Raw genomic sequence first — 71,463 nt, 5'->3', positions numbered from 1 at the left:
TTCCATTTCTTTATATTTGATGCATGAGTTTTTTTTTTTTTTAAAGATTTTATTTGACAGCGAGAGACATAGAGAGGGAACACAAGCAGGGGGAGTGGGAGAGGGAGAAGCAGGCTTCCCGTGGAGCAGGGAACCCAATGTGGGGCTCGATCCCAGGACCCTGGGACCATGACCTGAGCCAAAGGCAGACGCTTAACGACTGAGCCACCCAGGCGCCCCGATGCATGAGTTTTTAAATGCCTGAGCCCTTGGTGCGTTTTTCATTAATGTTACATTATTGTTTCTGAGCTTAATTGCGCTGTAGTAAGACGATGTATGCTGTATGGAAATAACTATTTTAAATGCTTTGAAATACATTGAGGTTTACATTATGGCTTAGGATTTATCCAAATGTTATAACCATTCCACGTGTATTTGAGAAAAATTGTATTCTTTGATGCTTAAGCACTAGTTTCATATATATGCATTATGTCTACCTTATTAACTGTATTATTAAATTTTCCAGTTTGGGAGGGGGTGTGTGTGTGTGTGCACACATGTGTGTATGTGGGTGTGGGGCTGTCTGTGTGTGTGTGTTTGGCCTACAATTACTGAGATGGGTAATGAAATTTCCTAATATAATAATGCATTGGTCACCTTTTCCTTGTAATTAGTTTTATATATTTTAGGTGATTGTGTATAGAACTAGCCCCCCGAGGAAGTGACACTTTTATCATAATTTAGTAATTTTATACACCCATTGATGATTTGTCTCCAAGATCATTCTGATGCTACTCTAGAGACATCAGCTTTCTTTTGATTACTATTTGCCTGGCATATCTTTTTTCAGCTTTTACTTTCGGCATTTCTGTCATCTCTCTGTCCTTACGCAATGTATTAGTCTCTCAAAATCAGCAGATGGCTAAATTTGGTGGCTTTTTAAATCTTAGAGCACAATTTATGCCTTTTAACACATGTATTTGGCCTTTTGCCTTTTTGTGTTATCAATTACTTGATTGTATTTATCTTAAATTATTTTGTGCTGTTCCGGTAAGTGGTTACTTTGCAGCGGCAGGAGGTTTCAGAATACCTAGCCCACCACAGTGATGCAAGTACAAGTATAAAAAGTACTTTTAACCCTATCAAATATCAACTTTGATCAGGTACATTTTTATCCTCTATGGAGAGATGTTTTCTCCCTTTTCACTTACTAATTAATAATATTTATGGAGGGGGCGCCTGGGTGGTTCAGTCGGTTAAGCATCTGCCTTTGGCTCAGGTCATGATCTCGGGGTCCTGGGATCAAGCCCGACATCAGGCTCCCTGCTCAGTGAGGAGCCTGCTTCTCCATCTCCCTCTGCTCCCCCTGCTTATGCTCTCTCTCTCTCTGTCAAATAAATAAATAAAATCTTAAAAAAAAAGATTAAACACTTGTTAATATAATATTTTTAAAAAAATAATATTTATGGAGAATTTACAGTATGCAAGGCACTCTGCAATGTGGTTTATATGTTTTATCTTATCTGGTCCTCAAAACCACCCTGAGAGCATCCACCAGGATGTTACTCTCTGGTGACGAGAAGGGCTTCCAGGCATGTCTTGGCCAAGACCTCTTTCTGCCACAGTAATTCACACAATTCAGTGAAATATCACTTAACACGGGCAACTTGTTATAGATGATACTGTTCAATTATGTTTAATTATAGTGTTTAATCTTTTTAAGCCTCAGTTGTTTTGTTTTGTTTTTTTTATCTGTGAAATGGGGATAAAACCAGTGTCTACCAGTCAGGGTTGTGTGAGATGAAGTGGGAAAAATAAAAAGTATGTAAGAATGTAGCAGAGTGCTTGGAGCATAATGAGTGCTCAATATACCCATCCATTCATTCAACAAATATTTAATTGATAAATTTTGATTTATCAGGTACTACCCTAAGGGCTGGGAATGCCGTGTTGAACAGGTGCACACAGTCCCTGCCTTCAAGATGCCTACACTCGAAGAGAGGTGACCGAGAGGCCCGGTGACAGATCACACAGCTCACCACTTCGTTGTAATTTTGATCAGCTGGATGAAGGAGAAGTAGGTGTGAGAGGACAGAGGAACCGGAGCTCATCTGGAAGTCTGAGAAAGCTTTCTTGAGGTACTAGAATGATCTTTTCCAGGTCTTCTGGAAGCTGGTTAAAGAAAATGCAATTTGCAAGTACGAGACTATAAATATAGCCAAGATTCAAGGCGCCCCCCCTCTTTCGAGTGACTTAGTGGAGGTCCCAAGTGGTCATGTAACTCTGGATAAAATAGCAGATAAACTTAAGATGATGGCAACTTCATTCTGCTCTTTTTGAGCCAGGATATACTAATTCTCATGGAAATTGTATGCCCTTGATACAACTGTTCATCAGCAGGACTCCTGTGCCTTTGAGCTTTCTTTTTATCACTATTCAAAAAATGTCCCCATGCTTGATCACTGAAGAGAATATATTCTTTTAGGTTATCTATAATCCCCTCTTGCTACACACCATCTTTAGCTAGGGCATATTCAGCTGATTATGTTAATAGAATATTCTCTGCTAATGGCTTTGATCCCAAGCTTTATTTTTTAATTAAATTTCATAACCGGAAGAAAATAGAGAAATGGACCTGCCTATCGGTCATAATTCACTCACTCATTCAATCCGTATTGAACCTTCCACAACGGGCCACATACTCTTCTAAAGGCTAAACGGTAGGAGCTAGACTGAAGATGCTTCTGCCTGCTTTGACCATAAACTCTAGGGAGGGAGGGAGACTCACAAGTATGAGAGGAGATGATTTTTCCTTTGGAAAGTGTTTAATATAAGTAAGCAGGGAGATGAGAGAGGGTGGCTGGAAGTCGTTTTAGGTAGAATGGTCAGGGAGGTCTCTCCAATGAGGTGACATATGACCCGGGAGCTGAGACAGAGCCGGGAGATGAGCTGGAAAAAGTGCATCCGGGTCCTCAGATGAGCACTGGGCTCCCACGGCAGCAGGTGTCTCAGTGTCGCAAAATTAAGCCATCAGTTGTAGGATTAAAGGTGTTGATGTTGCTGGAGGGGTATCGGGATAGGACCTAGGCTTCCCTAGACGGCGACATCCTGTGGGAGGCTACAAGTATAATATGGCGGGTGTGCACACCTCTGGTCTCTCTTGGCAGAATCTGTGTCCCTAGGACAAGCTAGTCACCGATGAAGAGGGCAGGGTAGATGGCAACTGTTGGTGGGAACGCCAGTTCCCCTGGCAGCCCGGACGGATCTTGTCATCTATCCATTTGGGGGACAAAGTGCGTGGGGGTCTCTGACTGCAGAGCGATGCTATCAGATTCCCCTTGAGGTTAGCGAATCGTCTCCTGGGTTGTGTTTATTTGTTTGTTCAACAGTTTGTCCGCTTCAGTTTTCAATCCAGTCATTTTCTGCCGCTTGAGAGCCCATAGCAGAACTTGGTGTCTCCGAAGACAGTGAACCCCAAAATCTAAGGTCACGTAGGTCTTTTATGTTCCTTCTTTTCTAGCAGATAGTTTTGTATATCTGACTTCATTGCAAGAAGAACTTTAACAAGTGGGTTCTGCAGTTAACACATCTTGGAACACTTGCCCAAATTTGCTCCGGAGCCAGCCGGGGCATCCTCCCTCAGCATCTCCAGGACCCCTGCGAGAACATAAGGCTGGCGTGTCTGCACGAGAGACGTCCACAGTTGTGGATCGGTCACGGCACCGGGCATTACCAGGACACCCACCCCTCCCTTCCTGGAAGGGGTATCCCAGATGGTGACTCAGTGACCAACAGGGCAGCTTCCCTCCGCCTGTCTCTTGCAAACAACACAAAGGATCTCTGGAAATGGGATTTTCCTCAGTTCTTTGGTGCCATCTGGAGGTTGGATGTTAAATTCACATCCAATAATTTAAGTCTGCAAAACACCTGCAAATGTGGGGCAAAGAGGAATGAGTAATGATTCACAAATTAAGACTCTTGCTTGCACCCATAAAGGTGCAGTACGGGCGGTAACCAAGGAGTGAGGTCGGGCTAGACCAAGGCACATGACTTTGCTTCTGAACTCGGGCTGCTGGAGTGCATAGTTACCACTGGTATTCACAGCAAAGCAATTCTAGTCATTCCAGCCCTTCGTGAGCGGGGTGCTGGGTGGTGGGCCAGATCTGGCCCTCCCAAGAATGATCTCCATACTTTCCAGTCTAGTTGGAGACATGATACCAACATGTGCATAATCCAGGTTTGGTATGGAGAATGCGGTCACAGATGCACAAGGACAACTTTCTAGACACGCACAGGAAGGGCCAGAATCTCCAGACGTGGGAGGGAAGGAAGGGAGGGTCATGCTCTCCAGCACACTGCCATCGGAGACGGAATGGGGCACAGGGGGGATGAAGCACGCGCTGCACATAACGCACGTTAACTTCTGAAACAAGGAAGCATTTTTTTGCTATATTAACAACTGTTATTCTTGCGGTGCCTGTCCTACCCCCTGCTAATCACGCAGCGTCTTATAGTTCACAGAGAATTTTCACATACGGGAGCAACACCAGAGGGTTTTCTCGTTCTGTGCATATTGAGTTGATATACATAAAGCACTTCAGAATGGTACTGGACACATAGACAGGGCTCAAGAAATTACCATCATCATCATCATGAGAGGCAAATGGTCTCATCATGAGAGGCAAATGGTCTCTAGTTACACTCGGATCTAAGAAGAGTTCCTTCGCAGTCTGGTGCGCCACACGGATGTGATTAAAACATATCGAATATGAGATTCTGTCTTTGATGAGGGAAGGAAATTATTACTTTGAGAAAATTAAGCGCTTTGGGATCAAAGTTGTGCATCCCATAATTGTCTCTTGATAAACTCTGAGATCACATTCTCAACATTAAAATCGTGATCTTTTGGTTTTTATGTGATAAATTCAAGCTCCTTAAGACCGTGACTGTCACACTGAAATGCACTTACAAAGGTGTAACTGGGTTTCTCGAACAGTCTAACCTAAACACAGCGCAACGTGGAATGGTGTTCGTTTTTCTCTAGTCTTTGCCTTCAGACTCGGGCAGTTGTGTCTCTCTTTTCCATCACGTAAAGATGCTTTGGGCAAATCCCATAGCTTTTGTTCACTGTCTGGAAGTAAAGTGATCCGTGCGAGCCTACCCTGTCCTGTTCATTTTGGACTTCAGTCTGTTAGGGGATCTCATACAGCCCCTCCTGCTCCCCAGAAGTAGCCAGGTGTCAGAGCAGACACATGAGCAGGATGCCCACTCTCTGGAGCCCTGTCCCCCTCTCCTTTCTGCTCCCAACTTTGCGGGGGGAGAAGGAATTCGAGAAAGGGCACAAAGGCAGGCTTATTTAACCGGCCTTGCTGCAGGTCTCTGGCAGCAAATGGGCTCTGTGTCGGAGGCTGGCTACCTTGTGAGGCACGCGTGTGTGCCCTAGGGGACTCTGTGGGCGGCCTCCCCCTACACACTTTCTGTTCTCGGGAGAGTAACCCCAGCTTCACCCCTCAGTAAGCCCCCTCCCCAGCTCCTGTCCGCAGAGGGATGCCCGTGTCCTTGTGTTCTCTGATGAGCCCACAGGTCCTCCTGCTCGACGGACAGCCCTCTCTGGGGAGGTCCCATCAAAGTGACACCTGCCACGGCGTTCACTTGAAACACAGGAGATGGGCCCACCGGGCCACGGCCGGTGTAGGGGACAGGGCGGAGGGCGCTGTCCAAAGCCCCCCTCTCTGCTGTCTCTCTCCTCTCTTTTCCCTGCTTAAATGGGCACAGATGGCATATAGAGACTGCTCGCTGCCGACACAGACGTCCAGCCAGCGACTGGGATGCCCACTGCCCCGGCACAGGCATTATGGGATGTCCAAATCTCTGCAAGTGGCTCTTAGAGCACTTCCCGGGTTGCCCGGAGCAGAAGAGTAAAGAGCCCCAGCCCTCGGCTGCGACTCTGCAGGGTCCCTTCTCGTCCTGAGTCCCGCTCGTAAGTACACCAGGTAATGTGGCCGGTGGCCGGCACTCAGGCCAGGTCCGCATCTCGTAGCAGCCCCGGGACAGCCCCTCCTGACCTCTGAGTTCTGTCCCTAGACATTTGTTTCAACACAGTGATTTAAGAACATGATTCGACTCACAACCAATCAAATGCAAACAACAGGGGCAAACGTGAAACCCTGTAGCTGAGTGACAGTGGGGACAGCCGTGAGTGCGGTTCTCCGAGCACTGGAACAACCTATAAAATACAATGATTAGGAATGCAATGGAATGTTTAAGGGATGACTAACAGTACATTTCAAATTCATGAAACACATGTGAATACGGTTGGCTCAACTGCACGAAGGCCCCTTGATGCCCCGAGAGAAATCTGTAGATCGCACTTTGCGAAGCCTGACTCTGGGAGGCTCTTGGCTTTAGGAAGTCGGCTCCTCAGACAGGACAACAGTTGTATGAACTGAATGCTTCTGTTCCCCCCACATACATAGGTCGAAACCCTAAATCCCCAGTTGGATGGTATTTGGAGGAGAGGCCTCTAGGTTGGTGGGGCTGACCAGTCACTTGCTACCAGTCATGACCAGTCATGTCAGCGGGATCTGGGAATAGAGAGGCGTACTGCGCAGCAGAAACACCACCAGCTAGGACTCCGGAGATAGAACAGGGCAGAGTGAAGGTAGGCTGTGATCGTGTGCTACTCAAGACAAAGGGAAGAATGACCACAAGGACAATTCAGAGATCATCACGGCCACTGCCTCAGTTTTTTGGTTTTTTGTTTTTTTAATTTATTTATTTGAGAGAGAGAGAGAGAGAGAGAGCAAGCTTAGGGAGGGACAGAGGGAGAGAGAATCTCAAGCAGACTCCCTGCTGAGTGTAGAGTCCCCAGCAGGGTTCGATCTCATGACCCTGAGATCATGACCTGAGCCGAAACCAAGAGTCACATGTCCAACTGACTGAGCCACCCAGGTGTACCCACTGCCTCAGTTCTAACAGGCCAGTCAGCCTCCCACCAAGGTGCTGGGCATGGGGTGTCCTGGAGCTGTGGAGGCGGGGCTCCTCCGGGTCTTGGGGCACCACTTCCCAGAACCCTTGAGGGTCTCTCCCCTTTGGAACAGGACCATCTACTCTACCCCTGTGCCGGCTCTGGATTTCAGAATCACGCAAACGTGCTCTGTGTCAGATACACAGCAGGGGAGGAATTCGGCCTCAGGATGAATCAGACCTCAGTCTCACCCATATCTGACTGGAATGATATTTCAGTGAGACTCTGGGCTTTAGACTTGAGTATACACGCTGAAGTTAAGACGTCGGGGCTATCTAAGACAGGATGGATGTATTTTGTAGGTAAAAACGACATAAATTTGAGGGTGGGGGTGAGGGGTGCAATGTTAAGAGCTTGAATCTTTATGTTCCCCACAAATTCATATGCTGAACTCTAATCTCCAATGCGACGGTATTCGGAGGTGGGGCCTTCCGATGGTCATTGGCTTTAGCTGAGGTCACGAGGGTGGAGCCCCACGATGAGGTTGGTGCCCTTAGGACGCCACGTGAGGACACAGCAGTAAGACGGCTGTCGAGAGAGACCGGGTATCTTGTTACGGCAGCCTGAGCAGACTCAGACAATAGTATGCGTGTGGGGAGTTAGGGGGACGCATATGTGCCTTTTTCATGTGCGTAAGCATCAAAGTGGTTTGAGAACTGGATGGGGGAGCCAGTCTCCTACAATCGATCTCAAATTCCAGCGAAGTGCATCATCTCTTCTGGCACGGGCACAGACTCTGTCCCTGCGGAGTATGGATCAGTAGGTAGAGGGCCCAGGGATCTGAGTCTTAAACAAAATCCCAAATGACTCTGATGCAAGTGATCCAGTTTTCCTCACCTTGAGAAACACTACCTTCAATCGTTGTTAAGACCTCCCTTAATCCTAGAAATCCAACTCCCTAAATTTCAGTCATGACTTTCCCATAACTGGGAATACTTCACCTACTCTAGGATGACAACGTGTCGGGGTTTTCTGCCGGATGTTTCCTCCCTCGAGGAGATGTTGAACTCACCGACCTCTAAGACCCTTTCTCATTTGTTAAATGTGTTCCTTCACAGTACGCAGCTGTGAGCACTGTTTACCTCGGACCTGTGGTGCACCTGGAGGGAAGCAAAGGGCCACATGGAGACGGGGCTGTCCTCCTCAGGAGCGGTCTGTCACTCCATGGGGCCAGACGGGAGCCACAAGACAGCAGGAACCGGGAGAGAGATTTGCTTTTCCGGATAATGACATAGACAGCCCCAAAGTCAAAGCTGGGGAATGGAACATGGCAGGTGGTAGTCTGAAGCTCGTGCATGAAGCAGGTCCTGCAAGACACTCTGAGTTTGAACCCAAGAAGTTACAGCGGCTTCCAAAAAACACAAGTCCAGAGAGCATGTCCTCAGGCCCTGACGTGGAGGCTGGAGTGGGTAGAAGCCTCTCACCTCAGTGTTAGAAAGTGTCCAGGAAAGAATTTCGTGTCACGAATCATCAATCACAGGAGCTCTCCAACCAGAGTTACCCATGAAAAACTGAGAGAACTGAAAAATACAGTACTGTCAAGGGTAAGTTCCTTGCTCACTTTATAAGAAGCCTGGAATACATCTAAGCTGAGCTAGAAAACATCCAAACCGAGCAGAGAAGACCAAGGATGCCCTATACTTTCCCACAAGGATGTCCTCAAGAGTATTTTCACTTAAAAAGTATTGCTTGGATATTTACCCCAAAGATACAAAAGTAGGGACCCGAAAGGGTACGTGCACCCCGATGTTTATAGCAGCAATGTCCACAATAGCCAAACTGTGGAAAGAGCCAAGATGTCCATCAACAGATGAATGGATAAAGAAGATGTGGTATATATATACAACGGAATATTATGCAGCCATCAAAAGGAATGAGATCTTGCCATTTGCAACGATGTGGATGGAACTGGAGGGTATTATGCTGAGCGAAATAAGTCAAACAGAGAAAGACATGTATCATATGACCTCACTGATATGAGGAATTCTTAATCTCAGGAAACAAACTGAGGGGTGCTGGAGTGGGGGGTGGGGTGGGAGGGATGGAGTGACTGGGTGATGGACACTGGGGAGGGTATGTGCTCTGGTAAGCGCTGTGAATTGTGCGAGACTGTTGAATCTCAGATCTGTACCTCTGAAACAAATAATGCAATATATGTTAAGAAAGAAAAAAAGAAGAAGAAGATTGTAGCAGGAGGGGAAGAATGAAGGGGGGGAAATCGGAGGGGTAGACGAACCATGAGAGACGATGGACTCTGAAAAACAAACTGAGGGTTCTAGAGGGGAGGGGGGTGGGAGGATGGGTTAGCCTGGTGATGGGTATTGAGGAGGGCACGTTCTGCATGGAGCACTGGGTGTTATGCACAAACAATGAATCATGGAACACTACATCAAATACTAATGATGTAATGTATGGGGATTAACATAACACTAAAAAAATTAAAAAAAAAAAAAGTATTGCTTGGAGTCCCCATGCTCTGGGAGCAATGCACGCTGAAGTTAAATTAAAAATAAAAATAAAAATACTAAAACTAAGGGTATTCTGAGGAATCATCATCCATACTCTGAAATCACATGAGTTGTACTAATTATCTCTTTTGCATCAACTTATGTTTTCCACTTCAATTAAAGAAGAAAGCTCCAAGTAATTCATGCACATACTTTGAAAAGTCAAATAGCGCTACAAGGTTTACCGTCGAGAAAGGGCTGCCATCCTGAGGGCTTGCTTCCCCCTCCCGGAGAGCAAGGAGATGGGCTTGCGGGCCCCGAGCTGGTCTGAATTATGAATTCGTTCAAGTGACCGTTCCTGAGCACATCACTAAAATCAGGGGTTGGTGATAGTGATGTCCTCACGCCGACGAGGGCCCACTCCTGGTCCTGGACAAAGGCCCCCCCCCACTGCTGTATCACGCCGGGGCAGTGGCGGAATGGATGCTGGACAGGCGCGTGGGTCCTGGTGACACCTTTCTCAAATCCCCTTCGCTTCCTCCCTGGAGCGACCTGAATAATAGTCCCCCAAAATATCCACATCCTAATCCCTGCAACCTGTGGCAAACCCCTCGACCTTCCATGGAAAACGGATTTTGCAGATGTGATTAAAGATCTTGAGATGCGAAAATTATCCTGGCTTTTTTTGGGGGGGGCCCAAAGTAACCTCAAGAGTCCTTGTAAAGTGAGGCAGAGGGAGATGAGAACACGGGGAAGAACAGGGCAGTGTGAGGACCGAAGCTGGGGGCCGCCCTGCTGGCTTTGAAGGTGGAGGATGGGGACAGAAGCTGGAAAGGCTAGGAATTCAGCTCCAGAAGCTGGATCAGGGAGGAAAGGATTCTCCCCGGGGGGCGTCCAGAGGGGGTGCAGCCCGGCCAGCACCTGGACTTGGGCTCCGTGGAACCCATTTTGGACTTGTGACTCCAGAACGATGAGAGAATAAATGCGTGTTTTTAGAAGCCCCCAAGTCCATGCTGATTTGTTGCAGCCCCAACAAAGACACTAATATGCTCCCCATTCCCTGATTATTTTTTTTAACCAAACACACTCAAAGCTCTGCCCTGCTTCAGCTTCCTAACCCACCCGCTGCCTTCATGACACAGATGGTCCCAGCTCAGTCCTTAAGCCCTCCCTGCTCCTCCAGCCTCCGGAGACCAACCCTCCTTCACATATGTTTGCTTGTGCAGCAGAGAAGTCTCGGTGCAGGTCGCACTGATGGGGTTTTGGAATATAGGAGAGGTTCGGTGGGGTGGGGTCCGGAGCCGACGACCAAGAAAGAATTCTTGAGATGTCTTTGGTGCAAAATGGAGGTTTTACCAAAGCCCGGGGACAGGACCCGTGGGCAGGAAGAGCTGCTGCACCAAGGGGCTTGGGAATGGTTGATTATATACTCTGGAGTTGGGGGGAAGTAAGGAAAAGGGAGGTTTTAAGAGGACTTTCATATGCTAAAGAGGACCTACCAGATAATGCTAGAGAAGAACTCCAAGATATAGGAGGTCTTGCCCCTTTCAAGGGTGTTTTCCCCTCTAGCAAGGCATTAACGTTAACACAGTTGGGGGATTCCTGGAAGAATGTCACACATGTGCCACCCAGGAGTGGGGGGTGGGGGGAGGCTACAGGGCGTCAGCTTAGGCTTTCTCTTCAGCTAGACTTCTGCTCCCTCATCGACCCTGGGAGAGCCTCCCAGGGCTGCAGGAGGGGAAACTGCCTTTGCCAAAGTGGATTCTCTCTGGGGACTGGGGTGAGCCACGGGCCCGGAGAGACTGTGCACCGCCTGACCATCATGCTTATATCCTGCCCCAAATAGCCAACAGTAAAAATAAATAAAACAACAGTTGCCCCAGTAATAAAAGGAAATACTAAACGAAGAAACAGAATTGGCCAATGAACGTATCAGAGGTTATAGGCTTAGTTTACCTACTAGTACACAAATGTGAATTTAAATCACACCTTGATTGCATTTTTCACCTAACTCAACGTCCAAGATTAAAACAGTTGCCTGATGTTCGGGAGGTAAGAGTTCACTCTCTAAGTGCTTCCTGAGCGGTAAATGGGGGCAGCCTGCTTAGAGTACAATTTGTAATTCCGTATCGAGTCTCTTTAAAAGATGCATCCTGCTTTAAGAATGTATACTTAGGAAATAATCATGAATATGTGCAACATTTGACTGTCGCTGTAAGAATGTCCTCGGCAGAATTCTTATAATAGCAAAAAAAAAAAAAGAAAAAGCAATTAAACGGTAGAACTAATGTATGTGTGTAATAATTTATGCCACGTCCGTACGGTACGCCTTGTCAGTCTTGCGTGCCAAATGACAAGACAGCATCATTTCCCTCACTGTCCTTTCCGTGGGTCTGTTTTTACATTCGTCTTGATGTCTCAGTTCTCCAGCTTTTATTTTCTTTTTTCTTTTTTTTTTTAAAGGCTCTGATTGTCTTTTTTTTTTTTAAAGATTTTATTTATTTATTTATTTGAGAGAGAGAGAGAAACAGCATGAGAGGGGAGAGGGTCAGAGGGAGAAGGAGGCTCCCCGCTGAGCTGGGAGCCTGATGTGGGACTTGATCCCGGGACTCTGGGATCATGACCTGAGCCGAAGGCAGTCGCTTAACCCACTGAGCCACCCAGGCGCCCACCCAGCTTTTATTTTCTAAACTAATATGGATGCAGTTTAGTGCCATGTCCCAGTTTTGACCTCATACCGGAAGAAAGGCTAAAACCCACCGGCTCAGCCCTTTGCCCCTGGACCTGCCACATTTTAACACTCCCCTGAGCTACTTTATCTTTGCCAGTCCTCTCTCTTCCCAGGACCATAGGTTACAAGGAACGTGACTTGTCACTTGGTGGGACCACTCTGCTCGCAGTCAAGAGTAAATTGGGAGGGTGGTCCACACGGCAAACACCGGGCTGGGCCAGGCTCACAGCATCATTTGGGAGATTCGGTCCCACATCAACTGTGCCCATTTCACAGCCGTGAGATGCGCTTTGTGGCCTCATGGAAGGTCTCGCTGGCTGACTGTCCCCTTGTCCGGTGGCTTTGACCTTGGCTCCTACCGGGTTTGTCTGGATTTGCCTTGTGTCTCCATTTCAAACTGTCCGTCTCTTACAAGCATGACGGCCACCTTCGCTTTTGATCCAATGTTGTGTTTTTCTCTTTATAAATTAGTTAAACCCATTCGCACATTTACGGCATATTTCGTCTTGAGTTTTGCCATGTTATTTTATGGTATCGTTTGGTGATTTTAAAAGCCTTTAACTACGGTGGGGTGTGTGTGGGGGCTCGTGTGTCCAGTTCTCTGATCCCTGTAATGGTTTGTGTGTAAACTCTAGTGCTTACCAACATAACGTTTTTTTTAAAGATTTTATTTATTTATTTGACAGAGAGAGACAGTGAGAGAGGGAACACAAGCAGGGGGAGTGGGAGAGAGAGAAGCAGGCTTCCCGCGGAGCAGGGAGCCCGATGCGGGGCTCCATCCCAGGACCCCGGGATCATGACCTGAGCGGAAGGCAGATGCTGAACGACTGAGCCCCCCAGGCGCCCCACCAACATAACATTTTTTAACAACGCTGTTTTCTTGATTTGTTTAGATGGTATCATCATAAACAGGGATAAATTCACCGGTTTCTTTTTCCTTCCCCTGTCCTACAACCACATTTTAACTTATAATATTCTGTCTCTGGGTTGCTTTTGAACTGTTTTTTTAAGTCATTTCTATGCCCAACGTGGGGCTCAAACTCACAACCCTGAGATCAAGCATCGCACGCTCCCCGAACTGAGCCAGTCAGATGCCCTGCTTTTGAACTATCAAATGATGTCATTACCTGATTTAGACGAAGATTTGAATTGATGCTTTAAATTAAACCCTTTGGCTGCAGCTTTATGGAGAAGGTGATGAGTCTACTTATTTACCTCCCCACCTTGAATTGCTTTTCCCTCCCACGTCTGTGGTTTATATCATCCCTGCTCCGCTAGCACAGGTAGTCCATATATTCTGCTCTATAAGCCTCGCACGTCATTTTAGTCTTAGTTCTATGATTAAGGGTATTTCTCGCTCTTCGCTGGCCCTTCCACGTTTCTTTTTTCACTGGGGTTCAGCCTCTGATAGCTTTTTCCAGAGTCTGAGCTCTTGCTGATTCAGAAAGCACATCTGCAGGCTTTGTACTCGCAGGACACTTTACGTGGAGATAAAACCCTTAGATTAGCCTTTCTTTTGCTGAGTATCTACAAGGGTTGTTACATTATCTTCTGGCTTTAAACATCGCTGTGGAGACATCTGAAGCCCTCCTGGCTTTCTTTCATGCGTAAATGAATTTATTTCACTTAGACACTTGAAAGAGGCTTTCTTGGGGCACCTGGATGGTGTGGTCCATTGAGCATCCTTGATTTCGGCTCAGGTCTGATCTCAGGGTTGTGAGATCGAGCCCCGCGCTCAGCGCGGAATCTGCTTGGGTTTCTCTCTCCCTCTCCCTCTGCCCCTCCTGCTCGTGCTCTCTCTCTAAAACAAATAAATAAATAAAATCTTATAAAAAAAAAAAAAAGAAAAGGAGAAAGTCTTTCTTCATCTCTAAGGTGCACTAATTTTATTCAGATATGTCCTCGTGTTGTTGGCTTTAGGTCATTTTCCCCTGCTACATGATGAGTCTTTACAGTGCATAAACGCAAGGATTCTTTTATTCCAGGAATGCTTTCTTCAGTTACAGCTTTAAATACCAGGTCTGTTCCATTGATTTGCTTTCCTCACGGGCAACCCCCTAACGGTGCATGTGTGGGATCCTCTGCCCGTGTTTCCTGTTTGTAATCTTCTCCCCAATCCTACACTTGGGTTCTGTGTGTCCACTCTCTCCGTCCCCTTTTCCTGGCTCTCTGCCGTGTTTTGCGCAATGCCTGTTTGTCCCCATCGTGCCCTCTTCCACATGACGGCTGGCCCCTGAGCTTCGTTCCCACCATCTCTCTGGCTCCTCCCTGCGTGCCTGCATTTGTCCTCTTTACTTTTCATGCTATGTGCTCTTCACCTCTTTTTTTTTTTTTTAAGATTTTATTAGTTATTTGTCAGAGAGAGAGACAGAGAGCACAAGTAGGGGGAGCTGCAGGTAGAGGGAGAAGCAGTCTCCCCACTGAGCAGAGAGGCCGATGTGGGACTCGATCCCAGGACCCTGGGATCATGACCCGAGCTGAAGGCAGACACTCAATGACTGAGCCACCCAGGCCTCCCTGCTCTTCACCTCCTAACAGCTCACTTGTACTTTCTCCCATGGTTTTCTTTCCTATGGATGCACCTCCAGTTCATTCTCTCATCCTCATAAAATCGTTCCTTTTTTTTTTTTTTTTTTTTTTAAGACAAGCTCTTTTATTTGTGTATCTTACTATTTCTGTCCCTGGCTTGCTGCACTGGGACATGGCGGCATCCTGGGACCGAGGCCCCTCTGTGAGCTTCCCTGAAATGCCCCGTCCCTGTACCTCTCAGACAGATCAAGGCCGGGATATCTCCTGCCACCAGCCCAGCTCCCACCATCCTGCACCTTGCCCACGAGGTGTGTGGAGTTTGTCCTTTGGGGGAACCCCGGACCCCCCAGGAGGGACTCTTGCTGCTACTCTCTGAGGCCTGCTGTCACTGGGCTGTCTCACTCCTCCCTCCGTTCCTTCTATTTCTTCTGTATGTTCAGCTTCTGCACGGTCCCAGCTGTTTCCCAGATCCACAGACAGCGGGGACAGTAAATTCCCCCTCGTTTTCCTTGTTTCATGGGGGTTGTTTCCAGAGAGAGCCTTTATACCACCTTAATGAAATTTCTGGGGGAGGGGAGTCTGGTTTGCAAAAATTGTTCTTTGGTGCAAAAAAAGCATTTCCCATAGTGCATTCTAGAGACAACTACTTTATAGGGCAAAGAGTTACTTAAAAAAATTTGGTCAGAAAAGTTTGGAAGATATTGGATTAACTAATGTAGAGACTTCTTTACTGTAGAACTTGCTCAGATCCTTTTGCATGATAATGGATTTGTCAATCCCCAGGACTTACTGCAAAATTTCCCCTTGCACACCAACATCCCCTAATAAATCACTAGGTACAATTTAGGAAGCCCTAATCTAAGACCTTTTTTTCCGAGGTCATTTGACATTTTAGCCTTCAACACCAATGCTAGGGGTATCCGGTGAGGGAGGAGTCCCCGTGCCTGAGAGCAGCTCCCTCCACCAGGCCCACAGCCTAACCTCAGAGGATTCCCCGGGGCTGAGACAGCGGGGACAGGCCTCTTCTCCAGGAACAGCAAGACCTGTGTTGCAGTAAATAGAGCCCGAGGACGGAAGTGAGCCCGAGGACGGAAGTGAGGGCGCAGACCCAGGCGTGGGGGTGTGACATTGCATGTGTGTGCATGGACAGGGCTGGTTCACAAGAAGCAAACAGGGGCTCAGGTCTTGGGGTCTGAGTTCAAGGGCACAGAGTAACGAGGCAGATCTCATGAGCTGGCTGAGCGTCCTAGGTCCTCATATTTCCTGTCTCCAGGCGCTGTTCCTGTGGCCGAGTGTGAGTCCTGGCTATAAACAGAGAGGAAATGGGGCAACAGAGAGGAAAGCAGAAAGACCTTGAGACTTTCATTTCAGAGGCTCCAAGCCCTAAAATATCATACCAGCCCTTGATGCTAGAGATTTCATCAGTGTGGCTTCATTTCACATGTGGGTGCAGAAAACGTTCAAGTAAAAGACACAGGTGGTTATGTAGGAGACTATTTCCTGTTTGGAAAGAGAGGTGGTGGAAGGTGGCAGAGGGCAGCCCTAAGCTGAGGGGAAAGGTCACCCCGAACAGCAGAGAGGAGCCGATGCGAACAGCTGGGAAGAGGGACTGAGCAGTAGGGGGACTTCTGTGATCCCAATGCCACAAAATCCGAGAGCCCCTAAAAGAGAAGAGCTTTCAGGGGCACCTGGGTGGCTCAGTCGGTTAAGGTCCGGCTCTTGGTTTCGGCTCAGGTCATGATCCCAGGGTCCTGGGATCGAGCCCTGTGTCAGGCTCCCTGCTCAGTGGGAAGTCGGCTTCTCCCTCTCCCTCTGCCCCTCCCCTCTGCTTGTGTGTGTGCTCTCTCTCTCCTTCTCTTTCTCAAATAAATAAAGTTTAAAAAAAAAAAAAGAAAGAAAGAAAAAGAGAAGAGCTTTCAACCACCTTGCTCACCTCTCCCAGAAGTGAAGTGGTAATTGGATGACCCATACCGTCGTGATCGAGCACGAGCCCTTGGCACGCAGTGAGGCTTGCTGCTTTCCCCCAGACAGTCCAGAGAGCCACGTGACGGCCTCCTCTTCCCAGCCATCATGTCATCTCGGGACCTGGCCCCTCCTCACCACCCTCTTCCCTTAAAGACCTCTGTGGTGAGCAGAACTCGGGGGAGGCCCCCAAGACTCCCATCTGCTGGTGCACGGGGCTCGATGACCTTTGCCTTGAGTGTGGGCAGAGCTTGTGGTATGCTGTGTCAACAGTGATCAGGTGGTCACATCCCTGATTACGAGCAAGTCTCCATCTGAGCAGACGGGAGGGAGAGATTCTCCCGCCGACCTTGGAGACACAGCCTGGGTAGGGCGCCACATGGCAGGGGACTGCCGGTGGCCTCTAGAACTGGGCACCTCAGTCCTACAACTGCAAGGAACTAGGTTCCACCAGAAACCACGGGAGCTTTAAAAAGGACCCCAAGAACAAAATAAAATAAATAAATAAGTAAAAAGGACCCCCAAATCCAGGGGAGACACTTGATTTCAGCCTTGTGATGCCCTGAGCAGAAACCCAGTTGAGCCCCCCTGGACTTCTGCACCCCAGACACAGTGAGGTGACAAGTGGGTGGGGTTTGAATGCACTGGGTTGTGGTCCTTTGTGCCCCGACCGTAGGAAAGTAATGTAACCCTGATTGCCAGAGTAGCCCACATCCTGCCAACCTCCACAAGAACCACCCGCCCATCACCCCAAACTTCCAGTCCCTTAGACCAAAGTGATTCCCGGGACTTCATAAAATCTTTATTCCACGCGAGCTACCGCTGTGATAAGAACACCTGGGACCCCGTCACGTCCTGGACCTAACCCCCTCTGCGCATTTTTCTTCACCCTCCTGCCCCGTCTCCGTGGGGCCACTCTCGCCTTCTAGCCCTGGCCTTCTGGTCCACTTCACACAAGCCCGGAGCGTTCTCTGGACAGGACACACTCTGCGCTCCTGGCAGTAACTTGCATCGTCGTGGAAGGTTTGCTCCTTTTCAAATTCTGTGCAGGTTCCTTCCTCATATCTAAGGATCAGCAGCTCTCACCTCTGCCCTTGATGCTCTTCCCTCTTCCTTCCCCAGGTCAAGTTCTGCACCTGCTTCAGGCGTCAGGCCAGATGCTTTCTGCTCCAGAAGCCCACCCTGGCTCTCCCCCCAGGATCCCACCGCCCGCGTGTCTCCGTAAGCATTTCACACCGCCTTCGCCCCTGTCCCCGTCCGTCCCACCGGACTGTGAGCTCAGCGCAGTAGGGACTGTGCCTCATTCACCAACAGACCTTCATTCCCAGCCGTAGGCGGCCCTCTCTTCAGTAAAAGAACGAATAACTATCTTTGCACAGTTCACTGTACGGGTTGAGATCCCCTTCCGAATGGAGTTACGTGAAGAAGGCGTGCTGATGCTAAGCTGCTTCTCTAAGCTGACTCTGGGGGTGCTTGAGGTGACGAGTTCATTGCAGGGGCACCTGGGTGGCTCAGTCAGTTAAGCGTCTGCCTTCAGCTCAGGTCATGATCCCAGGGTCCTGGGATCGAGTCCCGCATCGGTCTCCTTGCTCAGCGGGAAGCCTGCTTCTCCCTCTCTTCCCTGCTCGTGCTCTCTCTTGCTATCTCTCTCTCTCTTAAATAAATAAACAAAATATTTTTTAAAAAAAGAGTTAATTGCAGAACTGAATTCAGCCACAAGATGGAGACTTCATCCTGGTCCTGGAATTTCTGTAGGGAGCATTTCAGAATGGAATACCTTAATTAATTTCTAGCCCGGCCTCTGGCCCTATCTGTAAGACAGAAGACCCAAGTCCCACATTGGTCACAGAATAGGTCAGCAGACAGGAGGGAGAGATTCTTCTGCTGAGCTTGAGGAAAAGAGCAGTGACGAGGGGAGCTGCTCATGAGAAAGCCCACACAGCAGAGGACCGGGCAGGGCCAGCCTCACTCAGGAGCTTAGCCTGGATTTGGAGGAATGCTAACTGAGTCGTTCCTGATGGGATGAAGCTGCCAGCGCCATTCAGCCTCCCATAAGGTGGCTCAGTTGCCCCGGGACATCCCCTGGGTGGGACGGGGTGAAGGCTGAGCGGGTGGGCCAGCGTGCGGGGGACAAGGGTGGGGAGCACATCCTTTCCTTCTGGCCTTGAAGGAGCCATTTCTATATATAGACAGGATGGGATGGGATCCACTATAGGCTGCCCCTGTCGAGCCTAGGTATCCCGCCTACCTATAGACACCCCTGGGTAGGGCAAGACCTAGGATCCATTGTTTAGCACCGGGAAAGATCCTTCCCAATCCGGGATTGTAAATGTGAAGGGGAAAATTCTAGATTCAGTATCCTGAGGCAAACCTCTCCGAGTCCAAGATGGCAGAGGTTGTCTTCTTGGTGTGGCCATACGCGAGTCCCTTATCATCCCCGAGTGTCAGAGTTTCAAAAGAAAAATGCCGCTGTGTGCATCCTACACACCCACAGACACTCACACGCTCTGGGATCACATCAGTTCATCGCTCGTATAAGATAGGAAGCCCTGCTATTTCCTGCCTTGAGGTACCAGGAGCGGAGGGAGAGCCAGAGAAGGACGGAACAAGGTGAACAAGAAAGGATTGGAAAAGACCTCCAGCTGCAGAGGGAGTGGCCCATGAGTCCCCATCATCTTAGAGTCCAGGTGTCTTTCTTTTCAACATCAAGGAAAGAAGCAGAGAACATGCACCGCCGCCTTTCAGTTGTCCGAGCTGACGAACGTGTCTGCACCGGGAGAATCTGCTCTGGCCTCCATCCAAGCCACTCCGTGTGGCTCGCCCCGACTCTCTGATCCAGAACACATTTCAGCTGTGCCAGACACACAGGATGGGGCCCTGGGCTCCTACGGAATGGCAGAGTCTTGAAGAAAAGTCAGCCGGCTACAAGTGGGGGGATCCTACTGCTAACTGCAGCTCAGTAATGCACTAGAATGTCTCGCAGAACTCAAGAAACCACCGCACTTACAGCTGCAGGTTTAATATAGCAAAAGGATACAAATCAGAACCAGTCAAAGGGACAGAGAGATGCATGGAGTGAGGTCTTGGAGGGTCCCAGCACACACAGAGCCTTTGCTATCCTCTCCCCCAGGAAGCAGGAGGGGTTATGTCCTGGAACACTGGAGCAATTGAAAGCTTGCTGTGGCCTGAAAATCCCATGGATTATCCACTGGGAAGTCAGAACTCTAGTATAAATTTATAAAAGCTCGGTTCCAAAAGGAGTTTGGTTTGTGCTGACCCATCACGTCCATCTGAAATGTCCTCCAGGAGCTGCTGCTGTCACTGGAACCAGGCCATGCTGTGACTGAGGTTCGTGTCTCTGTGTTCTCAGGGAGACCCAGGCTGAGGGCTGAGGGCTGCCCCGGGGAGACGCTTGGCTAGACTTCCAACACCGATTCATCTGCATCAGGGCCAGCAGACACTGTAACTGCATTTGCTCCATTTCCTATACAATTTATAGGAAGATCATTAAGCAGCAGGAAAGAACAGAGGTCAGAACATCTGAAGATAGCAGTGGAAGATCTCGGCTGGCCACTGGGATGAAAAGGAGCCAGAAAGGACCGCTGCAAGGATTGCCATAATAATGTGAAACGAGGCTATGACCCTCTCCGTGATTTGTGATTCCTTGAGCCAATATTCTTCAGGAGATTTTATTTTATTTTGTTATTATTAAAACCAAGACCACCAGCCCTATCAATAAAGACTGCACGATCACACTGTCACCACATGGTATATAAAACACTGAGTCCCGGCGTTATGGGAGTCAGCACGGAAGAGGTTACGTTCAACACCATCAAGATTCATATCTGGCTCGTATCAGACGCCGCCATGGTTCTAGGGACCCTCCAAGGAAGCTCCTCTTTGTTCAGACTTAGAGAACCAGCTTCCTTCCTTCCTGTGGCTCCACCATCTCAACCTATCACCCCATGGTCACGGCCAAAGGGGACAAGACAGGTGGATGGGTCTCACCAGCTGTTACATGTCTTGCTCTGCACCTGACACGTTTTACTTCAGCTCACACGTCATTAGAACCAGGTACAGGACCCGGCCGAATGGTAAGGGTGCTGGAAAATAGTTTTCCCATGTATCCAGGAAAAACAGGAAAACCAGATGTGAGTGAGCCCGGTTGTCCCTTTCTTCTTGTCTCATAACTGTCGTTCGTCTCAGGGTTATAATGGAGATATGGAGGTACAAACAACCCAATTAAAAAATAGGTAAATAGGGCAAAGATCTGAATAGACTCCTCAACTAATGACACAGGAGATACTCAGTACATGCTAGCTTTTGTCTTTATTAGTTATTCCATGTCACTAGTGTAAGCATGTAGTTGGAGCAAAAGAAATGTCATAAAAGTAAAAGCAGGAGACATCTGGGGGTGCCTGGGTGGACGTCTGCCTTCGGTTCAGGTCATGATCTCAGGGTCCTGGGATCGAGTCCCAAGTCGGGTTCCCCCCTGAGCAGGGAGTTTCCCCCTCTCCCTCTGGCTGCTTCCCCTGCCTGCGCTCTCTTGCGCTCTCTCTCAAATAAATAAATAAAATCTTAAAAAAAAAAAAAACAGGAGACATCTGGAAAAGCAGTTCAGAGCTTTTTTTCTTTCCTGCACTTGACACTATTATATTTTTTAAAAACCTTCCATTTTAGAATACTTTTAGATTGATAGAAAAATTGTGCAGGTAATCTAGAGAGTTCTCATATACACCACACCCAGTTTCTCCTGTCACTAATCTCTTAACATCCGGTTGGTTCATCTGTCACAATTAATGAACCAATACTGATACATTGTTATTAATTTAAGTCCATAATGTACTCAGATCTTCTTGGTTTTCACCTAATAACCTTTCTCTGCTCAAGGATCTCATCCAGGATCCCACCTCACATTTACACATTATTTCTTTTTAGACTCCTCTCAGCTATGAAGGTTTTTCAGATGCTCCTTGTTTTTTATGACTTTGACAGTTTCAAGGAGTTCGGGTCGGTATATTGTAGAATGCACTGCACCTGGGATTTGTCTAGTGTTGTCTCACAATTACAATGGAGTAATGCGTTCGGGGACAAAGACTACAGGAATCATCCTGTATCGTGGTTAAGACTTCTGACTCGAGGCACGACTGCATTTACCTTTGTAGGAAACTGTTGACCCATCTTCCAAGGTGGCTGCACCATTGTGCATTCTCACCAACCACCAATGAGTGAGCATTCCTGTTGCTCCGCATCCTCACCAGCAATTGGTGTTGTCAACTTTTTTTTATTTTAGCCATTCTAAAGGTTATGGAATGCTATCTCATCATTGCTTTAGTATACGTTTCCCTAATGATGAATGATGTGAAGCGTTTTTTCATATGTTTACTTACTTGTATAAACCATCTGGGTATCTTCTTCAGTGAGGATTCTATTCAGATCTCTTACCTATTTTTTAATTGGGTTGTTTGGATTCTTATTATTGATTTTTAATAGCTTTTTGTATATTTTGGGCACAGTTCCTTTATCACATATATGTCTTGCAGATGTGGTCTCCCATCCATGGCTTGTCTTTTCCTTCTCTTACCGGTATCTTTCCCAGAGCAGAAGTTTTGGTTTTAATAAAGCCTAACTTATCAAGTGTTTCCATTCATGGATCATACTTTCAATGTTATATCTAAAAACTCATCACCAAACCCAAGATCATGTACACTTTCTCCTTTGTTTTCTTCTGGAAGTTTCATCGTATTGAATTTCACTGTTGGGTCTATAATCCCTTTTGAGTTAACATTTGTGAATGTTATAAGGTGTGTTTCTACATTTATTTTTTAATGTATGAACATCTAATTGTTTCAGCACCATCTTTTGAAAAGACTGTTCTTTCTCCAGTGAATCACCTCTGCTCTTTTGTCAAAAATCAGTTGACTCTATTTGTGTGGGTCTATTTCTGGACGCTGTTCTGTCCCATTAATCTGTATGTCTGTTCCTTCACCAACACCATGCTCTCTTGATTACCATAGCTAGTAAGCCTTGAAATTGGGTAGTGTGAGGCCTCCAATTTTGTTCTTCGATGTTGTGTTGGTTATTCCAGATCTTGTGCCTTTCTTTTTTTTTTTTTTAAGATTTTTTTATTGTTATGTTAATCCCCATACATTACATCATTAGTTTTAGATGTAGTGTTCCATGATTCATTGTTTGTGCATAACACCCAGTGCTCCATGCAGAACGTGCCCTCCTCAATACCCATCACCAGGCTAACCCATCCTCCCACCCCCCTCCCCTCTAGAACCCTCAGTTTGTTTTTCAGAGTCCATCATCTCTCATAGTTCGTCTACCCCTCCGATTTTCCCCCCTTCATTCTTCCCCTCCTGCTATCTTCTTCTTCTTCTTTTTTTTTTCTTAACATATATTGCATTATTTGTTTCAGAGGTACAGATCTGAGATCCAACAGTCTTGCACAATTCACAGTGCTTACCAGAGATCTTGTGCCTTTCTATATAAACTTGAGAATGAGGGCACCTGGGTGGCTCAGTCGGTTAAGCGACTGCCTTCGGCTCGGTCATGATCCTGGAGTCCTGGGATCGAGTCCCACGTCGGGCTCCCTGCTCAGCGGAGAGTCTGCTTCTCCCTCTGACCCTCCCCCCTCTCATACTCTCTCGCTCTCTCATTCTCTCTCTATCAAATAAATAAATAAAATCTTAAAAAAAAAAACTTGAGAATGAGTTTATCGATATACATAGAACAGCTTGCTAGCATTTTAACTGAGATGTTGTTGAATCCATACGTCAATTCGGTAAGAATTAACATCTTTGTAATACTGAGTCTTCCAACTATGAATGTGAAATATCTCTCTACTTATTTGGATCTTTTATTCCTTTTATTAGTGTTTTACAGTTTTTCACATACAGATCATGTATCTATTTTGATAGACTTATACCTAAATATTCCCTTATTTGGTGCGATCGTAAATGGTATTGTTTCTTTAATTCCCAACTCCAATTATTCATTGCTAGTATACAAAAAAGCTTTTGCATTTTTGTCATGACCTTGTGTCCTGCAACCTGGCTATCCTCATGTATTAGTTCTCTGGCTCTAGAAAATAAAAATAAGATGCATGGATAGAAAGCTTAGAACAATAATTTCAGATCCATATAAAGAAGCATTAATGGCCAGGGTGATCCACAGATAAATGGACTACTTCAGGAGAAAATGATCTTTTAGTCCCTGAGGTGTTCAAGCAGGAGCCATGGGGTCATGGAGGGAAATGTTAATGATATTCAAATACCAGTAGAGGAATTGGCAATAAAGAGTTCTGAGATCTCTTCTGCCCAGAAGATTCTCTGTACCAACCAGGCTGACGGGAGAACCTAGGGGAGAAAGGAAGGGCGTGCTTACTAAATATGAGCTCACTTCCCAATATCTGCTTACAGAGGGGGAGCAGCATCGATAATCAATGAAGAGGCACTCATATGTTTAATAATATCAAGGGAACTCGAACTCTTCGAACTTACTCATTCCACTGCAACTTCAAACCCAGCCTCTGGAGGGGGCCAAGACTTTGTCCTCCTCCCTCAGTCCCCATTATTACAGACCTAGAGATGCCTCATCAAGGAGCCCGTGTCTAGAGCAATTTTCCTGTGATTCCAGGAATCTTCCAGTAGGTAAGGCTGGGAAAGGGGGTGATTGGTAAGGCTGGGGTGCTAAGCTAGATGGATGGAGCAGGTGGGGTCCTGAGAGAAATGGGGCAGTTGGAGGGGGAGCACCAAAGTAGGGAGACATGGGGAGAAGGGCTCCATTTGGGGGCCAGACAGACACGCTCAGAAGAGGACAGTGATGAAGGGCCATCTGTGGTTGGTTGTAGGGGACTCCAGGAAAGCATGGTGGGCCCAGATCCCACAAGTAGAAGAGGAGAGACCGTCCTAATGGGAGAATCAGGCCAGGGGATGAGGCGGCAGTGAAGACACGGGTGGTTTGGAATGACAGTCCAACTGCATAGATGGAGGAGGCGAGTTTTGAGGCTCAAAGGGGAAAGATGTCACAAGTTCCTGAATGACAGACTGAAAAATAGAAATACAGGCTTCTTATATGAGAATGGCAGGGGGCCAGCAACGTTTTCTCAGAAGAGTGGCAGGATAATACAGACTCATGGTTCATAGTTGACCAGAACCATGACACAGAAAAACAGACACCAGACCCCAATACCGGCTGCCTGGGATGGTGTCCCATGCCCCCTGTGTCCCCCGGGACCAGCCAAGGGGCTGGAACATTGTAGATATCAGGAAGTACTGATCATGGGATGAGTTATTGAATGCATGAGGCTTGTGCTTAATTAACGAGTTAGTGGGGCTCACTTCAAGGCTTGATGGCTTCACTTGACTTTCATCCTACACATCTCCTGGTGCCTAGGGACTCACTGGGCCAGAAGTGTGTTAGGTTCCTTGGATTGCCAGAACCTACGCCTTGGACTCCAGCTCCTTCCCTCTGTGTCTTCTCAGGGCCTGAGGTCTAAGCATCCACACCCCTGTGACCTCTCCTCTGGCCCTTATTTGGTGACTCCCTCCTCTGTGCCCTGCAGGTGGTCCAGGGCCCAAAGGCACTTTCTGTCTTGAATGGCCTATCTGTGCCCCTCACCCAGCCTCCACCATGCCTTCAGAATAGGGATTTACCTTCCAGGGCCCAAACAAGGCAATACTCCTTTCCTCTCTTCTACCCTTCTATAGCTCCAAGCAACCACCTAGCTGAAGGGGTTCAGAATCTGTCACTCTGAGATACGCCACATTGGCATATAGATTATTTTGAATTACAGGTACTTGAGAAACAGCAGGTACAAGAAGGACACTGTGCCCCTCCTTTGTCCCCAAGTAAGACAACAAACATTGTTGCTTCTTCACCGTTTATGACCCATAGCCCAAATCCCTTTGTCTTATCAATTCTACACAAATTTATTGCTTTTTTTTTTTTTGACCAAAAGGTATAAAAGCTTCCTTCTCTGATCACTTCTTCAGCTGTCCATTCTCTTGTGAAGGTTCTTATGTGCATATAAAAATTCAATAAGAGGTATAGGCTTTCCTCCTGTTAATCTGTTTTATATCAGCAGAGTTCTTAAGCCAAGCCGAAGACCCAAATTGGGCAGAGGGAAATGTTTCCTCCCTACATAGCATGGCCGTTACCTTGTGCCCTGAAACTCCTGCTTTGTCTATCTGTCATCCGCTAAGCAGCATGTTGCTTTAATTAAAAAAGGGTCGTGTATTTTTTTTTTTTCATTTCATCCCCAAGGAAGTGCACAGGACCAGGCACAAGCCAGCCTTAAATGATGAATGTGCTAATTCATTCCGTACCTTTCTGGCACATTCGTTCATACTCCCTGGCCCCACCGTGTCAGCTCATCCCAGAAGAGGTCAAGCTGGGAAATCTATTTCGGCCTTGACATTTGGATTGGAGGGGACAGAGCAGAAAGGCTATGGACAACAGGAGGGGGATAGAACAAGTTTAAATGAGGATGCCAAAGGATTTCTGGCAGAAGAGAGAAAGAACAGGAAAGGGTCAACACAGCTTTCAGAATAAACCATCCTAGATTTTAGCCAGCAAAACTTTGTTCGTGCTTTCCTCCCATTTCTGTGGCTGGCCGTCTCCACTTTATGACCATTTGGAGATCATTTGAAGTCCATTCCATAATTGCTCTCTTGCTAAGCTTCCTTTATGCAGAAAAATGATAATGTAGTTAGGATGCTTTCAGAAGTCCCGGAGGAAATTAATTTGTTTACAGGATGGTGTATCGTATGGTTAAACCAACAAGGAAAAGCAGGCGGCCCTCTCTCTTCTCGGCCGAGCTGAAGGGTGGCTGAGTGAAGTCACTAGGCAGGTGATGTTTGCAGGGTCCCCGGGACGCTCGTAGTGGCTCTCTGTCTCCAGCTGCCCCCACCAGACAAATGTCCCACTGCCATTCTTTGGAGTGGGTCGTTCTCAGATGCTCCCCACCACGGCGCTGTTCTCAGTCACTCTACGCAGCTCTCCGCCCTGATTGTGTTTGTCTTCCCGGGACTGAAGCGTGCTGGACAGACAGAGGCCCTTCTGCAAATCAGTCCTGCTACTTCCTGACCTGAGCCCTCCCTCCTGAACCTTCTCTCTCCGCTTTGCCACCACCCAAGTGGCTTCCTGGCACTCGGGAGTTATTCCTTCTCCCTGAGCGTTACCTTGAAAGTGAATCACAACCACATTCAAGCAGATGGCATGGGGGCTTAAGTCTCGGGGCACAGAATTAAAATACAATCAACTTAAATCAATGATAGGCTTGTATCACCTGACCGTGCAGTTCACATAAACTCTCCAAGTGACAGCATTTGACTGCACATTTATAGTCTCCTTCCCCTGTGCCAAGCCACAGGTTCCAGATTAGCAGCGTAGAAATTTAATAAGACCCTATCATAATTAGTGATGGTCTGTCTTCCTTTTGTAACTTCAAGGAAAATACCACTTAACAAATTTCTCATCTTCCTGCAGTCAGGCTGGGACCACCTGCTCAGTCTCATGGTCCCAGCTCGTTCGACTGGCAGCCTGTTTGCCTGTGCGCTCTGGGAAGGAATCTCTGCATCTCTGGGCCTTGGCAGGCTTCTTCCCTCACCCACAGCCGACCGCAGTGAATGTGGACATCCACTGAGACTCTGCACAGGTAATCGGCCCCCGCTCAGCCTTGTTTGTAAGATGCGTCTGCTTCTTAGAAGGAGGAAGGCATATTTTAAAGTTTCATTAGTAAAAATAGCTATATTAAAGTGCACACAGAGCATGTCTATCATGTAGTTAATACGTAGCTTTGCAATATACTTTCTTTGCAGATTCTTTACATGAATCAGGTCCGCTGTCATGAAATAAATAATTTCAAAACCGGTCTAATCAGCTTTCACGCTGAAGTTAAAATAAGGTTGATGATGGTGTTACGATGGTCGTAACAATGGTCCATATGAAATGACTGAGCTCAAACCTTTCCAGCCATGCTTTCGTAGTGGGGTTGAAATGATAATACGATTATAGACACAACAATAACACATACGTGTCAGTTTGGGGCTCTGACTGCTCTCCAGACACCGGGCTAGGCCCATCGTACGCAAGAGCATCCACGTTACTTCCCGTCTACAGTGGGGACGTAAAGGCTCACCGACAGTCCTCGATTACTCCCAGGTAACCCAGCCGTCCAGCAGTGGCGTTGTGTTTAATGGCTGGACTATTCGACCCCAAGGTCGTTACAAATGATCTTGGTAGATGAGTCAGATTCTTAGGAGAAATGGAACAAGTGATAGACTCAGTTTTTACTATTCACACAAGTTAGAGTAAATTCGGTCTTTCTTAGAGAAAGATAAAGTACGTAAACCTTTTTTTTTTTTTTTTTAGCTTTTTTGAAAAACTGTAAAATCCCTGATTTGTAAGGAAGACCCTCATGGCCTTCGTGTGTCCAGTATTTAAGATGAGAATAGAATTCACACGTGAACACTATTTCTGGGCACACACGGGGCAAAATTGAACGCTCCTCATTTAAAAATCAACAAGAGACATAGGCGGACCTACAAAAATTAGCTTTAACTGCAAAGAAGGAGACAGAGTTCGAGAAGAAAAACTGGGAGGAGGAGGGCTTTTAATTTTTTAAGTCTTGCTTGGGGAAAGTAAAGTAAATGTTAAGGGAGAAATTGCTTTGCCCTTTAAGGAAAAGGACTTTACAAGGTCATTATACAACAGGAAACGCTATGTCAAAACAAGGTGAAAAGGGATGTCCGTGGAATTGAAGGGAAAAAAATGAAGAGCATTTTGTTAAGAGAGGATTTAAAAATACCACACTTAGACTGAGGCAGGAACCCGGTACACCTCTTGGTTGGGTGGTGGGTCCACGTATGGTAAAGATATTCTGTCCCGGACCTGCTCTGCTCTGTTGGCGTGGCCGGTCCACAGATGTTCTTTGGGCTGCCGTCTGCTGTGTGCTCCCCCCCATCTCCACAGGGACCTGGAGGGAAAGCGGCCAGGAGGCTGCCGGTCCCCAGAGACAGCATCGGCTGTGCTTTCAACATGTCCCTGAATATTCGGGTGCATACAATCTAAAAATCATTAAAGAAAAATCGCAGCCAACTTTTAAGTGGTTGCTTCACAAGGAACTCAACTGCTTGCCTTTATCCCGATTTTTGAGCAAGTTCGATTCTCTTTTTCATTTCCAAAGACGGGGCATGCGTTTAAATATAGTCCTCTATACAAAAGCGTTTCTTTCCTTGAGAAAGCACGACAACAGAGCAAGGCAAGGTGGCTTTAGAATCTGTGTCTTAACTGCACCCCATCTGCTGGTCAGCTCCTTGTCTGCAGGGATTCTATGGGGTGGTGACAGTCTGTCTTCACTCGCTGCAGGGGCCACGGAGGCCAAGGCCCAGCCCGCCCGCCTGGCCCCACGAGGAATCTCTCACCGGCTACGTGAGTCATCGTGCATCACGTGACCCCTGATGGACCTCTCAGGGTGTCTGCTCAGTTTCAAACTTATTTGCAGCTGATGAGTTCACGAGGAATTCGCCACCAACAAAACCATTCGCTCTCATGTCTCGACAAATTCAGTTTGTTATTCAGAAAAGTGGAAACAATCGTTTACTGAGCCTCCCCCCTGAATCACCTCTTCCAGACCCAAAACGTAGTTCTCAACTTCAAACACAAGGCTTTTGAGTCACTGAAGCAATATCCTGGGCATGTCCGCACATCTCAGAAATGGAAAAGTCTCTCTTGTAAAATGCAAAGATGAGAACATGGTGCCGTCGTAAAGGGAGGCTAGCATTGCCCATGGGACTCCTACCTTACACTCCGAGATGTGCTCAGGGGCGTCACTGTCTCAGAACAGAATTCCCTTAGCGGGGGGAAATATTATTTAATCGATGACATAGGTTATGAATGTTTTTGTTCCTGTAAGCTAAGCCATCTGACGAGTTCTATTAAGACCTCCTGGGATGCATAACAAAATGGTTTGGGTTTTTTTTTTTTTTCCGATGAAAAAGATTTGCAGGTTCTACAAATAGATCTTCGATGGCTCCGTCTCTCCCTTCCCCTTCATTACCTTCCTTCTGCCCCCACACAGATCCTGTAAGCAGTTGGTGTAGGAAATAAATAATGGTTTTTTAGCTCATTTTGACATTGGATCCCTTTCTGGTTTTTTTAAGTGCTTCAGTTGTGAACATTTGAGGGACCTGTAGTCATTTTGTCTGTAGACACAGGCTGGCCTGATCTAACATCATCCAGAGCACCTAAAGCCTCTAATTAAATTGTCGGAGGATGTGCAACGCACGCAGGGTAATTGATCCCCTTGCATTCTGGGAGCGGCATCCCCTGTTTGTGCTCGCTCTGCCTGGCCCCCAGGGCCCTGGGGAGCCTTGGGGAAGAGAATCAGGGTCCCAAGTGGTGGGCTGCTGGGAGCGAGGAACAACAGTAACAGCCTCTCCTAGAACTCATAGCCAGGATGGATGGCAGGTGGACTTCAAAGGGAATTTTTTAAAAATCAGACCAAGGAAACCAGAGAGAGATCACAGACAAATCTGACCACATTAAAAACTCATTTTTACTAGTAACAGTAATAGTAATAATAAACCATTAAATCCACACACATGTAAAGAGAGCGACTTCCATTTGACAACATAATCGAATTTTTTATGATATTCCCTTTGATCCAGTCATTTTACTTCTGGAAAACTAATTCTAAAGAAATGATGCTAAGAGCCCAAAAATCACTGGTGGCACAAAAAAAAAAAAAAAAAATGCACGTGGAGGGATAGCATAGATGTGTGAGAAATGGGGCAAAATTTGAGTATTTCATGTTCTAGATAGAATATTCCACTAAATATTGCTGAAACATGTTCACAAAAAATTGAAAAATAACATGGAAATTGCTTTAAGTATAAGACTGATGGAAAGGTAAGAGATTCATATATACAGTAAAACTGAAAAATATACAAATAGTCGGGGCGTTGGTTAAGCGTCTGCTTTTGGCTCAGGTTATGATCTCAGGGTCCTGGGATCGAGTTCCGAATCAGGATCCCTGCTCAGTGGGAAGCCTGCCACTCCCCCTGCTTGTGCTCACTCTCTTTCTCTGTCAAATAAATAAATAAAATCTTAAAAAATATATATGTGCACACATATACATATATACACATATATAAGCATACATATGCAAAGAAGAGACAAAAATGCTCAAAATGTTAATACAGAGGGGCCTTCAGAAAAAGTAGGATGAAAAAAATCTTTGAAATGCTCAGAAATAATCCCTATAGGTAAAGATCTCTAAAAGAATGTAAAAAAAAAGGGAGGGTGGGTAGAAATAATCCTATTATGGGCACTATTTTGTCCATCTGACAAGCACAGATTTTATGTAGTGCTACGAGACAGAGCATCTGGCCCCATGGCCTCGGGCAAATTGGCAGACAGGTGATCTGGTCTCACAGGTCCCAGGGGCCAGCTCTGGCGCTGGCCTCTTCTTCATTCCCCTTCCTGGAGCTCGAAGTCCAAACACCTGTCCGAGAGTCCGTGAACCTCAGGACCCTGGGCTGGGGCTCCGGCTTGCCTTTGGCCGCCCAGTGTGGGGCAGACCGAAAAGCTACCTAATTAATTTGCTAATGAGTCAATGGAGGAATGCATACATAGGAGAAGGCAGCCCGTGCCCCAACCCCATACCTAGAGGGGCTGATGGATTTTCTGCCCACCCACTCGTTTCTTCACCCGCATGAAGCTAGTGCACCAGGTGGAGTGCTCGACGGAAAGAGACCTTTCTGTTTCAGCCCCACACCTTCTTGTTAGTGAGTACAAACTGCAAACAGACCATTTTGTGTATTTAAGCAGAAAATAGGGTTTTATATCATGAAACTGTGGGAAAGTCCTGGATTTGGGGATAAATTCTTTGGTGGAAAACCCCAGTGAATGACTAGAGAGGGGAACATGCAGGTGACAAGGGGACTAGGTAGCTTTCTACCTAGGAAAGGGTTGGAGCAGAGGCTGATGTGTCCCCAGGGACTGGCCTGCGCGGGGCACTCCGTCTTACAGCAACAGGTGATTTGTTTTCAGGATACCTGTGTGAGCATCTACTCTTTCCAGTTCTTGCCTTCGCATTAAGAAACTCCAGCGGGCCTCTTAAAATCTCTTCACCCCGTTCCTCATAGGATTATCCTGCTGATCAATGTGGCCACACTTAGAAAATGTAAAATATAAGAAAATGTCAATTTGATTATTATTAATATCACGCTGAAATCTTTCGGGGAGACGTGTCATTATTTCTGAAACATACTTGTAAATGATGTTGGGGGAAAAGTAAATAGATAGGAATAAAGCAGAGGGAGCAAAATGTCAGCGACTAGAGGATCCAGGCTGGGGGTTTGCAATATTCGTGGTGCAACATTTCTGGGGATCTGACTTCTCTCCAAGTGGAAAAAGAAAGCTGAGAAAAAAATGTAAAAACCATGTAAGACGTTATGACTTCCTCTCCTGGACTCTGCCGTTCGAACACAGGCAAGATTCTTACTCCAAGCCTCTTTCTTGAGAGGTAAAAACGAGAAAAAAAAAAAAAAAATCTGTGCCCTGCGTTCTGTTTTGTCAACACCAGTCACAGGAATAGATGTAAAGCGCTTTGCAAACCGCAGAGCCCCGTCTGGGTGCGCGGGGTCACAGATGTGAGCCTCTGGGCAGCACCTAGCGATCCCTGCTTCAACCTGGCCAAGCCTCCCGCCTTTGTCTGCCCAGACTGCAGCCAATCTCCGCTGCCGCGGCCACCTCAGCATTACATTACGCACAACTGGAGTCCTCGCCAAGGACCAGCTGCCGACGCGCACTCTTGCTCCTGAGAACCAGCGAGCACAGCGACTAGCAGCTCCCCTGCAGAAGCCTCGGCTGGAGCAGACCCCAGCGGCCGGCCTCCTGGGACCCTGCCGGCCCCTAGAGGTCACTGGCAGCAGGGCAGCCCCCATGAAACCCTCAAAGGCATCCCAGAACTACCGAAGCATCCGGAGAAATACCAGCCAGCACTATTTCTACCAGGAGTCCCTGCTGCTCAGGTGAGTCGGCCCCCTCCGTCGGCCGGACAGTGGAGGAACGGAGCCCAAGTCACCCCAGAGCCTTGCCTGCATCTGACCAGAGGACAGAGTCCCCATCCCGCTCCCCTCTCCTTCAGAATGAACTCAGAAACTCCTTTCTCTGGGCTTTTGTACAATGGGGCTGGCCACCTGCTTATTGACCAGGGGACCCGAATCCAAGGTACACCAACCTGGCCCAACCCACAGGCAGGCCTTCTCTGATTTCTCTCTGTTGACTCAATCGGTGATGTCAAGAGAGAGCAGATAATCCATCTCTCATAATAAATAAGGTGTCTGTTGGAAAGGGCTTCAGGCTAGGAACAAGTCGGGGAGTACTGTTCGAATCTGTTAGGTGTTTATAAAGGTATATTAAAACCTCCATTAATTTGGAGAAATTGGAGAAAATTCTCCTATGAGTAAGTAAAAACCGTCTGAATCCGGGAAAAGCAAAGGAATTATTTCCTCTTACTTATAAGGACATCATTGATCAAATAGCAGAATACTCATCTCCTCCTGAAAAGTCGCATTAAGATGAGCATATTAATTGTTACTGGGAATAAATGTTGCTACATTGTGGAAAAACAGTTCTCTCACACAGTAACTCTTTCCCTGTAATATCTGCCCACGTAAATCTGCTTGGCTACATTCTTGTTTCTAGACGTTGCTGCCCGTTCTCCCTCCACTATCCCAGTTTCCAAGAATGGAAGTGGGCACGCAGGGAGGGGTCTCTGGATGACAGCGTTTGGCTTTTCTTTATTTTGCCTCCAGAGCTGGGGGACAAGGAGGAGCCCTGTCTCTGAAATGAGCTGATTATTTCAATCAGCCTGGAATAGAAATTGTTTGGCCACCAAAAATGCTGCTATTCAGGAATTGTTCATATAAGCACCCTCTTGTCTCCTTCTATGACATCTTCTGCTAAAACCTTTCATCCAGACAAACCATTTTCTTTCACTGACCGACCAAAGTGACAGATGCCAATGAATGTGCTTCAGTGGTTGTCCAAGACTGCCCAATTCTCTCTCTGCCTCCCTGGGTCCCTCTCCCTCTACACATACAAACTTCAGACAGATGACCCTGGGGCAGCAAGATGCTGAACGTGCCCCGGGCAAGATCTTTGCTGGAAGCAATTCTACTAATCAGATTTCCTCCTTAATGCCCCGATCCATTCAGCAACTTGGATGACAGCTTTAATGCTGATGAGACAGGGGACAGCAATGATCCAGAACAAATCTTCCAGAATATACAGTTCCAGAAAGATCTCATGGCAAACATTCGCTGCAGACCCTGGACCATGGGACAGAAGCTGGGAGCACTGAGGTAAGGGCTTCAGCAGCCATTATTGATTATTGCAAATATGCTTTCCACAAAACCTCCCTGTCCTGCCCAAGAAAATGAGCACAAAGACCCGCGTGAGAGTGGCGGGCAGGCACTCTTGATCTGACTCAGAGAAGTCACAGGGGCCTCGAGGTGGCCAGTATCTCTGTGAGTGTGTGTGTGTGTGTCTGGGTTGGGTGTGTGTGTGTGTTGGTGTTTGTGGTTTTCTACCTCCCTTTCAAACACTAGATTTTAGCATTGTGTCTAGAGGTGAAAAAAATAACCAAACTCCCAGGAGACAAGTCTATAAGCCAGAATGAAAGCTGATGGTAATTTCACCTGCTGGGCTATTACTCCTTCTGGGGGGAAACCAGATTCTATGGGAAACCAGAAAACGATGATGCTAAGAGTCGCACTGGACAGCCTGTTTAGATAATAGATAATAGTGAACAGCTAAAGAGTTGCAGACGGGCTGCCTGAATTCGAATACTGCCTCCCAATCCTTAGCTATGCGGTGTTGGGTAGCTTTCTTAATTTCTTGGCCACTTTTCTTTCTCTTTAAAGCTGAGGTGATGGTGCAGAATGGCACCCGCCTCCTGCTTCCAAAACTGTGCCGCATTAAGCAGGCAGGTGTTTGTTAAAGATTCAGAATCCCTGATTGCCCTTAGAGCTGCTGAATCAGAAAGTATGGGGGGGGGCAGTATCTTTAACATGCATTCAGGTGGATTCTTCCGTATACTGAAGTCGGAGACCCACGGAGAGTTCCAGGGTTAAACGGGACCTCGCGCCATCTCTGATACGCGGTAGTCACACCCCCGCCAGTGAGTCCTGATGGATGATGCTGACGCCCGGGGTCACAGCAGAGGGAGTTAATTGAATGGTCAAACCGAGCTACTCTGACCTATCAAGTGCAGAAACAGACAGCAGCCCTGATCACTGGGCACCCAGCGTGGACAGGATCAGAACCTTGCTAGTGCCCCTTTCCGGATGCCAAGCACACAGCCCCTCTTCCCCAGGTCGGCCATCAGGCTTTGCATTTCTCTCCCATCAAATCGCAGCTTTGTCAGCTTCCCCCCTGCAGGCATTCTCTTCCAGGCTGGCCCAAGAGGCAGCCGGCTGGTCCTTGGATGGCTCGGCAGATGGCTGAGGGCGCCTGTCGTTTGTCGTCTCAGTGGTTTCTGGCTAATCCTCCATGTATGATATCGGCTCCCCCCACATCTGTTCCCTTGAGTGAGGATGGCAATTTCAGATAGAAAACTGATACTCAGAGATGTGAAGTGGCTTACCCCAGGATGCACAGCCTCCAGGAGCTGGCCCTGAGCTTTAAACCCAGGCTCTCTGACCCTGACCAATGTTCTATTGAAACAGAGGAACTCCGCCAAAGGAATCATTGCAGAAATTTATCCTAAAACAAAAGGTCATGTGCTGTATCAGAATTTTTTAAAAATCGTGCAGAAATGCTCCTGCTGATTGCTTATTGAGGCTTAGAAGGAGTAATTAGTAATTACTAATTAGTAATTAATGATCATTAATTATTAGTAAGAGACTAAGTGTTTTCGACCTGCAGGCAGAGCACAGCAAATGATAACTTTTCTATCAAAAGGGCAAACCTGGGGCGCCTGGGTGGCTCAGTCGTTAAGCATCTGCCTTCGGCTCAGGTCATCATCCCAGGGTCCTGGGATCGAGCCCCGCACTGGGCTCCCTGCTCCGCGGGAAACCTGCTTCTCCCTCTCCCACTCCCCCTGCTTGTGTTCCCTCTCTCGTTGTGTCTCTCTCTGTCAAATAAATACATAAAATCTTTAAAAACAAACAAACCTACAAAAGCGTAAACCAGGCCTTCCACGCTGACGCCTGGCCAGGGGCTCAGCCCGGGCACCAACAGGGCCCCACTGGCTGCCGCGGCCGGCTGTCAGGCTCTCAGAGGCGGCTTGTCCTCTGAGCACCTCCATTCATCATCCCTTGGCCCCCACGTCTCCTCCCTCGTCACCTTGAGAAGCTGCTGGAGCAATGCCTCACTCATTGGACCTGCTGAGGCGTCTGGAAAGCACAGAGACCACTGAAGCCTGACCGGGTGGGGAGCCAGGGAGGGGGCGGACGCAGAGAAAAGCGGGGAGCCCTCGCTGAGTCGGCAGCAACAGCCAGCTGTCTGGGAGGGTGCGGTGCCGGCCCACGTCCCTCGTGGGGAGCAAGTGGACAGTGCCCTTGAGTCAACATGGGTCTGTGCGGAGGCCCAGGTGACGTGGGTCCTCCCTGGTCCCCCAGGTCCAGCCCCACCCTCTCGATACTCTTACCACCACCACTCTCTCCCAGTTACTGTGGCCTCAGGGCTCCTTCGCCCTGTTAGCGAGGGCTCTCCCAGCGCCCTGACTCTGTCTTATGTACCTTGTGTCCTGCTCTGCTTGATCCAAGTCAGTGTGCAGAAAATGTTTGCCGCAAGAAAATTATAAACCATGAGATGGAACAAATTATTTCACTTGTATAGGCCTCTGTCTTTTAGATGCTGGGCAGGGTCGGGCATCAACCCTCACCCCTGCCTGCATTTGTGGTTCTGACCGGAATGAAGCCAGGGCATGGGCGGGGCCCGGGAGCTGGGAGGATGGCAAGGAGGGCACAGCGCCCCAAAACCCAGCAAGCCCTCTGATTAGCTCACGGTTCCCTCGGTGGGAAAGGGAGTCAGCCAGTTCCTGCGTCTCTCGGGGAAAGACTCAGCAGCAGTGCGTGTTGCTAAAAGGCTATTGGGGTGTACACACAAGACTCCCCAGCAGCGAACGGGGCAGACTGGAGATCGAGGGACTCCAAAGAACCAAGCCCTTCAGCACCGAGCATAATCAAGGGGAGGGGGGCTGGCCGGGGATAACGAGGGTCTCATCAGCGCTGTGTCAGATGAGGTCACCTTGAAGGTGACATTCACCTCTAAGGGTCCTCGACGGCTGTCTGTCCCACTGGTGCTAATATTAATTGTCGAATCCTGCTATTCCTGTAGGTGTGGATTTAACCATCTATCCCAATGAATTCAGTGCATTTCAAGGATTAATCATTTAGGTGGAGACATCGGGTCAGCTCACCAAAGTGGTCAGTTAGCGTGTCAGCAGTTGGTGTAGGCTGAATCAGGTTCTTTGTGGCTATGTAGACACTGCCCTTTCCTCGAGGCAGGTTCCCCGAGGCTAGGTCTGACTTTCTCTGACGCTGCAGGAGGAAGGCTGCTGAGGTTAAGGGGAGGGGTGAGACCCCCTAGTGCCCGCTGCCAGGACTCCCCCACCCCGCACCTGCTCATGATCGATTCCCAGACAACAATCAGGGAAGGGCTTTAAGAACTCGTCGCAACTCATTTTGTCATTGATTCATCATTTTCTAAGAATTTATCCACTTAAGTGGTTTTATTTTTTTCAGGAAGTATTTTCTAAGGGAGCTTTCTGGTTGCCGGAGGTCAGGAAAAGAACGATTCGCCTCTCTGCATAGCCGCGTCGTGCCGCGGCATCGTGTCGCTCACCTTTTGCCCACCTGCTCCCGTCGTAGTTCCGCACGTTTTGCCAAGATAGCAGCTATGATAAAATTGTGCTCACTGTCGTGTTTTTCTTCTCTCAGGCGAGCGAAGGAGATTGTGCTGAAGTTTGAAGGGAGGCTGACCAGGACCCGCGGCTACCAAGCAGCAGGTGCAGAGGTGAGAGCGTGCGCGTTCACGGGCACTCCCACCCCCTCTTGTGGTCTTGGGGCCAGGAAGCTGTGGGCCACTGTGCCTGTCGTTGCACGTGGGCTGTGCCCATCAACCACTGCAGCTGGAGAGCAGTGCCGTGAGCTGCAAGGTCTGCATGTCCCAGAACCTGGAGCTTAGTCCTGGATGTGGTCACCTACCGATTGCACATGACCCTGGGTGAGCCTAACTCATCCGAGAAATGGCATCTTCCCTTGAGAAAATGATCTAGCATCCTTCCTGACTTGCTCCCACCCGTAGGTGTAGGGTTTTTTTTTTTTCACTGCACGTCTTGCAATGAAAAGTTACAGATATATTCCAAAGCTCACTTTATAATTCAATGCTAAGGTTTTTGTTTGTTAATTTTTCCATTCAGTTCCTTAATGCTAAACTTTAGTATATATTGAAGTTATCTGTTTAGAGAGACATTACAATAATATTCATAAATGTTTAGAAGACAAAGAAAAAAATCATGCCCTTATATAGTATCTTTTTTTTTAAATCTCACATTCTAGTCACTGAATATATAATTTTCACTGAGAGTATTTATAGTATACAAGCTTTTTTGTCTTGCTTCTTTTTTCACTTAACCCCACACATAACAGAAGGATTTTTCCATGTTCTCTGTATTGTTTACACATAATCATTTTCCATGACAGACAGACATACATTAACTTAATTAGTTATTTGTCTGCTGGTGAATATTTGTCTGTAATTTTCCACTATTATTAATAACTCTGCAAAGAATATCTTTGCACATATTGCTTTTCCTACCTTTCATTTGTTTATGTTTTTGAAGATTTTATTTATTTATTTGAGAGAGAGAGGGAGGATGATCAGGGGGAGAGGGAGAAGCAGGCTCCCCACTGAACAGGGCGCCCAATGCAATACTCAGTCCCAGGACCCTGGGACCATGACCTGAGCCAAAGGCAGACGCTTAACGACTGAGCCACTCAGGCGCCCCTTTTTCTTACCTTTTAAAATTCCTCTCCTAGGATAAATGCCAGAACTATAATCACTGTAGAAAAAAATATAAGTAATTTTTTGGCTCTTGATAAATATTAATAAATTATTTCCCAAAACCCTTGATAGTTGATCTTGCCATACACAACAAGTATACTGTTTCATAATATTTTTGCCAATAGTGGATATTGTATTTTTTTAAAAGTTTGTTATACTTTAACAGACAAAAGATGCACCCTTTTTAGATTTTCTGAAACAAAAAAGTATTCTTTTTTTTTTTAAAGATTTTATTTATTTACTCATGAGAGACAGAGAGAGAGAGAAGCAGAGGCAGAGGGAGAAGCAGGCTTCCCGCTGAGCAGGGAGCCCGATGCGGGACTCGATCCCAGGACCCTGGGATCACGACCTGAGCCGAAGGCAGACGCTTAACCGACTGAGCCACCCAGGCGTCCCTCTTTTTTTTCTTTTTAAGATTTTATTTATTTGACAGAGAGAGACAGTGAGAGAGGGAACACAGGCAGGGAGAGTGAGAGAGGGAGAAGAAGGCTTCCCGCTGAGCAGGGAGCCCGATGCTGGGACTCGATCCCAGGACCCTGAGATCATGACCTGAGCCGAAGGCAGACGCTTAACGACTGAGCCACCCAGGTGCCCCCAAAAAAGTATTTTTAATGAAGTTTACATTAAAGCTGGCCATAAATTTTACTTAACTGAAAAAGTATAAAATCTCAAAGGATCCCTAAGGTTCTGCCTTGGCTGTCCCCTTACTTTCCATAGACTCTGCCTGAAAACTCGAATCGAGTCCTATGACCAAGATTACCCATGACTGCTTGCATATGCCTGTCACACTATGACGGAGCTTATGGATGAAATACAGAAAACAAAATTATCTTTTGAATAATAAACATATGTGCTCCCTCCTTATTTCCCCTAAACAGACAGTATGAAATGCTATGGGAAAACACTTGGAAATGCTGGAAGGTCCTTCACTTGGGTTCAGACAACCTGTCATATGTAAGAGTGAAAAGTACTGCAACTTTTAGTCACAGTAAGATCAATATGGATTAAGGTGTAATTTGATAATGGGCTGAATTATTAGAAGCAGGGTGTTTAGAATGAGAAAAGGGAATCTGAATTTTCAGCCTCACCTAAGCTTGCCCCAAGGCTTTCTGCCGGCACCAGGCCGACCCAGCTGCCTGCCTTTCTAGGATCAAGGGCCCCACAGAAAGTGGTTCAATCCAGTTCAGTTTAACCCGTGTGCCACGCTTTGTTCTAGACCCTGGGGTAATGAAATAGCCCAGACTCGGCTTCTTCTGTCTTCTGGAGACGCAATAAAATGCCCAAGAAAAATCATTCTCCCACAGCGTCTTCTTCACACTTTGGTTCTTCCCCTCCCCATATTCAGAACTGCGTTCCTCCACCTTATTTTACACCGGAAATTTTGATATTCTGCTCCAGCTGCCAGGTAGAGAAAACTGAAGGTACCTAGCCAGCCGGAGCACTGCCTACAGCCCGTCTATTCATAGTCCTTGGATTATATGCTGAAGACGGTAACTGTTTTCCAAACAGTAAATTTAGCGTAATACAGCTCCCCATTTCCGTGACTCCCAGCACCGAGATCCCGGTCCCCACTCACAGAGCTGCCACACCAGGCATCCTGGGAAGCCGCCCCTACCCCCCGTTTCCAGCCTGCATCCCCCATTCACGTGGATATCCACTCAATGCCAGCTCACTCCCGACAGTCTGCCTTCAGCACCAGCACATGTCTGTGTTTCTGAAGGAAGCCAGGTGTGAGTGTGTGAGAGCACGGGGACCCGAGAAGTCCCTCCGGCAGGAGTCAGGACACCCAAGTCCCTCTGCTATCGGTTCCCTGCTCTGGCTTTGGTTTTCATGTTTGATTCTCAAAGTTCCTTCTGGCTCTAATAGTCTATGTTCTTTGTGTCTCACACCCTACCAACAAAGGAGGTCACCGTTCCCGAGAGCCTTCGTGATGTGATTTGGCACCTGCCCATGATGGTATATACACAGGCAGGTCTTCCTTCTTCCATGCACATCCCCCGTAACCCACTCTTTTCCACACAGGAGCCGTTGCAATCCTCGAAACAGGAAACTGCTCGTGCCAGGCCTTACTTAAGATAATGATAGATGAGAGAGAGAGAAAGATACACAGATAGATACAAAGATACACAGATAGATACATAGATACATACACGGATATATAGATAGGCTTTCATTACACTTAGAATTAAATCTAACTCCTTCCCATGACCCACCTGATCTGGCCATTGCCTTCCTGTTAGATCTTACCTCACTTACCCCTCTTCCATCCTCTGCAGTGAAATGCCCAGCATGTGCTAACTCACAGATCTTCCTGGCTGCCCTGCCCTCCTAGATAGTTCTTCTACTAATTTATTCTTTTTTGGAAATATCGATTCCTTTTCATTCAAGTCTCAGCTTATGTGTGACCTCCCCAGAGGGACCTCTCCTGATCCCCTTCTTTAAAAGATCTTTCTCCTCCATCCTAATGGACCATGTACCCCTGTGGCGTTGACTCATCTGAGGCTGCCTTCCCTCCACCTGGATGTAAGCTTTGCACCCGCTGACATTTTACATGTCTTGTCTATTTGCATCCTCGGTCCCGGAAACACACACAGGTGCTCAGGACATGCTCGGAATGAATTCATCTTTCATAAACTGTAATATGTGTTGTTAGAACACCTTTATTCCAGGCGAATTTACAGGACATTCCAAACAGGAAAGAATGAGCTTATTCTTATTTTTGGTACCCAATAACCCAGGCCCACAATTAAGACCTATTTCTTCCAAGTTTGGCTTTTGGTTTTGCTTTGGTATGTTTTTGCGTTGCTCTTAAAACCTCAAATCATTTCAGAGTTCCAGAGCTTTCCATGGAGATTTGGTGCCAATCAAGAGAAGCATATCTTTCTCATGCCTTACCGAATCTTGGCCATCAACAAATCACGTTTTTCAATCACATTTACCTCTGGGAAGCTCCTTGAGGAAGCTGGTGTAGATCTGCATTACCGGAATGAGTGTTGGAGGTTCAGGGCCCTGGAAGCTGAGTTGGGGGCCCCCTGACTTCTCGTATGAGCACCTGAGGCTGGGGAGGAGGGTTTGTCTCTTACCTACAAAAGTTCCTCTGCTTTAGTGTGTTCCAGCACTGAAATTCTCATTGAAATTCAACCAAAATTTAAACTGAAAGAGTAACTCTGAATACCACTGATTGAATCTTGCTTCTCATACAGATGAGGAAATTGAATCCCAAAGAAAGAAAATCCCTTCCAAGGAGCGCATAGTAGGATAGCAGCTGCTCTGGGGCTACAACTCAGGTGGGCCCCCCCCCCCAGGGCCTCTGACACTTCGGGACTTCACTCCCAGTGGGCCAGAGACTCAGAGGCTTTCCAACACCAAACCCGCCCCCAAGGATGTTTGAGCACCCTGCTTCTGCATGCCATAGGGGATGCAAGAGCAAAAGCTCTGGTTCCCCTCCATGCTAAAGCACGTGTGCCACGAGGAAGATCTCAAGGCAACACGAGGTAGGCTCTGATCAGCATTACAGGAATATCGATTGCTGGGAGGTTCACAGAAGGAAGGGTCTATTTCTCTCTCCAGCGAAGCTACATGAAATCATCATGGGCGTGGTTAGGTTTGAGCCGGGTCTGGAATCATGCACAGAAGACGAACAATTGCAACGTCTGATAAAATTCAAACAGATTTTCATTTACAAGCAGCTGTTCTGGCCTCAGCAGACACATCCCGAAGGACATTATCGTGCGTGTCTGCATCGGGACCATGTGCCGTCTCAGAGTTCAGAATGTCGTAATTACATTTGCGAGCCTTCTTTCTGCAATGATATCATTTGCTTCCAACACAAACCCAGATTGTTTGTGTGTTAAAATGAACAGCCTGCTGATACTTGTGGGAGAGCTGAGCCAGTGTCAGGGCACATTCTGCTTTGTTCTCCTTGGAGGAAAAGGGGGGAAAAATACAGATTTTGAACCCTTGGCAATTGCGTCTTAAACACACAAGACAAATTTCCAGATCTCACCGCTGGCAGTGGTGGCCGGGAGAGAGGGTGGGAGACAAACACAGCCGCAGGACAGGAGGCGCACGAGGGGCTCACATTCAGGGTGTTCTGGACTCCTCGTCCCCGAAACAGGGAACTGGGATCACCTGGGCAGTTTGCTGGCCACGTGGATTCCTGGGCCCTGCTCCCCAGAGCGGGGTCAACTGGGTGCATTTGGACTTTATTCCTCAAGTAATTGCCACTGCATTTAGTCCCCGGAGCAGGAATGGGAGGAGTAAGGCAGGTGTGACCCTGGAGCACGGGCACCTGGGTACAGCACAGCTCAGAGCCCGAAGCAGGTGCCGTCCCCTGAACGGGAGCACGGAGGAGACAAGGGGGCTGCTTTGGTCCTAGTATTGCCCAAAGTCCTGCAAAAGCATGATTAAAGCCACCAGACAGTGTGTCTGAGAGCCTGTGGTCCATTCAGGACCTTAGCATCCCAAAGTCATTGCCACGTTGACAAACTGTGACGTTCTCTCACCCTGCCCCCTCCTTTTCAGCTCTGGCGGAAGTTTGTGCGTCTGGCCTGTAACTTCATGGTCATCTTCATTCCCTGGGAAATGAGGATAAAGAAAATTGAGAGTAAGTGTGGGCACTCGGAGGAGTCGGGGGCCAGCGGCCTGAGAAGGGTCCGGGCGGCCCGGTCCCCACACGGCGCCACCAGGGCCCCGCGCACGTGGTGTGGAGCGGGGCTGGACGTGGGACTGGGGGACGAAGACATCTGTCCCACCACTGCCCCCGGGAAAACAGCAGCCCCACATTCACTGTGGCTCTGCTGTTCTGGCCATTCATTCGGGAGTCAGACCCAGCACGGACCCTGAAGGGTCAGGTAGAAAACTGCAGAAGAGTAAGAGGGTCACGTGAGCAACTGCCGAACAAAGCCTCAGAAATTTGCATTTTCTTAGCGTCGACTGGAACCGTTCAGAAAGCATGTTCTGAAAAATAAGTAAGTCGCATTCACAACATATTCACAAACAGGTACACACAGCACACACGCACGAAACACGCAGCAAACAAGGCCAGGAATACACCTAACAGTGAGTCTGTAGTGAAGAAAACTAAAATTGGGCCACAGGGTATTTAAAAAGTCTTGTGAAGAGACATGGGAAGATTTAATATTTGGAAGATGTGGATTTCCTTAACATCAGTTTACAAGGTTAATGCAATTCCAGCAGAAATCTCAATGTAATGTTTTGGGGTTTTTTTGTACTCAGCAAAACGATCGTTAAGACTTACATGGAAGAAACCCATCCAAAAGAAAATTTTTTAAAAAGAAAAATGCAAATGAACTTGCATAACCAAAATGCCCAGATACGTTATAAACACTCCAGCCGTCGAAACTGGAGCACAGCATCATAGATGATACTAGAACAGCTGATTCAATTCTTTGAAAGAGGACACTTAGACCCTTCACTGTAAGGTTCCAGGAGCTATTAAATAGAAGATAGGGAGCCACTCAAGAATTAAAGGAAATACAGAGCATGTGATCTCAGAATGCAAATCTGTCTGACTGTAAGAGAAAAGAAAGAAATCATCAAGGAAAATAGCACTGTATTTAATTACCTATAAAAGAAATAGTACATACCTAAAACAACAAAGCTAAAAGCCAACAAATGGAGAGAGAATAATTTTCAGCATTTCAATGGAAGTTAGCGGGTTTTTTTTTTTTTTCCTACGCAGTGGGTGGGAATGTAAATTGGACCGACGTTTCTAGGGGAAAGTTAAAATTTGTAACCAAAGCCTTCACCATGTTTGTGCTCTTTGATCAAACTCTCCCATTCCCTAACAACCAGAGAAACAAGAACCACAACAAAAATCAATATACAAGGACCAAGTTGGTGCCCCACCCGCATTTCTTGGCTGGTCCAGCTTTTCTCTGCTCCTCTGGGTGTTGATGCTATGACTCACAGCTGCCCCTTTCCCTGGAGAATTGCCCTGGGCCTGCCCTGTTCCTGCTGCTGGGCACACATCACTTGCCCCACCTCCCCAAGCCCCAAGGGAGGGCCTAGAGGGAGGCAGTCCTGAGTAAGGGGGAGTCAAGCCAGGCTCCTTGTGCAAAGTGGACTGACTGTGTTATGCAACTTGCCTTCCAGGGTTCCCCATGGGATCTGGCGAAGCCAGAAGCCAGGTTCCAGGGGAGGCCACATCCTTGCTTAGCTCTCCCCCACTACCTCCCCTGACCGCCCCCCCCACCCCACCCTGCACTCCCTTTCTCCAGAGAGCACTTCCTCAGTGTGTCACCTGAGCTGGATCCCTTCCTCTGGCTCTGCTTTTAGGAAACCTGCCCTTGGAGGGAAATTATTTATTGCAGACTTACTTACCCTAGTGAATCCCTACCTAGTGAAAAGTCAGAGGCTTAAGTGTCAAGTAGTGCGGATGGGTTAAAGAAGTTATGGAAAATTCAGTTGATGAAACAATAGAATTTATTTTATAGAGTATTTTTTGCATGAGAAAATGCTTATGATACATCAATAACTCTAGATGCATGTTGTAGAGAGATGCCAATTTTATACAAAAAAATCTATACCTATAGAATAAGAATGGGGGGCCACACTAAAAGTTTACTAGAAACTCATTCTAGTAGTGATTTTAATTTAGTGAGCTCAGAATAGGTAATGTTTTTGTTTTCTTTGTGATGCTTTGTTTGCCTATTTATTATGATAAACATAAACTAAATGTGAAGTAAAAATTCAAGAGATTTTTTTTTTAAGGATGGCCCAAATCACCCACATCCTCATCTACTTTCTATGCTCCCTTAGTTTCTTAGTAGAAATTTGGTTTTGAATACACTTTTTGTTTTAGAATAAAATATATAGAAAAGTTTAGCTATATAGACAAGTTGTAAAGTTCCTATAATTCCTTCATCCAGTTTCCCCTAATGTTAACACCTAGCAAATTGCGATGTATCTTGAAATTAAGACAAAATAATTCCAAGAAAAATCCTTGGAATTCTCAAAACTATACAAAATGAAAGAAAAATATATCCAATTCTCAAAAGATGCTGATTCTCCTGAGCATACGTGAAATGTAAATTTGACAAATATTTTAGGTGAATATGTCATTAGGGAAATTATTAAATTAGGGTTTCTTTTTTCTGTGCTTATAAGTGGAAATACTAATGAGCATCTTGACCCCGGTAAATGACTGTTTTGGGGGAACACTCCGATTGGTACAATCATGGCATCCTTCGTCTTTGTCCTGATAGCCAAAAAGTTGCAGGGTTGCTCTACAGAGAACTTCGCACTGTGAGGATTGTGTACTGTTCATCCTGCTGATACTGTTTTTCACGGTCTTATTGTCCGGCCTTTCTCTTAGGTCATTTTGGATCTGGTGTGGCTTCCTACTTCATATTCCTGAGATGGCTGTTTGGAATTAACATTGTGCTCACAATAATGACGGGGGCTTTTATTGTCATTCCAGAGGTAAGAACTAGTCTAGGGAAGTAAGAAGGGCCATTCGTTCAAAACGGGAGACGTGAGCGTGTCTCATAAAGCGGCCGCCCTCCATACCCTCGTGGGAAGGATGATCCGTGCGTTCAAGCAGGACACAACCAGCCTCTTCCGTGAAGGGCCGGGTAGTAGATAGTTGAGGCTTTCGGTCACACCCCTCCCGTCCCCCACGCAGTGTGAAAGGTGATACACAAACTCACGAAATCAAATTTTATTTATGGATATTCACGGATACTGAGGTTTGACTGTCATATCATCCCTAAGTGTCCTAATATATGCAGGATGACTGTTCCCTCAGCGAGAATCAAGCAGAAAGGCAGCTGCTAGAGATCTTGTGCATGCAGAGCCTTCCCAGGCCGTGGGGATCTGGGGATCGGCCACCCCTTTTCCTCTGGTCCCCTCCCCCGCCCCAGAGGATCACGGGACATCCTGTTTTCTCTACCAGCTCATTGCAGGCCAGCCCTTCGGAAGCACGGCCAGCAAGACCATCCCCAAGGAGCACGTGGTGTCTGCTCAAGACCTGGACACCGTCTGGTCCCTGGGGGTGAGGTTGAGGCTTGGCCCCACTCCTGTCTCGAGGGAGGGCAGACCGGGCGGGAGCTCCAGAACCTGGGGTGGGAAATGACGCTGAGTGCTCTCTTGGCAGGGTTATCTGCAGTACTCAGTGCTCTTCTATGGCTATTACGGCAGGGAGCGAAGGATCGGGAGAGCTGGCTACCGGCTGCCCTTGGCGTATTTCCTGGTGGGGATGGCCGTGTTTGCTTACAGCTTCATCATCCTCTTGAAAAAGTATGGCTACTCAGTTTCCCTCCATATGCCAGGAATGATACGAATGACCTCGATCTGGTCAATAACTTGTACCCTTCAGGCATAACTGTACCCATTTTGCAGATGAGGAGACCAAGGCTAAAAGAGATATGCTCATTTTAACCACCACTTATTCGACGTTGACTGCTTTGTGCCAGGTTCCGGGGTGGGTCTGGAGAGACAAGAATCATGTAGGCTTAGCACTAATGTAATTTCAGACAATTTAGTAACTGCACTCACAGAGACAGGAGCAACATGGTCTAAGTGACCAGAGGTTAGAGAAAGCAAAGAGCGTCCTTCGGCTGTACGTTTGCCAGTGATCTAGCTACAAATCCTGCAAGGGCCAGGCTCATCCGTGTCATGAGGCAGTTCGCACACCCGGGTGCTCACTGAGAGGAGGCACAGTGGAAGGAAAACAAAGTGGCTGGGGGTCCGGAGTCCTGCACCATCCCCACCCTGAGACCTAGGGCAACTCCCGTCCCCTCTCTGGGCCTCATTCATAAAATGGGCAGGTTGGTTCAGAAGATGGCCCGGGCCCCTGCCAGCGTTCACGTTCCGTGCTTCTATATTGAAGCTCGCTAAAGCGCACGGATGGGCAGGCTCTGAGGCCAGGGAGAGCGGGGCCCCTCCCGGCCTGGCTCACCTCCTACTTCTGTCTGCCTTGTGTGTCCCCGTGTGTCTTGTCCCCTGCCCCGTGGGGCATCTTAGCCCAGTGCAGATACAAGTGCTTGGGGTAAAAAACGATTATTAGCATCATCATCACCATCAAACAATAAAAACCTGAGGAGGTGCATGGTGCCCTGGGGGCCTTCGGTTCATAAAAAGCTTTCCCGCTTAGCTTCTGGGGGGCCTCAAGACCCCACCTGCAAGACAGGCCCTTTGCTAGATGTTACAGGTTAAGAGAAAGATGGAGGCAAACTCAGGACAAAGAACTATGGAGGGAGAGGATAACCGGAGAAACAGTCTGAAGGACAAAGGAGGGATGCAGAATCCTGCCTTCAGATGCATCTAAGGAGCACTGTGGGCTGGAGGGACCCGACTGGCTCCCTGAGGTGGGGTCGCTGCCCCTCCATGGGCAGGGCCTCCAGGAAGGCTGATTCAGCTCTAAGGAGAGTTTGATTTCACAATCACACCCCACAGAGATGGGACGGGCTGGCCCGCCGGGCGCACACCCCTCAGTGACCTCCTGGCCACCACGGTGGAGAGGCCGCTTGTCAAACAGGCTCACCCCACAACCGGCCAGTGCCCTTCCCCCACGAGGGGGGCTGAAGCCAGCCCCTGGATGGGGCTGCTCATTCTCATTCACACCAGGGCCCTGTGTGGACGGGCAGCAGTCCTGGGAAGACAGCACCCAGCCTGACCCTGCTCTCACGCGCCCAGTCCTGGCCCCTCTCTTGCAGGATGGCTAAGAACTCCCACAACAGCCTGGCCAGTGTCCCCAATGAGAACTACACCTTCTGCTGGCGGGTCTTCTGTGCCTGGGATTACCTCATCGGCAACCCAGAGGCCGCCGAGAGCAAAACTGCTGCCATTGTGAACAGCATCAGGGTGAGTGGGTGACGTGGCGGGGCCGGGGGAGGTCAGGGCTCCTGCCGCCACGACCATGGCCTTCACCGCGGAGCCGCCGGGCTGCTGTGGGTGCCGGCGGTCCTCCTCCAGGTGCTCGCAGGGGGCAGCTCCGCGGGACGGCCAGCATGCACCACCGCGCACCACCAGTCCCGTGGAACGCAGGAAGAGACACTGAAAAACTCCTCCTTTTAATTTTTTCATTTCGTCCCCCTAAAATTTCAATTGGTGTGTTTTTGGTACTTTTCATATTGGATTGCGACCGTACTGCAGGTAAGTGTTGGGCGAATACATGCATAACACACTGGGGATGTGAGCTTTGCCGTTAACTCAGAGGATGATGTCATCAAACGTACTCGGGGACTTGGGTCTACTGAGCAGCGCAGACCGCTAAATGCTGCCCCTTCGGGGGGAAAAAAACATCTAGATCCTTTCACTTATGCAAATGATGTGCCCTTCTGCCTCCTCTGCCCAAGCTCCGATTTCTTTTCCATTTACTTATTATTATACAAAGCATTGATGTCAATAAAATCCCAATTAAAAATAAGTCATTTCTTACCATGAAATATTTCTAAAGATTTATGATTAGTGGCAAGGCTAAGCTTTTAATTCGGATGTGTCTTTTCTTAAAGGAGGCTATCCTGGAAGAACAGGAAAAGAAGAAAAGCAAAAACCTGTATGTATGGACCCTCCCCACACTTCATGCATTGATAAGCTATTTTAATTCGGTACAAAACTTACCAGCCCATCTCTATCTTATTTTCACACGTTGTCAGGCAGCTCTTCCTTCTCCTTAAAATCCATCCTTCTAGTAAGGTGATGCATGGGAAGCCTATAATGGCTCGTTAGCAGTATTTAGAAGCGGTTTCTCCCTCCTTCGATCGGGCGACAGGGTGAGAGTTCTGAAGTTAACTGACTTCTTTCACTTAGATGATCAAAGAGGTATTTTGGGGGCCAATTTCTAGTTTTCTAAATTAAGCAAAGGCTACTTTATTTAGCAACAGATCCTTGAGGTCCTAAGACACAGGTATCATCCAGTTGTTGACAAGCCTTCCAAGGTGATGTCTCCGAGGAGTCAAGATGAAGGGCCAAGACTCATGCAAAGGGAGGTGTCATGACCACCCCAAAGTCATCCAGAGGGCTGGATGGGGAATTGTGCTTTACAGATAGGATGGTACACCTCTCCCGTATCCTTCAGATCCTCCCGGCCACGCTTCTTCCAGCGCCTGCTGCTGGGCGGGGCCATGCACAGGCCCCTCCCCCTGGCCGGTACCTGTTGCCCCAAGGCACCCACCAAGCCCCCATCAGTGTGCATGCACGGGAATCTGAGAAGCTGGGGGCAATGCTGGGGATTGGTGCTCAGGGAGCCACCCTTGACCAGTAGGGACAGGAGCGATGACTAAGCTTCCCTGCTTTTCTGTGGGAGGACCGTTCTGAGAAGAGGCTCATCAGCCCCTCGGAAGGCCCTGCAGTGGCCTCCATCTGTGGCCGGGTCCATCATACACCCTCGCGCCGAGACCTTCTGGGATCTTGTCTCAAATAAAGTACTTGCAAACCGGCCATTGCCTGAGGCTGCAGGGACACCCAGGCTGAGACGGGCCCCAAAGTCAGAAGCAGATGCCCTAAAAGTCAGCCAGTTGGAGTCTGTGAGTTGTCCCCAGCATTAGGAAGGACAGGGCAAGCCCCCGTTCCATCTCATGGCATTCGGCTGCTCTTTATGTGCTTGCTCATCTAGACAATAGCTATGCCGCGTTCGTACGCGCCAGGCCTATTCTAGGAGCTGAGAATACAGCAGAAGTCACCCACTGCGTAAATCTATGTACAGGGTCAGATTTGTGACGTTGGTTTAAAGTCCTACCGATGGTAGTTGGTCAGATTGGTAAGTCACTGTGGATCCCTTAGGAAATGAGGAATTTGGACCCAGGTGGAGGGAAGGTAGGGAAGAGCACTGACTCTTCAGGGCCAAGGATTCACGCGACAGTAGGTGGATCCGGTCATTACCTGGTGTCTGAGCATCTCGGCGTCCGGAGCGCAGCCCAGCGGACCCGTCCTCAAGCTGTCTCTACCCACAGGGTGGTGACCATCTGCCTGAGGGTTGTTGCCAACATCCTGGTGCTTCTCTCGCTCGCGGGGAGCATCTACCTCATCTATTTCGTGGTGGACCGGTCCCAGAAGCTGGAGCAGTCGAAGAAGGAGCTGACGCTCTGGGAAAAGAATGAGGTACCCACCGTGCGACCCGTGTGTGCCCTCCCCAAGGAATGCAAGAGCAGCCTGCCCTCTTTTTCCATGTTGTGCCTTAGGTAGGCTAGCTAGAAAAGTCTCCCTGGAAGAACTTGGTCCTCTTGTCCTACAGCACGAACTGCGAGGGCTTTGAGCCAGAGTGGCGACCCCAAGACCTGGCTGAATGGTTTTATTGGCCTCGATCGGGAATGGTTCTCATTCAACGTGGCCTTCAAGCGTTCATCCCATTGATTACCTTTGGGTCTTGCCGAATGTGCTCGGCTGTTCTCACATGGTGCGTTTCCAGAAATGGACTTCCCCTGCGGACTGGCTACCATGCCCGAATGGTTTCCGCGGCACGTGTCACAGTTGACCGCGGGCCAGCTCTTGAACACTTGGGTCGTTTCTGTTTTTAAATTACAAACAATGTTTCCCAAACCATGTTTGTTTGCTAAAAGATCTCTTCCCTTCGTTTGTGTGAATACCCCATGACGGGAAATGGCCAAAAGGAGAGTTATGAACAGTCTTATAATTCTTAATATTTGCAATAAGACTACTGCGTTCGCTTTTCCTGCAAAGACTGGAAAGGCAGACGAAGCACGGAAGCCATCTCTCCGACCACTGTGGTGGAAAAGAGCATCATCCATGGGATCTGTAAAGCAAAGCGTGTAGGTGACATGATGCTTAGAGTTTATCCTCAACGTTCAGTACAATTGTTCAGAATCTGAGACTACGTTAGGTCCTCTTTTCAGACCTCCTTCTATTTCATGCCAGTTAAGTGGGTTATGTAATTATGTGCTTGTGTGTTTGCAGATAGATCACGTTTTTAAGGGCTTATTCAGAAATTACATCTTTCTTTAGGTCTCACCTCCCCGTTACCAACAAAATGTCCTCTTTGGTTGCCCGAAGTGCAGACAAACAATAGCCAGGCATAATCCTCTAGATAATTCTCTTCCACACACAGAAAGAATATTCCATTACCTATCAGCCCACCCCCCTTTCCTATTTGTAATAGTTGGGGTCACCTCCGTCTGCCACCCAAGGTAAGCAGAACGGCAGGGCAGTTGGGAAATGTGGCCGAAATGCTCGTGAATCCCTAGCGGCAAGTGTGAGCATCTCGGATTAAGGACAGCGCCTAACAGGAATAAACCCACGACAAAGTGGCGGTGGCCTCTGGGAAACAGCTAACTGGCAGGGATTTGGGGGAGGTTTTCTGTGTAGGAACCGCACAGCCCTCGGAGTGCCCGCTGACCGAATGGTAGACCAGGAGGCCGGTGTGAGGTAGGTGGGGCTGGGCCGGGGACCCCGGGACTCACGGCTGGCATGCACTCTCTCGGCAGGTGAGCGTCGTGGTCTCCCTGGTCACCATGCTGGCGCCGTCAGCCTTCGATCTCATCGCCGCCCTGGAGATGTACCACCCACGAACCACACTGCGCTTCCAGCTAGCAAGGTACGACGGCCCTGTGGGAACTGCCACATGGTGGGGCCCTTGTGTGCCCGCCACGCTGGGAACCCACGTCCCTCAAGAGCCAGGCTTGCTTCGCTGCCCCCCCCCCCAACCTAGCATGGAGCTTCCCCTCTGGATGCATCTCAAGGAAAGCAGGATGCTCCAGGAAAGCGGGATGCCGCAGGGGAGAAAGGCGGGGGGTGGGGGGAGGAGGGAGAAGGAGGGTGGGGAAAGAGGAGTGGACAGGATGGTGCCAGAACGGGGGGGGGGGGGGGGGGGGGGCAGGTGGTGCTGGAGGGCCTGACTGGGTTAGCATGAAAGTGGCCAGGGGCAATTTGTCAATGAGGGGGTGTGGCCATGTCCCTTACAACTTTATTTACAAAAATAGGTAAGGCTAGGATGTGGCCTGAAGGCTGTCGTTTGCCACTCCCTGAAATCCAACTGTCATTTCAAAGGTAGGAAAACAGGACTAGAAAGAGCCAGGGGTCTGTGGAAACCTCCCCGCCCTGGGTGGCTCGGGGCTGAGATTCTCGAGATCCTCATCAGCCCTTGGCTGGAACCTGGGTCTTCCTACTCTGCTCAGCGCCGATCTTGACCTGATGGAGAAGCGTCTTCCTCAGCTCCTTCCTCACCAGCACACACTGGGAGGATCAATTCTATTATTGCATTTGTTCTAACAGCAATCCTATTATACAGATCGGTCTCGTTATTCACATTTAAAACTAGAGAAACAGGCTTCAAGAGACACACCCCAGACGAATGAGGGCTAATTCTGCTAATAAGAGCAAAACATACTATTTTAGTTCCATTAAGTCCCATTTAGTTCACCAGCCACCCGTGTCACCTTCTGTCCAAGACGCAGTGAGCACCAGAGCAGGAAAGAGGGAGCAAATCCTCCCGCTCTTCATCAGGCGGCATTTCTGCGCACGCCGAGGGTCTGGCCCTGTGCTAGGGACCCTGAATGCAGAGAGGGACAGGCCCCGCTCGGTCTGCAGGGAGTCACGGGGAGAGCCAGGGCCGGCCACAGCGATGCCCCCGAGGCCCTCAGCTCGCTCCCACGCAGGTGTTGGTCAGCCCTGCCCCTGTGGAATGACAGGGGGCCACGCAAAGCTTCAACTTGGAGTCTTGTCCTCAGGATAAAGCTGCTCTCTCTTTTTCACCCACCTCTATTGGTTTCCTGACCCCCTAAATGCAAATCAGTGTCTGTGGGGGGTGTTGGTGAACCTGACACTGTCCTTTCCCATCTCGCTGTCCCAGACGCGTTTCTGATAAGACGCAAGGCTATGTCCTGGGAAATTCCATGATGCTTCCAAAGCCTTCCAGCTCCGAGGAGGGTGGCAGCAAGTCTCCGATTGCTGGCCAGAGGATCCCACCTGCTCACAGCTGCCTGCAGCCCCCCAGAGCCACTGACCGCTCAGCCTACATTTCACAAGCAGACCCCGAGATCCCGAAATTGTGTTCTGCCTTTTGCAAGCTGTTCGAACCCGAGCAGCTCGCCTGCCCCTCCCCTCCATGTTTCAATCTACTTGTCCTTAAGCAGGGGTTATAATCACGTGCGCCTCACAGAGTTGTGAGAGCCTGCCTGGAAAGCCTCGTTAGACGCCAGAACTCACGACACTTCAGAGCCCCGCTTCCTCAGCTCACACTCCTTCTGCAACACGAGCCGAGCATGGGCCGCAGTGGGCTCACCAGGGAAGCCTAGAAAGGGGTCCCCAGACCCCATCCGGCCCGACTATAGCAGGATGAGTTCTGGAATTCTGTATTTTTTAAATGCCCCCCCCCCGCATGATTCTGAAGGAAACCAAGTGTGGCGGCCACTGGCTTAGCAAGACCATGAGAGTCCCTCCTGGCTGGTGGCACGTCTGGCCTGTGGGCTCTCGTGCGCGGTCTTGTCTCTCGAGGGGGCTTGTGCTTTCAGGGTCCTTGTGCTGTACCTGGGGAACCTTTACAGCCTGATCATCGCGCTCCTGGACAAAGTCAACAGCATGAGCACCGAGGTGAGCGCCTGTCCCGGGTGGAGGCCCACTCCCCCCCCTGCAGCCGCCCACACGCACACATATGCACATGCACACACATGTGCACATGCAAGACATGCACACATGCACGTGCACACATGCACGCACGTGCACATGCACATGCACACGTGCACACGTGCACACACATGCACATGCACACGTGCACACGTGCACACGCACACGTGCACACACATGCACATGCACACGCACACACATGCATGTGTGCACAATGCACACTCACACATGTGCACACGTGCACACGCGTGCACACGTACACACGTGCACACGTACACACGTGCACACATGCACACGTGTGCACACGTGCACACATGCACGTGCACACACAATACACACGTGCACACATGTGCACCCGCGCGCACACATGCACACGCGCGCGCACATGCACATGTACACACGTGCACACACGCACGTGCACACGCACGTGCCCATGAACACATACTCATCAGGACCATCCCCGTGGACATGATCACCGCTGATACTTGCACTCCGTACACCACGTTCAAAACTCAACTCAGCTGTGGTCATCTCGAGGTAAAAAGAAGAGAATTAGCCCCACTTCCAAGGTAAAGAAACCAAGGCCGGGGTTTGGGGTGAGTGAGTGACCCTGCTGGGAGGAGAACCCGGGTCTTCTGAGTCCAGCTCTCTGTGACGGCGCCACCCCATTTCCGGGAGCTCCGTCAGGATAAGCTATCCGCAGCGATCACAAGTGATCCCAGGAAGGGAGGCAGGCTGCGGAGTCATTTAGCAAATTGGGAGAAAATGAGTGCTCGTGGGGAACAGTGCAGAGTGGGTCCCCACCCCACCCCGCAGGGGTTTCTGCTCCCATCCTACGGTAGTTTTGCAGCCCACAGTAAAGCTGCCCCACCTGTGAGGGCATCCCACCGGCAGGGAGGGGCAGGTAGGGAGGAGCAGGAGGTTTCCCAGCGTGTCACATTCCAAAGGCTCACAGAGCAGAAGCGGCCTTGGAGACTAGCAGTTTTGGTGTCACATAGACAGGGTCCTTACCCGCCACTTGCCAGCAGACCCACCTGGAGTGTTCCCCTTGAGCCGGGCTGAGCTTCAAGCTCCTCAGTTGTAACGAGGGATGATGAGTCTGACCTGACGCACTTCTAAGGGTGAGAAGATACAGCAGGTGTTAATCTTGGGCGGTCTCCGACACTCACTAAGGACCAATAAATACTGTCCGTTCCGACCCTGTGTTCATTGTCAGGGCCAGCTGCGAAGTGGCCATCCACCAAGCCAGAGCCTGGAAGAGAGGCGAGACAGATGGAGACAGAGACAGGGATACAGGGAGAAAGAGAGAAAGGGAGAGAGAGATTATTCCCAAACGATGCAACGATATCCTTGGTTGGTGTCTGTGATGCTTATTTACAAATATGTGGATGATCTTTTTTTCCTTCTTCCCTCCCTCCACAGGAAGCTGCTACGAAAAATAACACAAGCCACTGGATAGATTCTACCATCTTCTTTGCCACCAGGACGGCCCCTGAAGAAGAGAAATGGTCCACACCTGGGCCGGGGACAGGGCTCCCGAGAAACAGCACGTGGGCCCCAGAAGAGACCAGCGTTCCAGCTTACACCTTGCCCCTCTCGGAGGCCAACAAGACCACCGTCTACACCCAGCGTCCGCAAGACCAGTGCTGGGAGACATATGTCGGGCAGGTGGCTCCCTTTCTGCCTTATAAAGCCCCTCCTCCACACCCATCATCACATCACTTACTTCTGGAGTGTCATCCATCATCTCTGTTTTGTAGAAAAGGAAAGCAAGATTCAGTGAGGGTTTATGATTTCCTCAAATCAAGAGTAACAATCAGCACATGGACTCACGCAGTGTGAACTATGTGCTGGCCCTGGTTTTTTGTTTTTTTAAGATTTATTTATTTTGGGGGAGGGAGAGAGAGAGAGAGAACACAAGTGGGGACAGAGGCAGAGTGAGAGGGAGAATCCCAAGCCGACTCTGTGCTGAGTGTGGAGCTCGATGTGGGGCTCGATCCTGGGACCATGAGATCAAGACCTGAGCCAAAATCAGGAGTCAGATGCTCAACTGACTGAGCCACCCCGGCGCCCCTGCCGGCCCTGTTTTAAGGGCTTAGTCCTCATGAGAATCCTAGTATCCTCCTCATAGGCATAAATGGGGAAACCGAGGCTCAAGAGTTGAAGTAAGTTGCCCAAGGACACAGACAGTAGGAGCAGAAGGAAGGTCTGAACCCAGGCATCTGCTCCAGACCCTGTGTTCTGAACAGCTCTGCCTTCTGCCTTCTACACGGGATCTTCTGCAGAGACTCTCAGCCCGAAGTATTATCCCCTGAACTTGAACCACCGACCCCAAGTGGTCTCTCGTGGCTCGGGCTCTATCCTGGTTTCCCGAAAAGTTGGCCTCAGACATCGCAATTCAACTTCAAATTAACAAATATGTATTGAGCCCCTGTGATGTGCCAGACAGGAAGATGCGGCGGGGGGGCCCGTGGAATTGGCAGAGGAGGGGGCCCTGCAGGAAGAGGTGGATGGTGGCGAGCAGGACGTGGCAGCACTAGGGACGCTTTGTGTTCCAGGAGATGCTGAAGCTTTCCATCATCGACATGCTCTTCACTGTGGCCAGCATCCTGCTCATAGACTTCTTCCGAGGACTTTTCGTCCGGTACTTAAGTGACTACTGGTGTTGGGACCTGGAAAGCAAGTTTGTAAGTAAGATGTGGAGTCCCCTGGGGATCTTCCGATGGCTAGATTCCCCCTTTGCTGACGTGGCTGAAACATAGGAGGGGGCAGGGGAGGGTGCACAGAGCTGAGTCTCCTTCTCGTTCTCACACTGTTTGCTAGGGAGATCTCTCCCTGTCCGTGGGAGCAAAGGATCCTCTGCATGTGACTATCATGACCTGGTTTGTGCAAAGAACCGTGGAGGCTTTTTTTGATGCAAAAGTTCATTTTCTCTTGTAGCCTGAATACGGGGAATTCAAAATAGCGGAGAACGTGTTACATTTAGTCTACAACCAAGGAATGATCTGGTAGGTACCAAAGCTTCTTCTTACCTCTGCTTGCATCTCTTCTGGGCTAAGATTTTGATTTACTTGGTCTGGACGGGACATGCCTGTAATAAACAGCCATAAGAATCAGGAAGGACATAAACTGTTCCTAATGAAACCATTTTGCTGGCATAATGATTTTAGTAATGGCTTTCCCAGTATTTGCGGAAAGGAACGATGAAGGACATAGTCTGCATTTAGACCACTATTGGTCATTGCCAAAAAAAAAAAAAATCTGCACAAGAATCATTCGAATAAGCTGCTGGGGAGGGTCTAAGCTGGGAGGAGAGGCTGCTGAGTCCCCAGCAGGAGACCCAGAAGTGACATGTCACAGCCGGGACCAGGCCTGCCTTCAGCCCCCCACTGTCCGTCCCATGCGCCTCTATATTTTCACCGAGACACCAAACCATCCTCCAGACCAACAGACCCATCCCAGCATGAGGCCCGCAATGGGCAATCTGCTCGTGCAGGCAGCTCCTGGCCAAGGCAATCCTGTTTCTAAAGATGCTGAATACCCAAAGGGGGCCATGGGATCCACACATACGTGCCCGTGGGTGTGTGTGTGTGTGTGTGTGTGCGCACGGCAGGGAGCTCCCTGAGTCACCCCTCCAGCCCCAGAGGGACCGTACGCAGTGCTGTTTGTTAAAATACAAGCAAGCAAAGAAAAAGAAGTTTCCATACTTCTCTCCGTACATTTGGAAAACACAACTTCTCTTCACAGTCATTCAGCAAAATGTGGGGAGTAGAGAGGCATCAACTAATATTTCTTCAGTCAAATTCTATATCCTCAGGGTCCACTCCATTTTGCAAAATTTTCACAAATACGGTATTAAAGTAATGCATAACATGTATTTAATATTTGCTAGATATCAGGCACTTTGATAACTACATTAATCTCACATCATCACAAGAGGAAAGCTGAGTATGATCCATAAGATACTTTGAGAGGGAGAAGCCACATTCGTATACCTTTTATTACAGTATATCGTCATCATTGTTCTATTTTATTGTGAGTTGTTGTTAATCTCCCACGGCGCCTAATTTATACGCTCAACTTTATCATAGGTATGTACTATGTACAGGGAAAAACAGTCTCTATAGGGTTCAGCTCTGTCTGCTGTTCTGGGCACCCACCCGGGGTCTTGGAATGAACCCCTGTAGAGAAGGGGGGACTACCGTCCTGTTTTGTAAAAGCAAAAAAAGCAAAGATCCTCTTCGGATTTCTTTCTATTAGCGAAAACACGTACGAAGGTCAGTCTGTCATAAAAGCAGAGTGGCGTAACGCAAACTTTCAGACAGTGGGGTCAGCCGTAGTCACCCCTCGCCAAGAGTAGAGGGAGAGATGAGCTCAGGGTACGCAGGTGCACGGGGATGCTCTACAAGGGGACCCCGGCTGGAGGGCTGGGCCCGCAGACCTCTCTGCGGCTTCTCTAGGTCCTCAGGCATAGGGTAGAAACCCCAAAGTCTCAGACCCGCGATGCGCGGGAGGAGGCCGGACGCTAACCAGCCTTCCTCCACGGCTCCAGGATGGGGGCTTTCTTCTCCCCATGCCTCCCCGCGTTCAACGTCCTCAAACTGATCGGGCTCATGTACCTGAGGAGCTGGGCCGTGCTGACCTGCAACGTGCCTCACCAGCAAGTGTTCCGAGCCTCCAGGTCAGTGAGAAGCGAGTCTGCCCCCCACACAGAACGTAGGCTGTCCGCACCCTCTTCACTCGCGGGGCGACCTCCAGCACGGGGCTCTCCCAGCGGCCTGCCTCTCAAGCTCTTGTCTGTCCCCCCATCTTATCTCCTCCCTGAAGCCACTCCCAATGCCCCGCCCTCGGATCGAATCATTACCCCACCTTTTTTTTTTAACTTTTTACTGGTTTAATAACCATTTAGAAAATGCACAAGGCATAAATGTCCATTTTGATGGATGTTCACAAACTGAACACATGTAACCAGCACCCAGATCAAGACACGGAACAAGAATAACACCCAGAGCCCTCCCCGCTTTGTACTCGATTCCACTTGCTACCAACTTTTGAGGGCATTAACGGTCCCCAGTTCTTCCCTTTACTTAAATGGAGGTGCACGCACTCTGGGCTCTTTTGTCTCAGGCTTCCCTCCCTCAGTATTGTGCTGGGGAGACTCAGCTCATGGAGGAAACACCCCAGTGTCTTTATCCACACTCCTGTTGGTAGGCACATGGGTTGCTCCCAGCTGTTGGCTGGAAAGGATAATGTTGCCTTGAACAGGCTCCTCGGCGTCTGTTGGGGATACACTCGGAGTGCTGCGGTCGCCTCGCAGGGCACTTGTGTTTTCATTTTAGCCATTTTGGTGAATTCATAACACACTTTGAACACATTGATCAGAGCCCTGTTGTTTTATTTTGACATAATAGTTATTTCTGTGGGTTTGTATCAGTGGCTTTCAAACTTTTGACCATGAACTGCTTACATGAGAATGTATTTATATTTTATCAGGTGACCAGGATGCGAGTACAGGCATACATTTATACATATGTATATGCATATGTTTTTATATATTTTATATGTGCATGCATACACACATATATAAATGAATATAAATATATGCATACCCACTATATATAGTATGTGTGCATATTCATTATATTCATTCATATATATACATATATATAGGACATAGAGAAAGTTTCACAAATTAACAATTAACGTTCACCTGCTTACTACCTTGTATGTGCTCTGATATTTTCCATTCTCTTCTAGTCCAGTCTATTTCACTAAAGAGAGAGACACACACAGAGACAAAGAGCGCTAGCTGACCATCTCTAGATTGACTGCTCATCCTCTTTCCAGAGCTGTGTGCAGGGCCTTGCACACCCAACAGATCGGAGCCATCCTTGGGGACACCTGGGCAGCCAAGTTCCCTGATACCAGCGTAGAGCTCAGGGCCCAGGGCTTAATCAGGCAGAACAATCACCCTGAGCAGCCAGGAACAGAGAGGATAAGAGGTTGGGCAAAAACCACATCCAAGTGAGAGAGGAGCCTAATCATCCTCAGACATAGGAGACAAGTTCAAGGCTGGGAACAGGAGGGGGTACCATCAGGTAGGGACCCAAGTGGATGGAGGAAAGGTTCTAAGATTTTTCAATGAGTCAAGCTTATATGGGGATGACCAAGGGTTTGACACTCTCTTGGTTTGAGGTGGATAGGTACTCAGCAATTGTTTAGTAGATGAACAGGCAGGGCTGGACCATCTATGAAGTCCCTTTGGGCACCCATTTCTGGTTTGCTAAGCTGCCAGCAACCCTATGAGAGGCCCTTTCCTAGGTAACAGCGGGAGGAAGACTTTTCTGTTCGTAACGAGTCAGAGGTATGGTTTTGGTGTTGGTTCTCTGGCAGCCGGCCACAGAAGGAGCTCAGCACGTGGCACGCGGTTTCTTTGCAGATCCAACAACTTCTACCTAGCGATGCTCCTGTTCATGCTCTTCCTGTGCATGCTGCCAACGATTTTTGCTATTGTTCGGTACAAGCCGTCTCTAAATTGCGGGCCGTTCAGGTAAGTTATTTGGTTCTGCCTGCTCTGCCTGGGGCGACAAACGGCTCTAGGGGAAGGGCCCCTGCATGGAAACGAATTCCCTTCCTGACTGATAGAACAGGTCAGCAGCAGAGAAAGAGCTCGAACCCACAGCTGGTGAATCCAAGACCAGGGCTCTTTCCTTGACAGCAGGCTGCCCTCAGAGAGGCTCACCTCTGTGCTCATCTGGAAAAGATACAGCTCAGTTAAAACGACACGGGCAGGGACATAGCTCCTGTGCTACAGAGAAATCCATCCGGTCAGATAACCCACGTCACTTCTGATTCTACGTTATTTATCTATCCGCATCAAGGTAGCGATTTCTAGACGTCTCTACCTAGCATTTGCTTTAGGTCAGTTTCGAAACTATATACGACATTTAGAGGCTAGGTTTGTATACATTATTAAACACACACACACTGTGATCACTGACTCCCCCTTCAAATCTAATATGAATCAATTAGTTCCTATAAAATCTTCTTAGGAGTGTTATGTATCTTTCACATCGGGATGCTTGCCCTACCTCTGTAACTGACTTTGAGGACTGGACCTCTAGCCCTATAGCTGTTTCTTGATGGATTTGCTGCATCCTTCTGCTCAGAGCGATCCAATCTGGAGTTATGTCTTTTCTCGCAGCGGACAGGAGAAAATGTATGATATCGTGTCAGAAACGATCGAGAAGGACTTCCCCGCATGGTTTGGCTCCATGGTGGGCTACGTCAGCAGCCCAGTGGTTATCCTGCCGGCCGTGCTCCTGCTTTTGTGAGTACCGCGCACGACCTCCCAGCCAGCTTGGCCAACAAAGGAGCACTGCTTTCCAATAATTATGGAAAATCAATGACTTCATTGCCAAGTCACGTACAGAGCCTGATGATCCGGGCAGGGACTGAATCACACAGGAGCCGGGGAAGTCCGGGGGTCCTGATTCCTCAGCCACGTTTGGGCAATCGCTGGGGCCATGACAATGGGGCTGCACGTCATTACCATGGTCCCATTGGACAGAAGTTGAAATAATCTCAGAAAGGGGTTTTACAAAGCAGCTGGGTAGCTTCTGCTTGTTTTTGACTTAGAGGAAACATAGCAGCGCGTGGGTCCAGCACTCATAGCATGATGCACTGTAAAACGTCCCTCCCATCCCCACCCCTTCCTTATCCTTATGACCCTGCAGAAGTCCAGGTCAGGGGAGGTCGCTGGGAAAACCAAGAGGAAGAAGGAAAGCAGCACCCTCCTGATGCTGGCCGGCTCGAGCCCTCACTCACACCTTCCTCCTTGAGGGTGGGGGTGGGGTGGTTCCCCCACACGGAACCTGGGGACCTCTGGTTCCTGCCCACCAGCCTGGCAGGGAAGGTGCCCTGAGCCCAGACCCAGGGTGGGGCTCACTCATGGCCCATGCTCTGTTCCAGCATGCTCATCTATTACCTTCAGAGCATCGCAAGGTCCTTGAAGCTCAGCAACCAGCAGCTCCGAATGCAGATCCAAAATGCAAGTATCGGATCATCTTTGCCTTGTCCTGTGTGTCAGCCACACGGCAGGTCTGGCCAGCAAGGGAATACGGGTGAGGTCCTGTTTCCAAATCACGATGAGTCTTGGCCACCCCGGGGGCGTAAGGCCACGCCTCCCCCAGGCTCTGCAGAGTTATTTCTAAGAACACCCAGGGACAGGTCCCATCTGCCCAGGAACTAACAGACTCCTGCTTTTCCTCTCCCAGGGGCCTTGCTGATGCCCTGAGCACTTTGGCGCCCTCTCGTGGCTGCCCCAGCATGTGTCAACTGGACATCTGAGCCCACCCACTCTGCTTGGACCCAAAGACACAACTTTTTCATGACTTGTAGACTCTGGTCGTCATTATCCTCTCTACCATCTGGGACTTCGCTCTCAGAACGGTCAGAGGGAGACCAGCAGGTCCAGTCTCTGCACACCACGCCCCACCCCTGCCCCGCCACCCCACACCAGGCCAGGACAGGGGGAGGCAAGGGAGGCACCTTGCTCATGGTGACCCTGCCCCACAAAGCTGGGAGTGGGTGTGTCCCTTGCCTCACCCCAGTCCCAGAACTCTGTGCAAGAAATATCTGCCTTTTTCAGTTTTTGAAAGCATAACTCCATGAGTATCAATTCATGTAAAGAAACAGTTCCAGAAGCAATCAAATAAGAAATGAATTTGGAGCTGCAAAGGGCATTTTTGGGGAAACATACATTTCCCATGTTGTCGATCTATACTTTCGCTTTTGTGTTTCAGGTTAACCATATTGGCAGAGTCTAAACATGGTCTAAAAATAAAACTTGCTAGGTAAAACTTCAGCTCTGGGGTGTCAGCATTATTCATTCAAGTAACAGGTCTGAGTCCCGAGTATGCTGTCCCCAAGTGACAACAGGTGTAGGGACATGACGTATGACATATAAATCTCCCCCCACTCTCCACCCAAGATTAGTATTATTATTTCTTCCTGCTATATCCAAAACAAACATATGCTTATCATTTGTATTTTAGGCCAGATCTGAAGATAAGAAGAAGGTTGCCCAAATGGTAGAAGGTAAGTAAAAACAGAAATGCCAGGTGTCTCAGTCAGTGACTATATTTAAAAACACAGCAGTTTATGGTATACCACCAATGATAAACTGTGGTTTTCACAATTAACTAGGCACAATAAAATAAAATCTAGGGTTATAAATATTGGCTTAAGTTTACAATTTTTACATCATACCCAGGCCTGTGAATAACACCAAAACATGTCTGAAAGCAGAAGGAAGTTTTGAGGTAGGGGAGAAAAAGAAACCCAGAAATCTGGAGAAAACCCCTAAGAATGTCCTTGTCTTGTTCACTTTTGTGTCCTTCTCAGTGGCCATTTCTTCCTGGCAAGACCCCTCCCCGAGTCTCCACCCCAGGGTCCAGCCTCACGAGGGCATGCCCCTCCGTCCCCCTCCCGCACGCAGGGCAAGGCCAGATGGGCACACCGAGCCACCAACACAGGGGGCACACCTGCTCTATCCCAATCCTCCAGCAGCACCTGACAAACTTGCTCCCACCCAGGCTCCTTGAGGGAAGAGGAAAGAGCCTCCTGCAGAAAGAAGGAAAACAGAAAGCAGAAGGCTGGTGTGGCCGGAAGGGAGGCAAGTGAGCAGGGATAGCTCGAGGGAAACTCAGCTGCCCCTTGGAGCCCCTAAGAGACCCCGGTATTGCCCAAGGGAGGGGTGTACCTGCAAGCGCACACACTTGTTTGCAGACCCAGCAGCTGGAAGTCAGCGCACGCTTGCTGCTCCATCAGCCTGCATGGGTCACCCCCCTCTCACATCCCACCCTCCTCCTGCAGCCCGAATCCAAACCCAAGAGGAAAGCAGCATGAGGCTGCCAAAGGACGGTGACCTCAGCAGCCGGCTGTCCTCGGCTCACTCGGTGGCGCCCCAGAGCAATGGCACTGTGGTCAATTTGGACTCATCCAGCAGCAAGAGAGGCAGGGGGGAGACTGCCGTCCAACGCACACCCCCGAGTCCCCAGCCAGGCCTCGGCAGCCCCAGCGCACCTCTTCCTGGCACCTCCAAATGCAGGCCGGAGCAGCACGTTAACAGGTGAGCTGACCCGCAGCACGGCAGGAAACCCGCCTCCCTGGCCGTGACACCTGCCAGGGAGGGCCCAGGGCCGTAAAGTGCAGGATAAGGAGCCCTTAGGGATCTGAGGGTCTCAGTGGTTTCAGGGGGCCAGGACCATCCGATTCCAATTCTGCCAGAAGGCCCCAGGGCCAGTGGCTATGAGAAGAAATGGGGGGACAAAGTGTGTCCAACAGGACATTCTTCCTCCTGGGCCTTCTGCCAGATAACCTCTAAGCCAACGTTCCTGCCAACCTAGGGTATGTATTTCTATAGCCCAAGGGCGGAAAATGCCTTTTATAATTGTTTTTTATTATTTTTTAACTTCACAGTGGCCATAGTATTGGCAAGATCTTTTATATTTTAGTTCTAGGCTGGACAAGTTAGCGGCAAGATCGCTCTGTATTACATGGGGTCAGTTGTCTCCGCTTTACTTGCACATACAACATGGGTGGAGCCCTGGGTCTCCTTCATGGAGGTGGGGCTTCTGGAAGGATGCACTGACCCGAACTCACATAGAAAATTGTATCGGATCTGAATGTGACACAGTGACTGCCACACGGATAAAATACAGGGGTTATGGTATGTTGGGGTCTTGGCTTTTTTCTTAAAGACAATGGCTAGGTTAACAGAGGACTGGAAATCTTGCCATAGGAGGGTTGTCTTCGTGTACCTGTGGGGCCTTGACAAGGAGGAGGGACTCCGTTCCTTCGGGTGGGCGGCCCGGGCAGCCGGACAGCTAGGTGCCTAGCAGAGATGGTGAGGGGCAGCACTCCTAACAGGCGCTCCACAAATGTTAGTCCCACTACGTGCTCCTGGACGAAAGGGGGCTCCCTCGTGAAATATATTAGCAAACCCCCTATGTGCTACCCCCTCCATGGAGAGTCACTGTGCACATCATTCCATGAAGGGCTCTGAGAATCCCAGGAGTAAGGACATCTGTGTAGCTGCGTTCCCCAAACGCTCCCGCGCGTCCATCCCCAGACCCCGCGTTAACAGTTTGGGACGTGGGTCGGCGCACAGGCCGAGGGCGCTGCTGCCCCCGCTCGCTGCACTCACAAGGCACAGGGCTCGGCCGGCGCCAGGGCACAGGGGCCTCACCACCTGTCTTACAGGTGTCTGCGTGGTCGGAGCGCGAGCGCAGGTGACCGGCACGAGAACAGGTTCTGCTCGCCCGGGATGCGGACGAAGCACGCTGAAGTTGTGCGCTCAGAACCTCTTTTCCGAAGAGACTTTCGGCAGATCGACCCCCCTCTTCGTGGACCGGGGCTCTCGGCCTTGGTGCCGCGTGGTCCCGGGTCCTGCGCCCCCAGATACTACATCATTAATGAACGAGACTCTCGCCAAAAAATCCATCCCACTTTCTGGCCAGAGAGACATTTCAGGATGGATGCCTTAGGGGACATGGTGATGTGCCCCAGGACCACGCGACAAGGTGTGTCCTGGGCCCCCCAGCAGGGGCACTCTCCACAGCTGAGCGAAGAAGAGGAGGATGCCCTGAGGAGAGAGTTGGTTCAATGGTCTCTCCACCCCCAGTCCTTGAGAGGCCTCCAAGGGGCTCCTCATTTTTATGCTGGCGACAGGTCGGAAAGTCAGACCCTGGTTCCCGAGCACCAGGAAAGGATGCACTTCAAGTCCTGGGATGATAGCTTTGAGGCTCCACTCGACAGGCCAGTGTATGGGCACAAAAAGCCACGCTCCCGGAATTTCCAGTCTGCACAGCACCCCCCAAAGCTCAGAGGCAAGCCCAAGGTGGAGCCCTCCCTCACCGAATCTGATTCCATGTCGGCGGCATCCAGCAGCGACCAGCAGAACGGCAGCAATGACCCGTACCTCCAGGTCACCCCCAGCCACGCCAAATTCCGCAGGTCTGCTGGCCAGCTGGGCAGGAGGAAGGCCATCTCCAGGCAGGAGCTGGTCACGGATCTGAACGACCTGATTTGTTCCAACGTCTAGGGGCTTCTTCTGGTGTCGCAGTCACAGAATCGGTCCCTGCCTTCCGGATGGAGACACGAACCCACAGCCCTGAGACAGGACCACAACGCCCCCTTCTCCAGCCAGCGCCTGCCAGTGGGCTGTGTCCCGGGGCTCTTTGTGGCCAGCGCCTCTGGAACACTAGGCTGTCCTTTCAAAAACGTCCATCCTTTTCCTCCATTCCGGGTGGCCACAAATCATAGGCAAGCCAGACAGCTCATCCGGATGGCAGAGCCCCTTCCGAGATGTCTGCGTCCGTCATCCATCCCATGTGTGGGCACTGCTTGGACCGCCGTGCCTGGGACGTCTGTTTCAGCACACGGGGACTCAGTCCTCCCCGATAAGCACCCAGGGCTGACGTGCCTGCCCTTCAAGATCTCAGAGTGCTTCATTAGTTCACATGAATCATCGGTTTTGGGAATGGCAGGAGTAACTAAAATTGAAGGGCTTAGTACACTGTTTGTACACGTGCATTAATGAATCAGGACAGCTGCATAGGAGGTCCCAGAATCCCCGAGGTTTATTGGTTCCTTTAACAGGGAAAGATGGGATTCAAGCTGGTTTCAGGCTTCGCCGGACCTGGGGGTCAAACACCTTCAAGATCCTCTGTCTTTTTGCCTGTAGGCTCTCCTTGTTTGTTGACCTCCTTTTCTCCTGATGACAACAGGCTTCCTCCAGGCAGTAGGTGGAAGAGGATTTCAGAGCCATGGGTAATGGAAGGCTTATGCCACCCAGCCGAGGAGCCCAGGGAAAGAACAAGGTGTCCCTCCCCACTTCGCACGATCTTCACCTGTGATAATGGCTGGCTCGCCTCCCGCGGGTGCTGGGCAGGGTTCTGCAGGAGCGTGGGTGGCGCTGCTTTTGTCAGCTGAAGGGCACCCCCTAGTCCCGTCTCCAGGATCCCTCTTTCCACTCTAAATTGCGCCTTTCACGTTTTCTCTCCTCCACCAGACCGAGTGCCTGTGGAACAAAGCTCTGTCTGTTCCTTTCTGCGCCCCAGCCACTGACTCATCCTGGGTAGTGTGCTCCGTTTCTACCGCTGCATAACGGCTCAGAGCAACGTGCATTAACATCGCGCACTTTCTGTGGGGGGGTGCAGACACAGCCTAGCTGGGGGCTCTGCTCCGGGTCTCAGGCAAACTGTCGCCAGTCATCTCCTCTGAGGTGAGCCGTCCCCTTTGGAGCAGCTCACGTGCTTGTTGGCAGAATTCATTTGCCTGAGGCTGTGGGAGGTCCTCTGCTCCCCTGCTCTGTGGCCCGCTCCCCAGCATGGCTGCCTGCACCTTCAAGACCAGCAAGACAAGGCCCCTTCAGCTCTGAATCTCCTTTTCTGGGGAAATCCTGGATGCTCTTGTAAAAGACCCCACCTGATCAGGTCAGGCCCACCCAGGATGATCTCCCTTTCCATTACTTCAAAGTTAACTGCTCAGAGACCTTAATGACATCTTCAAAATCAGGTCATCTTGACCATATAACAGAACCTAATCATGGGAGTGAAATCTCATCCCATTCGCCAGGGTCAGCACACTCAGTGGGAGAGTACACGGGGAAAGCACGTCAGGGAGCCAGAATCCTGGGGGCCGAGTCCGAATGCTGCCTAACGCAGATACTTGTTGAATGTCAACGGGTAGGTGAATGAATGAATGAACTACACTAATGAACGAATCACAGATGACAGGGGGATAGGATTACTATCCAAGATCTACTGCCAATTCTAACCAGAAAGGAAAGTTCAGTGTAAATAACGTCGCTCTAAAAGTAGACACACACGAACACTCCTCCCCAAATTCATGACAAGGTGCGCACCTATTTTTAACGTATGTTGGGGGGGGTCGCAGTCTGCTCAGGAAGAAATGTTCTGCAACGCCAGGGGAACACGTGTTTGTGATGGAGCACCCACCGCAGTGGGATGAGGGTCCCCTCTTCCAGGTGCTTGGTCTGGGGCTGAGGCTCAGGGCTCCCTGGGACACTGAGACACACTTTGGAAAGACCCAGCTCTGCCTCTGGGCACTTGCAGGAGCACCTGTGGGGAGGCCCTCTGCCAGGACTAGAGGACAGGCATGCCCTGCATCATTCCTGAGGACACACGGATGTTGCCAACACCCCCACACCCACAGCTGCGGTAAGCGTAGCACGTTTCCCTGCGCAACCTAGCTCACCTGCACAGCAGAGCTCGCCTGCCCGCCCGCACTGAGCATTGAGCTCCGTCTTAGAGAAATTCGAAAGACACAGAATAGTACAAAGCCTGGTGTCACAAGCACCCTTATCCCTACTGTGACTGCTGCAATTTATCTTATGTCCACCTAGTCGCTATTATTATTAATGAGAAAATATTACAGATACAATCAAAGTGCGCTCTAATCCCCACACAGAGATCCACACCCCTCCTACTGCCAAGAATTTGGTGTATGTCCATTAAATTGTTTATAGTTATATATGCTGTGTGCGTGTGTAAATATGTATGTCTAAATATCCATAAACAATGTGCAAGCATGTTTTACTCCATTAAATACTATCATAGCACATGCATCATTGTACACCTTTATGTGTTTGAGGTCTGTCGATAAAATGTATCGATCAAGCTCACTTATAACCGCTGCATAGTATTTCACCATATGAATAAACTCAGTATCTATCCATCTCCTGGACATTGAAATCATTCCCACCTCAGCGAAAAATGTTACACTCAACATCTTTTGTAAGTCTTCAACTGCGCATGTGCTGCTGCTGACCTGGGAGCGGACGCTGGTCCTGCCGAAGGGGGGATCCCTGGGGCACAGGACAGGAGCGTGTTCAGCATCACGGGCTGCTCCTCTGGGAGTCTCCAGGCGCCCAGACCCCCATGCAAACTCCGTCTGCAGATGACAAGGGCCATTTGCTTCTAGCCCCACCCGAACTTGATATCGTCACACTATGTAAATTTTGCCAACCCGTTGAAAAAAAAAAAATCCCAAGTTATTTTAATTAATTTGCATTTCCCTGGTTGTTAGCATCTTCCCCTGTGTGGATGGGCCCTCTGCATTTTCTCTTCTGTGAACCGATGGCCTACCCGCCTTTGCCGGGTTTTCTGTCGGCAGAGGCCACCAGCTCTGGCCCTTCCGTCCGCTGCATCCCGTGGGAAGCTTCGCGTCTGCACCATCGAACACCTTCTCCTAACTGACGCTTCACAACATTCCTTTGGCTTTCCGCGATGGTCCTTTGGCTTTCAGTGATGGGCGGTGGGGTGTAGTGATTCACATCTGTCCTTTGGTCAAACCATCACTGGGAATATGACCCACACTATTATTAAAAATCTCTCCTAAAAAAGCCCATGTAACAAACTCCTCTGGGGGTCTCAGAAATCGTCACAAGTGTATCCATTAAATACGGCACGTGAACGCCTCTTGACAGGAACAGTCTGGTAAATATCTCAGTAACCTAAGGACACTCCCTTGGTCACTGCTTATGTTTCCAAATTCGTGAAGGCCAGAACATTTACAGAAAAGTTTTCTGTGCATCTTTAAAAGACTCGCTTCTGTAGTCTGAGGTAGTATTCCTGCTTTCCAGCTACTCTGTGTGTGCGTGTGTGTGTTCCCTCTTTTTTTGGTTTGTAGATTGTTGCAATTTCTGATTTTACTCCTTGCCCATTTCATGCTAAACACCGTGTATCCTTACAGGGAGGAAGAGGCAGTAAAGCGTGTAAGTAAACCCGTGACCTTCAGAAAAAGGAACTGGGTGTGCACCACAGTTCTGCTCCTTACTAGCGATGTGATTTTCAGTTTCATAACCTGTAAAATGGGACTGTGGTCTGCACCTCCTAATGCTGGGGTGTCGTGAGGTTCCAAGGTCCAGCACCAGTGCAGTGCCCAGGACGTTGGCCGGCAGGTGGCACAGCTCAGTGACAATCGGCTGTTGCTAAGACTAAACAGACATACACATGCTTGCAGAAAGAGAGTCATCTGTGCCCGCAGCACCTGCCCGAGCGAACGTAACAAATATAACGAACATCACGGTCCGAGGGGAAAGCACATTCCCCATCCAGGAGCTTTTAGGGTTGGAGCGCTTGCACCCGTGGCCCCACCCGTCCGTGGTCTGGAGCCGGTTTGGGGTGGACACCGCTGGGCCCCCCACGCCGTATACACCTATTTAAAACTCAGCTGGGACTTTGGTGAGGCCTGCCCTGACAGCTGGGTTACTCGGAGGCCCGAGGACCTTGCGGAAGCGGCTCTGATCGGGGGAGACTACACAGCCCCCTTCCTCCTCCTTCCCATCAGCTCTGAACTGCCGCCCCAGGCCCCACTGATGAGCTGGCCATGTGGGCGGACCTCCTGCCTCCTGGCCAGGCAGCTTCTCGTCCTGCCCTGCCCGGCCTCCCCAGGCGAGACAGACCGGAGCTTCCCCCAGGACTGTCCTGACCTCGCCCGCCTCCTGCTGCCATTTGTCACAGGCCTCAGGGGTCGACGCTTTTCTCTTCCGAATATTTCATCTAGCCAGGGCTTCCCATTTTCTGAGAGCAAACATTAGAAGCTCTTACAGTGATAAAAAAAAAATTTCAAAACCAATGCTCCATTTGATAAAAACAGAAATCTCTCGTGTGTCTGATGTCTAATGGAAGTCACTTTCTATAGCAAGACTTAGTTTCCTCCGGCTTTGTTTTCAGAGCGTTTTATCCCCGAACAAAATTCTGGTAGGCCCCCGCCTGACCAGGTCTCGAGCTGCAGCGCTACCAAAATAGTCTACATTGAACGGTTCAATGAGGCTTTTTTTTTGTAATTTAAAAAGTCTTACATGTTAGTAATTAAAATAATTAAATAGTATGAGATGAAATAAAATAAGACAGTAATCTCCTTTGGCATTACTCCCTACGGCTCACAGTTGATTCTAAACCTTTCCAGAAGTCAGTCTTCTAAACACGTAGATGTATAAACGTATACAGACATCTCTAGTTATTTCTCTCACTCAAGATATTTATGGATATGATATATTATACATAAACATGGATTGTATGCCAAGCACCATTCTAATTATTATTCATCTATTAAAACCTTTTTTT

At 49.0% G+C, this 71,463-nt stretch overlaps 1 protein-coding gene across 1 annotated transcript; it reads left to right on the top strand.

Annotated features, from left to right (window-relative positions):
- Positions 1 to 32,632: 32,632 nt before the first annotated feature.
- TMC3 (transmembrane channel like 3) lies at positions 32,633 to 66,413 on the top strand. Its single transcript, XM_032392107.1, has 22 exons — positions 32,633 to 32,721; positions 33,910 to 34,056; positions 37,639 to 37,714; positions 43,289 to 43,370; positions 46,104 to 46,210; positions 46,683 to 46,781; positions 46,884 to 47,026; positions 48,445 to 48,592; positions 49,243 to 49,286; positions 50,683 to 50,830; positions 52,171 to 52,280; positions 54,196 to 54,274; positions 55,730 to 55,975; positions 56,866 to 56,994; positions 57,248 to 57,315; positions 58,860 to 58,988; positions 60,747 to 60,857; positions 61,512 to 61,637; positions 62,279 to 62,357; positions 63,364 to 63,406; positions 64,184 to 64,439; positions 65,573 to 66,413. The coding sequence occupies exons 1-22, from the start codon at positions 32,633 to 32,635 to the stop codon at positions 66,411 to 66,413; spliced, it is 3,300 nt and encodes a 1,099-aa protein (XP_032247998.1).
- The last annotated feature ends 5,050 nt before the right edge of the window (positions 66,414 to 71,463 follow it).

Source organism: Phoca vitulina, unplaced genomic scaffold (genome assembly GCF_004348235.1).
Source record: "Phoca vitulina isolate PV1807 unplaced genomic scaffold, GSC_HSeal_1.0 scaffold65, whole genome shotgun sequence".
Classification (NCBI taxonomy): Eukaryota; Metazoa; Chordata; class Mammalia; order Carnivora; family Phocidae; genus Phoca; species Phoca vitulina.
Note: the sequence above shows the minus strand (reverse complement) of the source record. Positions and strands in the feature narration are given on the sequence as shown.

Excerpts from the sequence above, each read along its gene's own strand:
- TMC3 (XM_032392107.1), top strand. The coding sequence starts at position 32,633 with ATGAAACCCTCAAAGGCATCCCAGAACTACCGAAGCATCCGGAGAAAT. Across the intron at positions 46,782-46,883 it reads ACACCGTCTGGTCCCTGGGG|GGTTATCTGCAGTACTCAGT; the intron begins GTGAGGTTGAGG and ends CTCTCTTGGCAG. Across the intron at positions 49,287-50,682 it reads AAGAAGAAAAGCAAAAACCT|GGTGGTGACCATCTGCCTGA; the intron begins GTATGTATGGAC and ends CTCTACCCACAG.